This window comes from Benincasa hispida, chromosome 11 (genome assembly GCF_009727055.1).
Source record: "Benincasa hispida cultivar B227 chromosome 11, ASM972705v1, whole genome shotgun sequence".
NCBI lineage: Eukaryota > Viridiplantae > Streptophyta > Magnoliopsida > Cucurbitales > Cucurbitaceae > Benincasa > Benincasa hispida.
In genome coordinates, this window is record NC_052359.1 from 76,481,284 (window position 1) to 76,553,372 (window position 72,089).

Genomic DNA, 72,089 nt, shown 5'->3' on the forward strand with positions numbered 1-72,089 from the left:
CCGTCAGGGAGCGCATTAGATATTTAATATTACAGGGTCTCTTAAAACCCTTAGTAATAAACGACTCAATAACACTGCATCAATAAATTGCAACGAGGTTCTTTTTCAAACCTTAGTCTTTCTCACATCTGTTTCCTACTAAATCTACGCACGCGGTAGACAGTTAATCATATCTCTTTTTGTCTTCTTCTATGTGCATATAGATCTACCTCTTGTGGGCTCAAAACCTAGACTCATCGATCCTCTGACCATCCTATGAGAGGTTTCACCTACTGGCTCAGGAAATAGGTCCAACGGCCTCCTAACCATCATATGAAAGTTTGCCATAGGCTCAGATTTTAGATCCATAGATCTTCTGACTATCCGGTGTGAAGTTTCGTCACAGGCTCAGATTCTGGATCCACAGATCCTTTTACCATCTTGTGCGGTGTATTTTTACCACCATACAAGCTACCTATATGTACATGTATTCAATTTCTCAAAAATATCTAAAAGAAATACCACTCAACGTTCGTCAGTAAGAATTCCTCTCTTTTCAAGCCTTCTAGACCTTCTTGGACCCCGAGTGTAAACCTTAGACCCAATCTTATGTATGTTTAAGTAAATGTATTGATGTATGATTACTTCTATTGTTTGTATGATGCTTATAAAAGGGGGCTAGGAGTCTCGAAGGAAATTATTCTAAGTGTAGGAAGGAATTATCATGCGACCAAAGTTGAAAAAAGGGAAAAAGGGTTGTGTGAAGCTTGCGTTAAGGGCTATGAAGAATTTAATGAAGGCCAAGGCATGCGAGATGCGTACAACCAACTTGTCTAAGAGAGCATAAGAGGGGCACCGAGGCAAGGGCTATTGTTGGGGTTTTTGCCCTAAAGTCTCGAGTTCTGTAGTTTGTAAACAACTTTATACGAACACTTGTGATGTATAATATATATGATATTTACTTCACCTCGTGACTTTGCACATTTAGATGTTTTTTATTTTACCACAAACCAATAAACTTAATATCCCTAGTTATCTTTATGTAACTTAAGTATATATGTAGTGACATGTAAGTGGATCATATCTTAAGTGACAACCAAAATAGTTTGTAGTATATGGATATAGGAGGAAAACCTTATCTTGGTAACACTACGGACGCGACCTACTTTGTGGAATTGTTACAAATGTTGTGACTTGTCATAGATGGTCTGATTCTAATCATTCGTGTAGTGGACATACGAGTAGGGGCGTCCTATACAAAGAGTTTGTGTAAGACCTGACCTCGAAGTGTTAATGTCTTGTCATATAACTTCGTTCATGACTGAGACTTCGCTTCACTAGGATGACCATAGGCAACATGACCTCAATCTTGAGTGAGTTGGGAGCTCCTGTCATTGAGGGCGGTTTTTTGATTTGCATGGATGCGAGTGTCCAGAGCGTCTACTCAAACCTACCATTTTGAGATTCGTCTGATTTGGGAGCTGGGAACTCAGCTTCACAAGATGGAGTTCACTCCTTCCCCGAAGTAGGGGTAAGTAGATAGATTGCTCTCTTAAGAGTTGATCCCAAGGCTTGAAAGATGTTGCGCCACATACCTTCTCATGGCCCGAGATGTGTTCACACATAGTAGGACTATGTTGTATTGTTCATTAGAGGGATCAATGGTACTTAAGGAGGAAGATGTAATTATAGGGGCAAAACAGTAAATTGGCCTACTGTAATTACGAGCATCTGTGAAGGGTCATCGTACTAGTGATTGGTCATATGTAATGGATAGAGAAATATATCTATGGCAAGAAGAGTTCAACTGTCGGTCTTTAGTAAAATTCCTGACAGTTAACGAATGGTGCATATTGTGACTAAAGAGTTTAGTCAGCTATTCACGTACAGTTGGAGCTTTGAGCCATAGGCCATAAGGTCCCCTTGGTAGCTTAGATACAAGTCGAGAGTTAGTTTTTGGGTCAGTTTGAAATGTTCAAATTGACTAGAGGGGGTTCGATTATATATGATATAATTGAACGAGTTAATTAAATATGATATAATTAACTTTACATTTGAGATACATTAATTTGGAGGAAATTGGATATAAATATGATTTATATCTAGTAGAGAAAAATATTATAATTAATATATGATATTAATTTATATTATGAATATGATGAGATCACATTCATTGGACGATTATAAAGAAAATGGGACAGCGTCTCTTCTATTCTAAATAACAGACGAGTGTATTGAAAGATCACTTTGAGATGCATAAATAGTTGACGGTGTGTTAAACATGAGAGGTGAGAACATTGTGTTAAAGAAAGTGTCATCACTTAGAAAATCAGTGCCTATATGATAACGGGCAGAAATGCACGTTATTACAGCGCAAAGATATAAAATAATACAGGATTGCGACGGTAAAAATATACAATATTGCGTCCAAAAGCATTAAGTTTACAATATTGCAATCGTATGCGTCCATTGCATTAAAACAGCTAACTTATGTATTTTATGCAAGAAAATGCATTAACGCAAGGCGAAATTACGATCTAAGGAAATTAGCGTCCGAGCGCATAAGAAATTGCGACCACAAGGCTATATGATCATATGCGTTTGCGAAAATCTGCTCAAGAAGGTGGCCGCATAAAACCAACGCATCAAGGTGAAAGCTTAATAAATCACGATGGGACAAAAAGCTGATGACAGTCAATTTCGAATTAAGTTGACCAGCCGTTAACGACATACTGTAGCAAGTACACTCAACTTTTCAGTGACAAATATTTGGCGCATCAGATAGAGATTAATGACATCCCATCAGTGCAATCATTCGAGAGAAAAAATTTTTCACCCTGAAGCTCTATAAATACCGAAGGTCACCTTATTGAAGAAGTTCGCCCAGTTCAAAGAGTTCACCATATAGAAGATAGTCAATCTTGTTCTTAGTTTTCTTTTACTTAGAAGGCGAAAGCGAGTGAAGGGAGAATACGTCGAGAGATCGTCCTGGTTAACTCAGAAAAGTGTCGGGAAGCGTCGGAAACTGAGAGAGGGCCAACTCTTGCAGAAGCAAGAACATCTTTTGGGCAGAATAGAGATAACTCAGTGTAAAAGTCTTAGAAAGTAAGATATTGCTACCAGGCTCTCTACCTTTATTCTTCCATTGTCTTTTTGTATTATGAACTTATTTATAAAATGGAAATTGCATCTTTATATCTGTCCACTCTCTTTACACTACGCATGAGTAATAAAACTGTTAAATGGGTTGAGAAGCACTTAGCTAGCATAACCAGGGATTTTCACTTTATGCAATCATGTTGTATTATGTATGCGTCACTCGTCCTTTAGAGATATTCGGGAGAGTAGTCTAAGGATAGAATCTAGGCTTGGAAAAGTCAGATTAGAATCTAGGCTCGGGAGAGTCATATTAGAACCGCATAATCAAGAGATAGAAGCTTAGGAATAAGTTCTGTTTGCTATTTACGCATCGCATGCACCCTAGAGATAGGATATGATTGTATGCAGTCACCTTGTACCTGTGTGCATCATTCATCATCGCATAGGCAAGAAGTAGAGACTTAGGAATAAGCTCTATAGACATCATCGCATACATTGCATGCGTCCTAAAACTAGGAGCCATCACATTTGCATTGGAAAATGAATTGTCGTCGTATGTGTGCAGCATGATCGCATAACTTGAATGCAATCTTAGGAACGCTAGCTAAAGACCTTCTTAACTCGTTCCTCTGCATACTCATTGTATCTTTCGCATTATTAGCTCTTTTCTCAATTATGCCACATAAACTTTATATTTTAAAACAACAAACCATCCAACACATTGATTTATTTGTCACAGTAAGGTAATCAAAAATCACCATTGCATTCTGTTTCCTTAGTCCCTGTGTTCGACCTTGGGCTTACCAGGCAACTTAGTAGGATTTATACTTGGGTCTTGTTGAGAAAACTTGCATCACAACGCATATCTCACCATCGCATTGTACACCATTATTTCATTGCATTTAAAAACGCATCACTATACGATAGTGCCTGCACGATCACTAACATATACGATATTGCTAAGCGATCGCTTACCGATTACACCTTCGCGCGCTATTAACTAAATGATCGTTTAGCTCTCGATATTTACTAAACGATTGTATAGACGAACGCTTAGTTTTTCCTACACGATCGTTCAGACGATTGCTTACTTTTTCCTATATGATCATATACTTCATCTAAACGATCAAGCATCTTGTCTATGCGATAGACGACCTCATCTCCCACTTGCTTGATCATTGTGTACGGTCTCTCTTCCTCTTTCTCTCTACCAAATCTGAACAAAGCCTACACTTTGGATTCTCACTCTAAGAATATTGAGGGATCTGAGTGGTGGTGTCATATCTGTTTCCTTCTGTTCGAGCCTTGATTGTTCAGGTAGACGGTTGAGTTTTAGGCTTGCTGTGAAGAAGAAATCTTCATCTGGTATGACCTCTTGATCTCTTTAGCATTATGAATGCATATTAGTATGTTTGAATGTATATGTGGTAATTCTGTCACAATAAATTGAAAAGATCTGCTTCCGCTTGTAGGTACTCTTAAATAAGAGTTCCTTCAAGGCGGACCGCAAGGCGCAAGAGGCCAAGATATATGTTGGCTTGATGAGCACTAAGAAGTGCCGTAGAGGCTTTGGGAGATGCTGGTGTTCTCAATGTTTAATTGGTCTACTTCAACGCGAGGACAATATGCTCGAGGATGGTCGCTCTTCCCCAGTGCATAGGCACTCACTTAACACCCTAAGTTTTCTCTCTCACCTTTCTCGAGTCTTATTTAAGAGAGTTTTGAATTGTAAGGTGAGATTCTTTTGGGGTATTTATAGGAAAATTCAAGTTATTCTCATCGTCTCTCTCAAGTTCCCACAGCATGACACCTCCTACTTGCATGCAAATCTTATGTGTCTTCAACATGCAAGGTCCAACCCAGGTTTTTCTTTTAAGATGTCAGCCTCACATCTCTCATGGCCTTTCTTTGTTCCATATGTGGACACCTTATACTTGCATGGAAATATTAAGTTTCACCACCATCCAAGTCCAACACACGGTTCTCCCTGAAGTGTCCAACCAACACTTTGCATGCTCTACTTTGCTCCTTAGGCATCCACCTTCTACTAGGACTTAACCAAAACTTCACTCAATTAAGTCACACACTTCAGCTTGCTGTCAACTCAAACTTGTTCCCTAAGAAAGGCTAATCTGAATGCATGGTCTTCATTTTGGATGCATGGTTCTCTCTATGTCACCCACTTAATGAAGGAACCGTGAGGTCCATTGCGGAAATGGAACCGTTCCCAATTTTAATCATTTCAAAAATCAAAATTTATAGAACAAGAATCATGCATTTCAATAAAATTACAACATGCTTTTAAGAATTAAGAATTAGGATTAGGGATTAACTTATCCTTGAAGAACCACTTCTTCATGTAATCCCTCGAACCGGTCACGAACTCTCCTCGAAACTCGATCTTCCAAAATATTCCAGCAAAACCATGTGGCCATCACCAAGAAGTCCACCTTTGTATTCTTTATAAGGGATGAGAATCATAGGAGGTGTGGGCTCTGTATATTTTTTGGGAAGAGGGAGAGGATTTTGAGAGGAGAGGAATTATTTACTTTTTACAGAGAGATCTTGTAGCCAATTCCATAGGGAGTCTCTCTATCAAGAAGATGAAGAAGCTGTAGGAAACTAAAATGCCCATTCCACATTTTTTTCTAAGAGTAAATTAAGGGGAGGGAAGTTATAACTTCTTCCCTTTAATTTTAAAAAGTAAATTAAAATAAATTTAATTTAACAATATCAAATATAACACATAACCTTTAGTTATTATATTGTATAAAATACAATATAACCTATCGTTTTATTTCTCTCAATAAAACACGGTGTTTAGTATAAATCACATTTATACTAAATTTAATTATATGAATCTCATCCTAATAATTAGTATTTGAATCATATTCAAATATTTAATTTGTATCAAAATCAATTTTATATTATAATGTATCAAATACATTATATTAATTATATCACATATGATTAATTTAATTAATTATATCATATATAATTAATTCCCTTAATTAATTTGAACAAGTTAAATTAATTCACTCAATTAATTTGAACAATTCAAATTAATCCAAAATTAATTCTCAATAATCCCTGTTGAGCTACAAAGGGGACCTTATGAACCTGTAGATTGAAGCTCCAATGGTACTTGAATAATTAATTAAATTTCTCTAATTAAATTATTCAACATCCATTAACTGTCGGTCACTCCACTAAAGACCGACAACCGCACTCTTTGAAGGAACATTGTTCAAGATGTGAATCGCAGCCTCTACTGCATACCCCCAAAACGAGTTAGGTAATTAAGCATGGCTCATCATAGAACGAACCATATCTAATAAGGTTCTATTTCTCCTCTCTAATACACCGTTCTGCTAAGATGTATCAAGTGCTGGAAGTTGGGATTGAATTTCATGTTCTATCATATAATCCTGGAATTCTAAATCCATGTACTCTCCATTCTGATTAGATCGAAGTGTTTTAATCGTTTTACCAAATAGATTTTCAATTTTAGCGTTGTACTCTTTGAACTTTTCAAAGGCTTCAGACTTATGTTCCATTAGGTATAAGTAATCATTCTCGAATAGTCATCTATGAAAGAAATGAAATATTTGTACCTTCCTCTAGCCTTTACATTCATTGGGCCACAAAGATCCAAATGTTTAAGCTCTAAGGGGTCTTTGGCTCTATAACCTTTTTCCCTAAAAGATCTTTTAGTCATTTTTCCTTCAAGATAAGATTCACACGAAGGTAATGAATCATCTTTTAACTTGCTTAGAAGTTCATTCTTTACCAATCTCCCGATCTTATCGAGATTTACATGACCTAATCTCAAATGCCAAAGATATGTATCATTGTTACTTGGAGAAATTCTTTGCCTTTTTGTTTGAGTATTTTCAATTTTAAACATCTCATGATTTAAAAGTGCTTTTGATTCGTTGGTCTTAACACATATAAGTTATCTTTTAGTTTAGTTGAACAGATAGTTATACCATTTTTCATAATGAACTCTTCATTAGATGAAAAGAAATAGAGTACGATTGTTCAATTAAACAAGAAATAGAAACAAGGTTCCTCCTCATTTTTTGGAACAATGTATAAGTTTTCTAAAAACAAGAATCTATTACCAAAAAACAACTCAGCAGCTCCCACTGCACGAGCTGAAATGGTGTCTCCTGTTCCAACCTTGAGTGTCATTTCACCCTCCTCAATCTGCTAGAAGGAACTAATTCCTTGTAAAGAAGAAAAAACATGATTAATGGCTCCCGAATCTAGTATCCAGGCATTATGGTCATTTTTCACTAAACAAGTTTCCAGAACTAGTAAATTATATTTACCTTCCTTATCTTTTTTCTTTTTGGCGAGGTACTTGGGGCAATTGCGTTTCCAGTGACCATCCACATTGCAGTGGACGCATTTGCCTTTGTCAGCCATCTTGACCTTCCCTTTACCTTTCCCAGTAGTGGGAGCCTTCCACTTCCCCCATTTCTTTTTCTGGATTTTCTTAGAACCAGAATATGAGTGAGCAGACTTAGTTCCCAAGGATGAAATTAAAGGAACTCATTTACAAGGAGATCCTTGAGGGGAAGCGAATCGTCCAAATTCCATTTTTATTGAAAACTAAATTTACAGTAAACATACAAGATATGCATTCATAAACAAATTACAACATACTTTTTACAAGGAAAAATGGTTCAAAAGATATCACCTTTGAAGAACCTTTCTTTGTGTAAATCCTTCGATCGGTCACGAACCTCCAACTCAATAACTTCTTCAAGACCTTCTTCAAGAACTTTACGAACCAAATAGAAACACTACCACAGTGAACCTTTGGTATTCTCAGGATGAGAACCCAAGATTGGTGGGCTCTGACTATCTTGGTTTGGAGGGTTTGTTTGAGTTTTGAAGGAAGAAGAATATTGAAGCACAAAACGATTCTGTAGTCTCTATCGTATAGATAATAAACTTCAATCGTATAGCCTTTCACGTTAGTCTAGTAAGAAAGAAGAGAAAATAATTTCTTTTATTCCTTTTTGCCACAAAACCAATTACTACCCACTAAGGTGGTTGGAGAGAAAATAGGAATTTATTATTCAAAATAATAAAATAATAAAAATAAATATGATAACTAACTTATCATATCATATTTATATTAAACTATATGTTATATCAAATATAACACATTAGTTAATATTGTATCATATACAATATAAACTATAGTTTCTTTTCTCTATTTTATGGCATTTAATATAATTCATATTTATATTAAATTTAACAACTATGAATTTTATTCATAGGAAATATATTTGAATCTCATTCAAATATTTATTTCCTCCAATTAAACTTTAACGTATCAAATACATTATAACAATTATATCATATATAATTGAATCAATTTAATTATATCATATATAATTAAATTCCCTCTTATTAATTTAAACAATTCAAATTAACCCAAAAATTGATTATCAACTAAATCCTTTTGAGCTACCAAGGGGACCTTATGAACCTATAGCTTGAAGTTCCAACGGTACGTGAATAATTGATTAAACTCTTTAATTACATTATCCACCATCCATTAATTGTCCGACACTTCACTAAAGACTAATAGCTGCACACTTCGCACTACAAATATATTTTTGTGTCCATTGGATATGACCAATCAATAGTACGATAACCCTTCACAAATTGCTCATATGTACAACTAAGAAAAATTACCATTTTACCCCTGTAGTTACATTTAACTCCTTAAATACCACTGATCCTTCTAATGAACAATAGAACCTAGTCCCACTATGACTAAACTCCTCTCAGGCTAGAAGAGGATGTGGGACCACATTGTTTAAGACCCAGAATCAGCCCTTAAGGGAGCAATTTATCTGCTTACCCCTGCTTTGGGGAAGGAGTGAATTCCACCTTGTATAGCTGAGTTCTCAGCTCCCCAATAAGATGAATCCCCAAAATGGTAGGCTTGTTGAGTCGACGATCTGGAAACTCTCACCCATACAAATCAAAGGACTGCCTTCATAGGCAGGAGTTCACAACTCACTCAAGATTAAGATCATATTACCTATGGTCATCCTAGTAAAATGAAAGTCTCTATTATGAATGGTGTTATATAATGGGACTAAATATTTCGTGGTCCAGTCTTATACAAACTCCTTTGTATAGAATATCCTCGCTCGTATGTCTAATACATGAATGATCAGGATCAGATCATTTGTAGCACTTTACAATAATTGTAATACCTACAAAGCGAGCCATACTCATAGTGTCACCAAGATAAGGTACCCAGCCTTATCCATATACTATAAACCATTTAGGTTATCACTTAAACATGATCCACCCGTATGTCTCTACATACATGTTTAAGTTACAATGATAACCTTGGATGTTAGTTTATTGGTTTATGGTTAATGAAACTAAAATATCACATATGTTATAGACAAAGTGAATAAAAATATAATATATTATTAATCACATAAGAGTTTGTTTCATACAAAGTTTACAAACTATAGAACTCTACAAGATTTAAGGCATCAACCCCAACAGAAAATCTTGTGGAACATTTTGGAATGGGCAACATTTGCTTCTCCTTTTCCTGATCCCTTACCTTTCATAAGGATCTGATAAGTCTGTAACTCATTAAGAAGGGTAGTCATGATGCACTATATTTGGTTCATAACTGCATTGTTGTAGAATTAAAGGAAACTCTTCGGAAGAGATTTCAAAATAAAGAACACCTGACTCTGCTTGTCGATGACTGCACCGTTCATTTCAGTGACATTGAACTGGACCATCAGGTCGAGAACATGTTCTCTTACTAACTGGCCTTCCTTCATGCGTGCATTGTAAATGTACTTGAGGGCCTCATGCCAGATCTGAATGGACAGTTGTCCAAACATCTCCTGGAAGGACTCCATGACCTGACATGCAGACACCATGGCCTCATGCTTCTTGGTAAGAATGTTAGACATACTTACCCAGATTTAGACTCAAGCCTTGTCATTGGATTTCGTCCAACGAGCATAAGCATCCTTCAATGCTTGGGATGCATTGCTAGTAGGGACTAGAGGGCATTCTTTCGTCAAGACGAACTATAGATCTTCAATAACCAAAATTGTATTCTGGTTAGATTTCCACGTTGCATAGTTTTCACCAGTTAATTTTTCGTTTTTAAGCAAGGAAATGATTGTGGAAGACATGCTGAATGAATAACAAACAATTGACTGTTTTAGTTATATTTGTCTTAACCCATTACTTAATTATCCAATCAATTTAGCAAAAACACATGTAATCATATAACCTTAATTAAACTATTGATTTAGTTTTTGCAACGATACTTTAGAAGTTTAGAGCAACAACCACCACAGGGTGATTAGCTAATGCTCCCCTAAATTGAGATAATCTCAGCTAATCACTAATACTAGAATAACTCTTATTCCTATAGTTTTTAGCTACTGTTTATTGGTCAAGGATTCATTAACCAGTTTAATTCTCCCATAAGTATGACTTTCTCATTTTTTGGATCCCAGAGGTATGCTTCAACAAACTACTGTCAGGTAAGAAAGTTGTTGAAGATTAACATAAGGAACCTTATCCATTGTTGAAGTTTGCAGTTTCGACTCCTATGATCAGGACCTCTGAAGGGATGCTTACTCTAGGATGATATGCAGGCAGAATCTCACGGTGCAATCTAATGGAGGAGGCTGTAGGTTACGTTGACACATGTCCTCTCCCAATTACTATGAACACTTTCCCTATTCACCTTGATATTTACCCATGCAAACACTTTTCGAAAGGAGGCCACGCCCAAGGCGACAGGAAACCGAGCATGGATCTCATGGTGTGAACTCTTAGGGACGTGCGAGCTAAAATTTGATATATCTCATATACCAATTTTCTCCCACTAAAGTATTCTAATATTTTTAGGGTTTCATTATACTTAGTTAAAAACCGGCTAATGAATTTATCCAAGTCCTTTTAATATGATCAATATAACACTTATATTGAATAATTTAACAATACTTTATTTCACTTTAATAAAATCAATCATTTTTTGCATGCTTATAAAATATTTGCCCAATTCACCTTTCAGGTCGGTACCCAGGTAGAGGTATTCCATTTTCGTTAGCTTAAATACCCTCGCCTAGACAGGACGTTTATTAGATAAAAGTCCCTTATGAGCAATTATTTTATAAATTTATTCTTTTAAAGGAATTCATTTTAATCCTATTAAAACAAATTACAAGATTTACCTGTTTCTAATCTCATTAGAAAAACTTCCAACATAAGTCTAGGTGAATTAATTTAAAACCATTTAAAATTAATTTGGACCTATGTTTGCATGTAACTCTTGATTATAGTTTTTAATCAATCTCACTAAAAACACAATACTTATATTTTAATGCTTTATTAAAACCTACAAAATTTGCATCTAATGACATTGATTAACTATAACACTTATATTTATCTAAATAATGTCATGCTCAATGCAAATTCCATTTTCATTTGATAAATATGACACTAATATTAATCATATATGAAAATCAAGCATTTACATTATTCCATCATTCATTATAACAATTATAACATAGCACGATGCATGAGTATGCTTAATGTAATCATACATCATTATAACATAACACTTATATTATGACGCATGAGCATCCTAATTTAATCATACATCCATAAAATATAACCCTTATATTTAATTATGATGCATGTATATGTTTTATCCTAAGGTGGTATTTTTTAATCTATATGACATACAATATGTAATATGTATTCAAACTTTAATCTAAAACATACATTCAATGCATAATTTAATTAATTTAAACAACAAAAATTGGACAAATTTTGGTACTCTAATGCAAAATTAATTAATTTAATATATCTAGAATATTAATTTAATTAATTAATATAAAAACAAAACAAAACAATTAGGTCAAAAGAAGATCTTCAGCAGTAGCTTTCTCGTGCACGCGCCGTCACGGTTCCGTCAAAGTTTGTAACGTCGCAATGCCAAGGGGCAGTGTCGAGACACTGAAAGGTAGAATGCATCTATTTTGCACATTTTCTGTTCTGAACTTACTTCAAACACCTTCGTTTCTCCCAATCTCTTCAACAATAGTTGCTCTATTGTTCGACACAGACTTCAAACTCGAAGCAAGAATTAAAATACTAAAAAATACGATAGGCCCTTACATTTTAATCACATTAAAAGGTAATCTAAGTAAAAAAATTGAAAAATCCAATCTTGCAAACCTTCATTCAAAATGCAGATTTAAAACAGCATTTTGATACCAATTGTTGGGATCAAATTTCAAGTGGAAGCGTGTGAACGCCTCGCATCTCGTTAACCGATTTTTTAAGAAACCAAAACAGTGTCCTAAAACAGAATGTAGAAGGATAAACACATTATAGGCATGCTTTAGATGAAGAGAAATAAAAAGGAAGAACCATTCTTACCTTTGAAGATTTTTGAGCTCCTAGAACGATCCTCTCGCTTTTTCAACAAATACGATCTCGAACATGAATGTCTCCTCGAACAATATTGAACATGACCACGGGAATAACCTTGTTATTCTCTAGGATTTCAATAGAAGGATATGTGGTATCTAACTATTGGAAGAGAGTGAAGAGAAGAGAATTCTTTGAAGAGAGTAAAGAGTATTTCTTTAGTGGCTAAGGTAAAAATTGCAAAATCAAATCTTGCTCTAAAAGGAACATAAGGAAGATTTTATAGGGGAAGGATTAGCCCCTTTTTCAAGTCTTTCCCCAATGTATCCTTGTGCACAATTAATTAAATAACACTTATTTAATTAATTAACACATTAATTAAATAACCATTTATATATGAAATCCAATTTAACGCATACATTAAATTAACATAAATATCGTATTTTTATGTGCAACATCTCTCTATTAATTACTAATTTTTTGTGAATCTAATTCACTTGAATTAAATGTTTGAATCTAATCCAAATGTTTCTTTCCAACTTAATTTAAATCATGGATCACATCCATAATCATTTACATATTAATCATCTTAATATGCAATTTTCTCAAATTGATTTGAACAATTCAAATTATTCCTCTTTAATATCTTTTAATGAGCTAACAAGGGGACCTAGTAGACCTGCAGATCAGAAGCTCCAATGATATGAGATTAATTGGCTAAAGTCATTAACCAAATTAATCAATATTCGTTAACTGTGGGTACACTCTACTAAAGACCCACAACTACACTCTTTTCACTACAGATATATTTATGTGTCCACGGATATAAACACATCACAGTAAGTTAGTTCTTCACGAGTGTTCGTAACACCAACTGGGTCAAATTACCATTTTACTCTTGGATTATCTCTGTATCCTTAAGTACTAGTGCTCCTCTAATGAACAACCTTTTTATGGTTCAACCAATAAACAGAAACCCTTCTCGAGCCAATAAGAGGGTAGGACCCTTTGTTCAAGTCTTGGAGACACCACTTAAGGGAACACTCATCTACTTACCCTGAAGTCGAGAAGGAGTGAATTCCATCTTATATTATTATGTTTCCAGCTTCTCACTTGATTTTGTCCCTAAAATGGTAGGCTTATTGAGTTGGTGAAATGACCATTATCACCCATACAAGTCAAAGAATAATCCCTCGTGAACAGAAGTTCATAATACACTCAGGATTAAAAAGGTCATCCAATTGAAATGGAAACCAAACTAGTTAACGATGTTACATCTAGTGGTTACTATTTCGTGGTCTAGTCTTATGCAAACCCATTGCATAGGATACCTCCATTCACGTGTCACCTATACGAACATGTTGGATCACTGTGTTTCTATCAAATACAAAGTGGGTTGTATCCATAGTATCACCAGGATAAAGTACCCAACCTTATCCCTATACTATAGACCCTTTAGGTTGTTTCTTAAACATTGATCCCTATATATCTCCACATATAATTCAAGACTCATAAGGCAATCCTGGATGTTAATTCATTAGATTTATGGTTATTAAGACAAAATAGAATAAAATACAATCAATAATATTTATTGAATTAACATTGATGACTCTTTATTGAATACGATCAATTGATAACATTTACTATCTACGAGTTTTAGGACATAAAACTCAACACATATATATAGAATATGCCATGAGAAAGCTTAAGAGGTGGGATAAACGAGCATCTGCATATACAGTGACGTCTATTGACAGGGAAACCTAAACTTTTAAAGTGTAAACTGACATAAGTATGATTTCTCCCTATAAAGGCCAGTACACACAAGTTGTGAGCTTGAAAGAAGGGACTTATTCTTGTAACAAGTGGCAATTATTCAAGATTCCATGCTCTCATGTAATTGCAGTTTGTAATTACATGCATTTGACATACTTACCTTTCATTGATGAATGCTACAAATTATCCCATTTCAAGCAATGTTATGAAGATCGTTTTCATCTAATACAACACCCAAATTATTGGTTAAAATTATCATTTACGGAAGTTCGTCCAAATGTGGACTTATGAAGAAAACATAATCGACCAAGAAGTACGTGAACTCATATGAAATTAATTGGCGAAAGACTAGTCAAAAAGTTTGATGTACAATATGCAAGGGAGAAGGACAAAACAAGCGTACTTGTCTATAACGTACATTAGGTGTTTCCTCTTCGAGCCATTGATGACTTTGTTATGTAATTGACTTTATCATGCAATAGACTTTGTTATGTAATTGACTTTATTATGCAACTGACTTTGTTATGTAATTGACTTTGTTATGTGATTGACTTTGTTTTATGTAATGGACTTTGTTATGTAATTGACTTTGTTGATATGTGTTATTGTAATTTGTTTTTTTTCTTATTGTAATAGACTTTGTTATTGTAATTGAAATTCGTTATTTAATTTTGTTCATATTCTTTCAGTGATGGTGCATCATGGATCCTGGTCCTTCTAATCTTATACAACCATATCAACAAAATACCCATAGTTCACAATTGATATGGGATAGTTCTTCTACTGTAGTTTTGAGCTGTTGAAGAAGGGAGGCATCTACACAACGTACTATCCTATTTGAATAATGTATCATGCCTTACATACAACAAGTTAGTTTTCTTGGGGTTGTACAGATTGGATTTATCCAACTGACATCTCATTACTACTTTAATAGAGCGTTGGAGACTATAAACCTACACATTTCATATGCGTTTGGAGACCATAAACCCACATATTTTATATGTCTTATGAGGAATGCACCAATTACGTTGCAGGACGTTGCAATTCAGTTTGGATTACCAATGGACAGAAAACTTATGATGGGATCATTACAACATGATTGGAAACAAGTTTATGACAATCTTTTGGGTGTTCAACCAAATAATTTGAAAGGCTCAAGATTGAGTATCCCATGGTTAGTGTCTCAGTTTACTGAGTCATCCCCTAATGCCAACGACATCAACATATAGAGATATGCACGAGCATATATCATGAAGCTTATTGGAGGATTTTTGTTCGTTGACAAGTTGAACACGTTGGCACACCTTATGTTTCTTCAACTGCTGGCCAATTTTGAGTAAGCTGTTAGGTGCGCGTAGGGTGGTGCTTGTCTTGCATGGCTTTATAAAGAACTATGTGGAGCTAGTAATGCACAAACTTTGAAAATAGCAGGGCCACTGATATTGCTACAAGTATTGAGATTATGATAGATTTAACATTGTAGCACCACAAGTTCAATTATAGGCCTCAGATCATCGTCCACTCAATTCCATATATTATTTTATTTATATATTTATTCCGTTGTCATTTTATGTAATAAAATATTTAATGATTTTTTTAATGTTAGATGGAGTGGAGTATCAGCTGCATCGAAACAGTCAACAAATATGTTGCTAGTATACCGATTAATATCTGATCGACTAATACACAATCAGGTAACAAATGAATATTACATACTTTTTGGGTGTCTAGCTAATTTTTTCAGATTAATTGGACACCATACACATAAGATATTTGGTCATTACTGCTTGATTATTGTTGTGATGGTCAAGACATTTGGTTAACGGTTAGCCCTCTTATATGCTTCCATACTATAGAGTGACATTAATCAGATCATATGTTGAGACAATTCGGTCTGCGACAAACGGTACCGACATTGTTCTATACACTCCCAACACTACACTAGATTGATTTGAGAGGTAAGCTCATCCAAGATTGGCGTTGAATTCATGTAGAATATATATTGTTCTAGCGTGCACGTCATGATCGTTGTGCACATGGAGAAATAACAAATGAGCTACCTGTACTAGATGACTATTTTTCTTCATACGATTCAATTACGAGATGATTTATCACACCTGACGACACTTACTATTACTGCATGGTAAGAGTTTTATTATCTTATGTTTTTCAAATGTATGATATGGACATTATTTAATATTAATATTTTTCATCATACAGAATAATTTTGTCCAATGTGTACACCAGTATCCACTACAACACAATTTACCAGAGTTGAGTTGATTGTGTGACCAAAACTTAGTAAATGTAGAAAATATTATTTAGCAGATAAGATGATCTAATGTTGATGACACTGATCGGAGACGTATTCGTCATAGATGAAAATGTCAACAAGGCGAAGCTAATCCAGAGAAACACGAAGACAACTACCATGTGGAAAATTTAGTGACTTGTAATTCAAACTTTTAGTTTCATATGAAATTCTATCTCAAATAAAAGAATTAGTGAAATTACATTTTATCTTGAGACACTAAATCGAATAAATGAGTATGATAAAATAGAACAAGAACAAAATAAGTAAGGAAGAAAATTGTTCATTTAAAATTAAAAAAAAATCTAAATCGAACAAAAAAATCGTGGACGGGGTCCATGAGTTTGGTTTTCGTTCATTGGCCAAGTCCACTCATATGCTGACATGATAGCCATCTACCACCCCAGGGGTGGTGACTGGATTAACAAAAATCATGTACCGGGTAAATGATTTTGGTCCAATTCCAAACAACCTTATTTTTTCAATACTTTTACCTTTAATACTATTACTACAATTTATTTCTTTAACCACTTTATTTTTTTAAAAAAAAAATCTTAATTTTTATGGGGTCTTTTTAATATAAAAAAAATATTTAAAAATATTTACACTTCATAGCAAAAAGTTCTAAAAGCATTTTTCTTATTTTTCTATTTTTGAAAATTCCTTTGCCGAAAATGGTCTGTGTCAATATTATCTTAAAAAATGAGAGGGATTATTATTAAAAATAAGAAAGAAAGTCAAAAGGGCAAATGATAATTCATTTATAATTCTGATGTATGTAGTCATGATGGATGACCATGAACCGAAGATTCCCATATTATATTTTATGGTATGTTTTTTTTTTTTTTAATATTTTAAACAATGGAGCTAATTAACCTTACTTTAAAGGTTCATTAGTTTGCAACGCAATTATAATTTAGATAAATCCCTTTAATTTTATTGTATGTTTGAATGTGTGTCTTTTTACTTTTGGTTGTATTTGTAAAAAAAATACTTTTAGAACTTTTTGCTATAAAGTGTAAATATTTTTAAAATTTTTCTATTTATAAAAATTTCTCTATACTTTTGAAAAATACATTATTTTTTAACTTAACCTCTGTCTCCATTCTAAATGCCTACCTCTCCTAATTAAAAGATATTCATTTCCATGCTCAGGTGAAACACCAACCACACTTTCACCAAGAGAAAACCACGACGAATGCAGAAGTTTGAAATTTAATTTTATACTTGTAAGACTACAATGTTATATTTCTATTTTTGCCAATTGAGGAATTTCTGTGATGGCATTGACCACTTTGTCCTTTCCTATCGATGCTTTGTTTGGCTCTATGTATGAAGTCATTGGAAGAGTAACGTGACTTTTTTTTTTTTTTTTTTTACGGATAGAATAGAAGTTTATATTAGTTGAATTATGTTCATTTTGACAATAATATGACCTTTTTTTCCCTCATACTTTTGAGATTTAATTTCTTAAATTACTTTTAACACTTTTCTAAATTTACTTCAATATATTAGTCGAATGAAAGAAACAAGTCAAAAGAATATGCATTTGACAATTTTTTTTTTTTTTGTAATATAAACGTTTCAAATTAGGACCAAATTTAACAAAAGGTATGGATTTAAACAAGTTTAAAGTTGTAATCACTAATTATAAGTTTGTAGTTTTAATTTTAAGAGGGAAAAAACCAAGTTGGACCTTTAAACTTGTTAAATTGTACCCTTTTTTTTACTTAAAATCTTCAACTTTTATCAAATTGCACTTCAAATCCAAGACAAAATGTTGCAATTCTTAATCTTAAACTTGGAAAACATTACAACCTTTACCTTCTAATAAGTTTGCATTCCAAAATTTGACAGAAAATTAAATTCTCGTTGAGGGTTGTCTTAAGCAAGATCCAAAGGTCATAGGGGCCCAAGCCCAAAGAAATCAGGGAGGTGGCATGGGAAAATACACGTCCCAGAAAAGAAAAGTCAAAACCTCAAGTTTCAAGTCAACCAATTGAAGCGATGAATATATACCAATCGAAAAATAATCGAGTTATGGTCGGTCTAGTGCCATGGAGTCTCAAGCGCCACAACTACCTTGAAATCGCTGAAGTTACATGTAGCCACAAATATGGATGACATTATAAATAGTCTCATTCAACGACCACGAAGGGGAAGAACAGCTAATATCTGAAGGAGAGTTCTAACTTTACTAATGAATGTGTGTGACGTGTGTATGGTTAGCTGGGCCATATACTCCCTATACTAACTTAGGCCTCGGAATGTGGTAGGTCACACTGAGTGTAAGGAACTCTTACATAGATTATCTCAAAATGCGAGACCATACCAGAGAAGCAGGTTGGGACAAGCCCACAAGAGTCCCATGATGATGACGACGACGACGAACTCGTGCAAGTTTCTCACACCAATAATATCATTTGCATGTATTGAAATTTCAACAAACTTTAAATGTAAAAATGACATGAAAACTACTTTTCTTTGGTCACAATTTATAAGTTTTGTCAAAGTTATTGAATAGTTAATTTGTGCATCAATCAAACTTAAAATTGTACAAACTTGATGTTATGGAGATTAATAAGTTTACGTAGTTTTTTATAGAGTTTTTTTAGAATGAAAATTAGTGAACTAATAAAAATCGAATAAAGAGTAAAAAGTGTAGAATGTATCTAAGTCTAGGTCTAATTCAATAGCCAAAGTAAGTCTAGCTCAATGATAATTGATATGCACTATCTATCTCACTTGAGATCTAATATTTGATACTCCATCCCCACAATTATTATAATAAAAAAGGATCTAACTCGATGAAATTGAGAGTTTAGGGTGAACATTTTAACCAGTTTAAAGTTTGTTTCAAAATAATTCTCATTAGCTTTTGTCGTTAAAATATAAATAAATTGCCCTAGTTTTTTCTTGACATGTATTTAAATTTGTTCTCTTAATCACATATATAAGTAGATACAAATTTCTTGGCTCATATATTTAATGACAAAAAGCCTTTTTGAATGGTTTTAAAGATAAACTTCAAATTTAAAAGTTAAAATGAAAAATTTTCAAAGTTGGAAGTATAATCATCGACGAATTTAGTATAGGTCCAAAGGGGTTCGAGTCCCTCTCAAATTTATGCTCTTTATATAATATATATATATATATATATATATATATATATATATAATATATATATATATATATTATATATATATATATAAACTGACATAATGCTAATACTAATAACTAACCTGATGGTAAAAATAGCTTTTGGCTCCTTCAAACTTGGGTTCAAGCCTTACTTCTTAACTCTATTTTCTTTTTCAGATTCTCTGGATCTGCCACCGAGTATAATTGAAAATTTGAAACCAATTATTACGAGTGTATATGGGTTGGGTTGGGTTTAAGGTATTTTTTGGACCAATCCGAAAATTCGGGTTGGTTGGATTGACAAACCAAATGACCCAAATAAAGTTTTCAACCCAACCCAACTCTTAAAATTCGTTGGGTTGTCGGGTTATAACTTTTTTTATTTTTATTTTTAATGAAAAATATGTAAATTTATTATACAATATATGACTAATAACTAAAATCTCACAAAATTCAAATGCTAAATACCAAATATCTATGATATTTATTACAAACTTTATACAAAGATAAATATCATAACGATTTTATAAGAAAAATATTAAAAATTCACAAATTAATCAATGTAAAGTAATCAAACAAAGAGAAATACATGCACACACATATATATAGAGTTGTTTTTAAATATAGAAAATTAAACTAAAGTATTTACAAAATATAGCAAAATTTTAGAACTATCAATGATAAATGCTGGTAGACATTGATAGACTTCTATCAATATCTATTAGTGATATTGATAGTCTATCAAGTTCTAAAATTTTGCTATATCTTGTAAATATTTTCAACAGTTTTACCATTTCAAAATAATTTCCCATATATAATTCGAGTTAGGTTGGGTCAACCCAACTCAATCCAATAAAAAAAAAAAAATTCAACTAAATCCAATCCAAAAACAAAACTAACCCAACTCAACTCTTATATTTTAGGGTGGATAGTCGTATTATTTGAACACCTACCAATTATATAGTTTAGGGTTTATTCTTTTTATTTTTTGGGATTAATTTAACCTTAATTTTTTTGAACTCTTTTCCCATTTCTAAACCAAGAAAAAACAGAGCTACGCTCTATTCGCGGAGAGAGGTAGCGAAAATGGAGGAAGATGGGTTTGAGGGAGAGCCGAATGAAGTGGAGTTTGGCACTTGCTTGAGTAGCTACATCGACAATGGCACCACTGAAAGCCACAGATACTTTCTTTCTCGCAGAACAGTCTTGGAGATGCTTAGGGACCGAGGTTACACTCTCAACTCCTCTGATATCGACCTCTCTCTTCAACAATTCCGAGAAATTTACGGTCAATCCCCCGACGTTGATCGCCTTAAACTATCCGCCGTTCATCGCTCCGATCCCTCCAAAAGAGTAAGACTCCACTGCTTCTTGCATTGTTAATTCCTTCGCGCGTCTTGTTTGACTTAGTCAAATTAGGGCGGACAATGCAGAGTTCTTTTAGATTTTGTTATGAGGATAATGATGCATGTTTTCTTTTTCTATTATCGTGGGAATGAACTGGACTAAATTGCTACTGGATTACCCTTCTCTACTAGTTTATGTTTTATGATGGGTTACAGAAATGGTTGTTGCGAATTGTGATCATGGAGTGAAGTTTCATTGGGACGGATTACTGAGAGAAATATTTTACTAAGCGTGGACGAAACATACAAATTATTGGAAAATATTAGAAAGGCTGACAATATAAATACAGCACCTTCTCGTAGTATTTGTTATTTCAAAACTGATGTTGATTTTGCAGGTCCTCGTGATATTTTGTGGGACTGGTGCTGTGAAAGTTAATGCTATTCGCAATATTGCTGGCCAAATTGCTAATAAGGACTCTTTGCATGGTCTCATTCTAATTGTGCAAAATCAAATTACAAACCAGGCCATGAAAGCAGTTGAGCTTTTCTCGTTCAAGGTTGAAATATTCCAGGTTTGTTTCTTGAAGCTGCGTATGCGAGTAGCATCTTGGTGAATACTTGGTTTCAACGAGTCACTTATTTGTTGTCATGCTTTGTTTTTTAGTATTTTCTTCATACTTCAGTTTTTTGTGTATTCTTCACAATGGACACTGCTGAAGTCGTTATCTCAGTAACATCAGGAGCTGGTTAAATTAAATATCAACTGGATCATTAATCACATTCCATGAAATTGGCATCGACATTAGCGAGCCCTAGAACACTATATAGGTGAGGGAACAAGAGTTTTCCATGGTAGAAAAGAGAAATAACTTAAAGAACTAGAGGTCTTGGGTATTGAGAAGCATAACATATTATAAATCTCTTCCATTAACTTTTAGTAAGAAAATATTATCATGGCTAAAGAGAAAGAAGCCTTCAATCACTACTTCATGGGGACTATGAATGTAAAAATATAGTCTTTTCTATTGAGGATCGCACATTGGAAAGAAGGGAGGTTTTGAAAGACGTGGACGAAAATATCGTTATCGGTGTAAATATCGGTAAGTCAGATTTACGGATATATCGATAGATATTTAAATATCGATGGATATTTAAATATCGATGGATATTCTTGGAGGAATCATGGATATCACGGAAATTCTTAAAAATACTGTGAAATTTTTAGTGAAGTTTTAGAACATACTTATTTAAGTAATAAACTATGACTTTAAGCATATAAATCTATAATTAGAAGCCAAATATAATTGGTAATGGAATAATAGATAATATTGAAGACCAAAAAAATTATTATAAACTGAATTTTTTATTAATAAAGTCTAGGTCATACAAAATGAAGGTCAAATACAAGATTCAATAACACAAAGATGATCTAAGAGTTATTAGCTCCACATTAGCATAATTCACTTGATAATGACAATATTGCTCCTAAGTTCTCGTATGTTAAAAATTTATTACATAATTGGAAATATGTCATCCATGAGTCTCAACATCACCCCAATCCTACCAATAGGAGGATACCTTGGATCAAACTGTGTTCCATTCAGATGGGGATGATCTGAAGAAGGTAGATAACATAGAGTTTCTAAGTCTGAGTCATCATCACTTTCACGAGAAAGTTTTTTTTTTTTTTTTGGTAAAAGAAACAATTTATTGATAAGTATAAGGGGAAAACCCCAAACAAAGAAATTACAATAGGGATCGCCAATTACTAACTAAAAAAGAAAAAACTGAAATGAGTGAAAGAGTACTTTAATTTACATAAAAAAAAAGCAGTAGACAAAACAAACTCAAAAAACTGAGCACTAGAAAAACAAGTATCAGTAAAAAGTGAACTTTCACGAGGAAGTTGTCCCCATGTATAGATCGATGTCTTAAACCCATCACTATAACTATAGGAACCACAATCACTTGAACTACTATAGTTACTATGAGAAAAGCCATAGTTACTATTGTTATTGATATATTGACCATGTTCATATTGATTGTCTAAACTCATCCCTCCATACTTGAAAAAAGTGAAAAAAAGTGAGTGAGCATCAATCTAAGCATCATCATGTGTGGATCTTCTACGAATGAAAGGTTTTCCTATTACTCTAGTTCCTGGCCCACCAACTCTATGGTCATGGCCGGAGTTTTATGTGGCATGGGTGAATTGAAATTCTCCAATAAATAGGCTAATTCCTGCTCCACCAGCTTTATGGTCGTGGTCAAAGTCTCTGTTTTGGTATTTCCAAATTTAATTTATTGAGAATGAAAGTTTTGGATTGAAAATTGGAAAAAGGCAACACATTGGAAAAGCGTGGTATTGGAAAAAGAAAGAAAAGTGATATAAAGAGATAATTAGATTAGACAACATTTAGACGAAATATCCACGATATTTCCACGATATAACCACAAAATATCTGTGATATATCAACAAAATATCCATGGTATTGTTAAGCTGCGAAAGATATTAGCACAAAAAGATATATCGGAGATATATTGCTAATATCGGAGATATATCATGAAATTTGGAGAAAAAAGATCTTATCCCCTAATATCACTACCGGATATGTGATTTTACGGATATATCGTAGATATATCATTAATATATCGATATATTTTCATTCTTGTTAAAAGATACAAGAGCTACTCCTCCCATTGTCAATCGGTTTTGAGTTGGAACTCGGTTTCTCTAATATGGTATCAAAGTCTATGAAGTTCAAACGGGTATTCAATCAAGATCCGACTCAAGAATAGTGAACCCAAGAGGCTCTATCTTGAGGGGGCATGTTGAGTATCCCACATTTTAAAGATAGAAGACCTTATAATATTTTAAATATAGTTAGAAATCGACGAACCCATGTTTCTCTAATAACTCTTACATTCTAGCAATCCTTAAACAAGGTCAAGCATAAACACTAGAGAATGAAGTTGATATCTTTTCCTACATGCACAGAACTATAGAGAAGTCCAGCCATTTCTTTAATGTGTTGCCATGGGGAGCAAATAAGAGAGAAACGACAGTAGATGTGAAATATGTCAAATTTCTTTGCTTCCTGTTGTATATTGCATAATGAAATTTGGATTTTGTAATCAATACTTAGTTATTATGCTAGTGGAAACAATTGTATAGAATCAAAACTTAAGTTGAAGGGTTATTGGTCATTTTAAAAAGTTGCTTTTGAATTCCCTTTAGAGAGAATGGGTAAAATTTTGTGGCAGAGTGGTTTTTTTGCTACCTTGTGGGGCATTTGGAGTGAGCGGAATAACAAAATGCTTAGAAAGGTTGAGAGATCGAGTGAGGATGTTAGGGAGGTAGCGGTTTATCGCCTCCATATGGGCTTCGGTTACTAAACCAATTTTTTTTGAGGCTAACCCTTTTGTAATTATGAGCTTAGTCTTGTTCTTTTGAATTGAAATCCATTTCTATAGTTATTGTCGTGTTTCGCTGTTTTTTGTTGGGCTTGTTTTCTTTTTGTTTGTCCTTGTATATCCTTTCATAATGAAACCGTAGTTTTGTTTTGAGAAAAAAAGAGAAAAAAAAAATTGATAATCATGAAAAGTTCATATGTCTAGTTATATGATTTATCAAAATTTGAGACATTATTCTATATTTCCTCATATGACTTCTATTCACTGTAATTTTTGTCTGCTACCAAATTAGTATATTTGCTCGTTTGACTTCTATAGCACTCTTATTTTTGTCTGTTACACAGATTACTGACTTGCTCGTCAATATCACAAAGCATGCGTTAAAGCCAAACCATCAAGTACTATCGGAGGAAGAGAAACAAAAACTTTTGCAACAATACAGTATAGAGGAAAAACAGGCAAGATATTGAAAAAGACCCCAAGCAATATTTTGACAGTTTATTTTTCAATATTATAATCTTGCATTGGTGATTGCTTAATTGTGAATTTTATTTCCTTCTGCATGATTGCATGTAGATTAATCTCCTTCTCATGTTAAACATGCTTTCCTTGAATGACCAACATTTTCTTCTTTTCAATATTTATGCTAAATGCTGATAAGAGTCATGTCAACCAACATCTTCCAATATTTCCAGTATTCTACAACTGGGACTTTGAGTGAGCAAATGACATATAGTGCTCATTTCAGACTATATTTTGTTTTGGCAAACCTCATCCAAAGTGTGACACTACATAGACTTATTTTGTCCTCCACATCATTAAGCTATATTAGGGGACGTTTGGATTGCTGGCTTGGCACCTTAAGCTTGGGTGCAATAACCTGAGGGTTCAGGAAGTTTGGGTCCAGGAAAATTGTGTATGAGAGGATTTAGGAAGTTTTGATTTAGGAAAACTGTATATGAGGTGCAGGTTTAGGAAAACTATGTGGGGACATAAATAATGTTGTAGTATTCAAGCTGGTTGATGTCTCCAATTAAACCTGAGCTTAGGAACTTCTCTTCCAAATGTGGTTTGTGTTAGAAAGTGAAACCCACCCTAAGCCTAGCCTAGGGTTTTGTATCTTAAATCTATGGGTTTAGGCAAAGGGTTTTAGATGCTTGAATTTATGAAAACTGTCTGCGGTTCAAGTTGAAAGCTTCGGTTTATGAAAACTGTGGGAGGTTGATTAGTGACTTACTGTTCAAGCCTATTGGTTTTTCCAATTAAACCTGGGTTTGGCAGCTTCTCTCCAAGTGTAGTGTGGCTTCTAGCCAAACATATGCACCAAACACTCCCTTAGTGCTAGGGAATGAATGATTGAGAAGTCTTAAAGATACGGGTTTTTGGGTTCAGGTGACAGCCCATCGCATCAAAAAAGAAAAAGTGACCCATTCCTTGATACCTTGCTTCAGATAAAAACTAATAGTTAATAGTTTTTCAGCTTGGTAGAGGGAATTTATTGATTTTTAACGTTTTACTTTTTATAAAAAAAAAATCTTTACTTTTTTTTTTTTATAAAAGAAATCTAGCTTTCCTGGAGAAAAAGATAAACGAAGGAATAAATTGAACTTTAAAGAGTTCTTTTCCTCAGCATTTATGACTTGAGTAACAGGAGTTACCACGTTAAAAGCACAAAAACAGTTGCATCTCAATTACATTAATACTACCGTAGCCTTTTGGATCAACTTGTCCATGTGAGATCACAGAAAGGAGTTAAGGGGATGTTTGACCCACCAATTTCATAAGTCAATGTTAAATAACTCAACTTCAATAGTGTTCACTCTAACACAGACTCCTAACTCTAGTATATTAACTCCAGACTTCAAAACTCTACGTAGGTGCCGAATACCTTGTATACAAATGAATCAAAGTGCTATGTGCAATTGCTTCTTGAATTCTCATGGACTCTGTTTCTTAAACTAGTACCAACAGTTGCTTCAACTTCAAGTCTTTATGCCTACTTTTGATATAATGCAGCTTCCTCGTATGTTACGTATGGATGCTGTTGCTCGATATTATGGACTTGAGAAAGGGCAGGTTGTGAAAGTGACTTACGATGGCGATATGACTAGGTCACATGTAACTTATCGTTGTGTTTGGTGATGGCCTATCAACACAGGTTTTGCCAATCATCTTTTGGATTTCCCACCCCCCCCCCATAACGTGATTAGTTTTTATCTTAAACATCTATGTTCCAGAACTTCTTGTATTTACTAGGCCTCCAGTGCAGATTTTATAATTATGGGCTTCTGCAAGAAATCTGTATCCACAATTACTGCAGACATGCACACAAGGTACTTGTAAACTCCCTTCCTCCCCTGTCCCAGGATATTCTTAAATATGCAAGCTATGTATGAAAGAAAACGACTGAAGCTAGTTGTAGGAGATATATTTATATCTTTTTCAGTCCTTCATGTTGGATTATGATAACTTTTAATATTTGTTTTGGATGGCAAGAGAAATATGCTTGGAAAAGAGGAGAAACACTCAAAATTTTAAAATCAAGAATATAAGAAATGAAGTATTTTAATGAATTTACTTCTATAGAACCTATATTTCCTTCATAATAGTGTTAACAAAAAAAGTACTATTATTGGCTCTCCATTTTGTTTTTTGTTTTTTTTTATTCGAAAAATAAGCTTATACTTCTTTATGTTTTAAAAATGTTTCAAAACATAGCTTAAACTAAAAAAATATTTTGTTAGTAATGCTGATCTAAATTTTGTTCTCTTCCATTAATGCTATATGTGGTGTGTGGAGTCCGTGGGATGAGCTCAATATTTAATATAAATGTTTTTTTTTCTTTTTTGAAAATGTAATGAAAATTTTTAGCCAGCCATTCATTTTCAAAAAAAAAAAAAAAAGATAAGTAAAAATTAGATATTAACGTAAAAATCATGAACTAAATGTTGTAACTATAATGTTATATCCAATTTTTTTTTCTTTGACAAAATAACATTATATACAACCAATAATTATATTATTTGTTGCTGTTTAAAGTTATATTATTTAGATTAAAAAGTTATTTTCATCCTTGAACTTTGATAAAAGTAACAATTTAGTTTCTCTAATTTTCAATTTGTAATGATTTAGTCTCTATCATGATTTTTTAATCAAAATTATGTATCAATTTTTATTACATAACGACTTAGTTTTTATAGTATGTAAATAAATTTGATTCCAACCATTTATCAATATATGTGCAAGAAGTTTTACTAAATAATAATAATTATTTTTAGTATAATTTGTAAATCATATTAATATTTTTTTTAAGAATAGAGATTAAATCATTTCTTATTGAAATTTAAAGACTAAATTGTTATAAATTTGGAAGTATAGGAATTAAATCATTACGAACCAAAGTTTGATCAAATAGTTACTTTCATGAAAGTTCAAGGAAGTTTTTAACTTATTATTTAACTTTGTAGAGTTATCTATCATGTCTATGTATATTTTCATGTTAAAAAGTAATTATATTATAGTGTTAATCAATACTATGCATTTATTATATGTTATATGTTATAAATGTCTATTGCCTTTCGTGTTTTTATTTATTTGTGTTTTTAGTACACAAATATCGTGTGAGGATTTGAAGATATAACTTTAGTGAGTATTTGCTAATTATCCTTGAGTTATGCTCGTGTTGACATATTTTTATTTATACCAATCTCTTTTTGTTGTCGAAGTGAGTTTGACTCAGTAGTATTGGCATGCACGGCTCTAGAGGTCGGAGGTTCATTCCCCCTCCTCGCATTTGTTATATTAGAAAAAAAGAAATCTCTTTTTGTTTTCCCTATTTTTTTTTTCATTTTTTATAAAACTTTATCTTGTTCTCTAATGCTATTTATTTTTCAATTTATAAATATAATGTCAATATGATGGCAATTCAAGTATAGTTTAGTGGATAAGACATTAATTATAAGTTAAAAAATTGATGTTCATTCTCTCATCTACACAATTTTGAAGCCAAAAAAATAAAAATCAATCTAAATTTAATTGGTTAAGACATATTTGGTACGAGGTTCAAATCTCTGACTAAAACCAAATTATAAATATAGCATATTGAACCAAAAGAAAAAAAAAAAAAAAACAAATGTATCGCACCTTATTAGCCAATGGGCCTTGTGTGTGTGAGGTATATTTAAGAATTGAAATATCCATATCAGATCTTTTGAAAAAAAAAAAAGTATCGGTTAAGTATAAATATTAATAGATATTTTAGGAAGTTGAAAAATTATAAAAATGATTTAAATTAATACTTACGTTGTTAATACTTCTAAACTGTCGTATATTTATTTTAATTTTTTTTTTAAGTATTTACAGAAGATTCTGATTAATCATTAATATCGATGTTGAACTCTTAGTGATTGTTTGGGAATCTGTAATAAAATGAATTTGTAATGTAATATTATTCAAAAGTTCATGTTTGGATTGAGTGTTTTAGGTTCGATTTATAATATCAAACTCATTCCATTATGAACGTTTTCATCCCAATTCTTTTTTCAACCATTTTCATGCTTCACGTTTCCCATTCCCTTGCGCCCTTGATTACTCACGTGTTCTAACATTCTTCCGTTTCTTAATAATTCTGATACTCACGTATTCTAACATTTTTGTTTTTCAGTAATCTTGGTTACATTTGAGTCTCTCAAAGAGTCCATTATAGACGTACTAATAGATATATTAATTATAAATATACAAAGTTTAATTTTTACCATTAAATTTATGGTGTTGTATTAATTTTCATCACGGGATCTTGTTCTTAATTAAATGGTGCAATTAAAATTGAATCATGAATCTTCAAGAATAAAGAATCCATTGGAGCATCTTTTCTTCAATCCAATAGGATTCATCTCCTCCCAACTTTCTTATATTTTCATTTGAAACCTTCGACCTATATCACCCACCAACTCAAACTTCAAAAATCGATTTCTAGTGATTTCAAAATCAATTTCTAGTGATTTCAGATTTTTTCTTAAAATCAATTTTATGTGTATCAAACATCAACTTGTATAGAAAATTCATTTTAACAAGGGGAAAAGTGAACTCCCAAAGATAGCCTAAACATACTAGATTCTGGATGGATGGTTTAGGATTTACTTAATATAAAATTTAAATTTAAATTTAATATATATTTATTTTTTTAAAAAAATTAATATGTTAACCATCCATTAAACACAAAATACAAATTTAGAAATTTACTGACATTTTTTTTTAAATTAGGGCCAATAAAAACCTAGTTCAAATGGCACTCATGCTTAGAGATTTATTTATTTATTAAATTAGATACCTTTTAAATATAAAATTGATAGTTTAGGTCTCGTCTAGTAATCATTTTATTTTATTTTTTTAAAAAATTATATTATTCCATGCATCTTTTTTAAATATTATGGTTGAATTATTAGTCAAATTTTAAAAATAAAATAAATTTTTTAATGCTATCTTTTTAGTTTTTAAAATTTGACTTAATTTTTTAAATCACAGTAGATAATAAATAAAAAAATTTGGATGGATAACCTTAATTTTTAAAAACAAAAATCGAAAACAAAATAATGTTCTAAATATTGGTTAGAAGCTTTTTTTAAGATTTCACTTTCTTGTTTATTTTTTATCATTTAAGTCAAAAAATAGATGTCGATCTTATCATCTTCGTAATATTGACGTCACAATTAGAGAGATTTTATCACCTAAGACGCTGATACTGTAAACCCTAACTCCGAAAATACAATTATACAACTCTCCTCGAATCAAAGCTCCAACAATGGCGATCTCAACATCATCTTGTCCAATCATGTGAACTTTCTTTCAATAATTTCACGAATTCGAGATATTTCTTGCTTCTGAACTCCATCCCAGCTATAATAGCGCGAGACAAATCAGGTGAAAGTGAGAGAAGAAGATCGAAGCAGAGATGGGCAGCACCCCTAACGATTTCTCAGTCGTCATTCTCCCTTCTGATGGCGGCATCGATCCGCGGCAGCTTTTGCCTGATAAAGATAGAGAGTCTGAAGAGGCTGACAACTGGCACGATTGTGCTCAAAACCTTCCCTCCGATGAGGACTTCTCCGATCTCGATCTCTTGCAGTTTGTCCGTCTTGAGGGCTCTGACAAGACTGGGAATCGCATCCTCCGCGTCGTTGGAAAATACTTCCCTGGTAAAGAAGCTCTTCTGTATTACTCTTGACTTTTGCGGTAGTTGAAGTTGATTGAACGATTACGTTTTCATTCATTAGTTTGCTTCACTAGACAGTATATAATTCAGCCTAATTATTCGGTCGGGACTGTCTATCAATAATTGATTAGATTTTAATTTCATTTTAATGTGTTAATAATTGCTAATTCATTATAAATCCCTTCTGAGTAAAGCTCCAGATGATAAATTTAATGTTCTTACAAGTTTCATAATCTTTTTGTCTATATAATCCTGTATTTTCATAGAAAATTTAATAGGTCCTTGAAATTTTCATTCTTGTATCTATTAAGCGAATTGAATTTCTAATTAAGCAACGAACTTCCAATTTTGTATGTAATAAATCATCTTTGTGAACTAGTTTAGTTTAACAATTTTGAGACCCGTTGAAAACTGAATTAGAGGTTGGACTAATTAGACCTTACAAAGGTTCATGAAGATTTTATAGTTAACCACCTCTTAATAGTAGTGTTCTTAGTCTCTATCTTCTTAAGTTATTGATGAACAATTCATGGCCATATCTTCTTGACATCACCAAAAAGTAGATAGGTCTGATGGTTATAGCACAAACTTCTGTTTAGAAAATATCGTTTAATATTTTCCTGTATAAGAATTCAGATAACTCCAATGTGTTTTCTAAATATGAAATTTCTTTTAACACAGCTGTGGTTGTAAGTGGAGAGCGGCTGAAGAAATATATCTTCCATAAATTCCAGAACGAATTGTCAGAGGGTCCATTTTGCATTGTGTACTTTCATACAACCGCCCAGAAGGATGATAATTGTCCAGGCCTCACCATCTTGAGGTGGATTTATGAAGAACTTCCATCTGATTACAAGGATAGACTTCAAGTTCTCTACTTTGTACATCCTGGTCTCCGTTCGAGGCTTGTCTTGGCAACTTTTGGCCGTTTTTTCCTTAGTGGCGGGTGAGTGTGTTCACTATACTGGTTTTCAAATGTAACTAACTTGTTGAATTTGATTATTGTTCTTTAATTAAATTAAGATATAACATTATTAAAACTGTTTCTTTATAATTTTCCAGCTTTAGGTTGATGGATAGGATCCATATTCTTCTTATAAGTGCTTCAGTTAGAAATTGCTTTTCTTCTTTCCGATTTCATAAACTTTGAGAAGTCTACTATTTCTTTTGCAATTTTATTATCATTGGCTTTTGCAGCAGAAATTTTCATAGTTTTAGTGCTGTATTAACACATATCTCGAATAATTGATGCTTCACATATTGTGTACTTTGTTTGATAAGATTTATTCTCTTTTGGTAGATTGTACTGGAAAATCAAGTATGTGAGCCGCCTTCAGTATCTTTCAGAAGATATAAAAAAGGGAGAGGTTGAGATTCCTGATTTCGTGAAAAGTCACGATGAAGTTCTTGAACACAGACCACTGACAGATTACGGAATAGAACCTGATTCCCTCAACGTTACGGAGGCACCTTATTTAGCCAACTCCTTTGGGAGATATGAGGAGAGATGGATGTCAAGGCAGTACATGACCTAGTAAGCTTGGTTAGAGAAGTTGTATTTGATCTTAGGCAACTCCAAGGCTTATGAGGAATTAACAGGAGCCATGACTAAACATAAAATATTTGTACATTCTGATTGTGCTGTGTTGTGTAGCTTGTATTGGTAACTTCTAGTGTTGCTTGTAAACTAAAGGGAATGTTATTTATGATAAGCTACCGATGTCTGATGCTTGTTTACTTAACCCTTACCAACTGGTTTAAATGTTTAATTGTCTTGAAAGTGGGCTCTTGTGTTCTCCAGTATGGTTGTAGTTAATAGCTTATTCAACATCTTATGATATTGGATCATTGCACTTGCTTTGACTGTTAGAGATTTTAGATATGAAGATTATTGTAGTACCGTATAGGTCTGGTCTTTAGGGTTGTGTTTCTTATTAAACTTGGCTTGTAATTTTACCCCTCATTGAAATGATCTTGTTTGTGTCATATAATTCAAGTAGATATTATGGATGGACCTTGCGTCTATTCACTCTTCAGTTTTATTTAGGGTGCATTTGATATGATTTTTCAAAAGGTAGTACAACTTTTAGAATCGATCCTGTGTTGTGGGTAAAATTTTTTCCTTTTAGCTTATTATGAGCATTTTTCAAAATTTTTATAGAACTTAAAAGAACTCTGGAAAGTACTCTTGGAAAAGGTACGTACTTTGCATCACATGTAACTCATTAAGATAATTCACATTGATATTGAGGCATTTGAGTTTCCTGCTTTCAATTGGCTGTGTTTTTCTACATGGCAAGGAGGAAGAAAATTCAAGAAATGTGGTCTATGAATAATTTTGTAGTACGATTGAATTTCAATACACTATTTATCACAAAATCACAATGGCCTTTCAAATTACTCAATCTCTGTTTTGACTCTGGTAACAGCATCGATGTAACAGGTCTTTGAGAATATGGCTTAATGGCTGTAAGTATCTGACTAACTTGAAAATTCCTTGGATGTCTATTTTCCTTCACTCTGTTTATATAAATTATTCATCATTTTCTTTGTTAGATGATATTATTTTAGTTTTGGATTATTTTAGGAGTGATTTTTCTTGGACTGAAGGAGGGAGGACCAAAAGATATAATTTACAATCAGAGTTGAAGTGAAGACCCTGTATAATTTAGGAGCCAGACTGATTACCCAGTGCATTGGAAGAAGAATAAGCAGATTTCACAAGCCAAGGAAGGTGAGTTCAAATATAACAGTGACCAAAAACTTTACAATTACAATCTATGTTAATTAATCTTTTGGAGTTTGAGTTAAATATATTTTCCTTATCTACCATGTGTTAGGAAGATGGACCTTTTTGGTACAAAGGAATAAGGATTTGGTTAGAATCAAATCTAAAACTTGTATATGCTCAAGAAAAACATAGGCAAGTACAAGCAAAAGTCTCTACTCTCTATCTCATAGATAAAGTTGATTTATACAATACACTAGATCTGTGTTATTGATATTGAATGAATGGGACAATCATCCAGGAGAATCAGCAACATGCCTCACAAAGCCAACAGCAACACACGGCAAAAAGGCTGCATCCAACCACGAGTTTATAAGGTAAGATTTGGTTTTTCCTCAAAGTGATTCATTGAAAAAGAAGGTAGTGAAAACACCCACCATCCTTCAATAAAACTTCTATCTACTCATTTCTTTGTAGCGCCCTGAACCATTTCTTCCCTGTCCCGACATCCTCGGTCAGGGTACCCTATAGTTTAGAACAGTTAGATAGAGAGACAAAGTGAAAATTTTGAGAGAGGGAGAGGAAGGTGGAAAGAACTTGGTGGTTGATGGTCTTGTTTTGCTTCTGATATGGGGCATCTTTGAAGCTTGGAAGTAGATTAGTGTCTGCCAATGACCTATATATATATATATATATATATAAATCCTTTCTTTAGTAAAGCTTATAGAGATACGTGAGAACAAAGCTTAGGAATATGATTCTGATACTGATGGACAACTTAACTTCAACCTGATTCGCCTCTTTGATATCCATTTAAAAAATTTAGATTCTTTAGAAACCAAACCATTCAAACATACTTGGTTTTAGCTTTGCCAATAGATATCATATTCTGGAAGACTTTGCCATGGAAATAAGGTAGCAGTTTTTGCTTATAAATGCCCACAAAAATTTCTCTTAGAAAGCGAAATAAAGGTCTTGTGGAAGAAAATAAACTGGGTGGAAATATGTAGATAAGTGCATAAAAATGGTAAATACAGTTTAATTACAGGCGCAAAATCGATAAACCAGACTTTTTCAATTTTGGTTATTTTTCAATTTAGCACTCCATTTTCCCAAGACCTATTTGTTTCACAGTTTTTCCATAGAATTTTAGACAAACATTTAATGTCTTTATTTATTTTACATAATTTCAAATTTTAAACTCTAGGGAACTTCAAAATTCATCTGGGATGGTTTTTTTTAATATTTTGCAAAAGTCTTATGTTTGGGAGATGAGCAATAAAAATATAGTTTAATATATTAATTAGACTGAATAAATTTTAACTAATATCTTATAGTTACTATTTTAGGCTATCTCAAGTATTTAATATGAATTATTATTATGATGATGATTATCAATATTTTAATTATTTTTAGTAATTATCTTAAATAAATTATGTTTAATAAAGGTTTAATATAAAAGTATTCATTTATTTTTATTTTTATTGATTAAATAATGTTAAATTTATTTGATGACTATAATAATTGGTTTTTTGTATTTAATTAAGTAATTATTTAATTTTAATTTCTATATATAAAATTGGTAAATTGAACACATTTAATTTTCAGATATTGATTATCGTACATATCCTGAACATTTTAAACTCAGACATTCAAATCCCAAATATTTAATATTTATACGATTATAAAAAACATTATTGGTCTCTATACTTTTATTACAGTAACAATTTGGTCCCTAAACTTTAATTTGTAATGATCTAGTCCATGTAGTTTTATTTTTGTAATAATTTAGTCCTTGAACTTTAGTTTGTAAGAATTTAGTCCTTGTACTTTCAAATTTGTAACAATTTAGTCCTTAACGTAAAAGAAATTATTAAAACTAGATGTCAATTTTTATTATTTTAGGATGTAGATTATGTATTTTATAAAAGTATTAAGTTTCCATTTAATTTGTTGCTTTATCTATGTAAGAAATCTTATTCAAATTTAACATTAATTTTTAAAATAGGGATTAAATCATTATAAATTTTAAAGTATAAGGACTAAATTATTATATAGTAAAGTTCAAGGACTACATTATTACGAAATTGAAAATATAGAGATTAAATTATTACAAATTAAAATTTAAAGACTAAAGTGTTGTAAATGGGCCCTAAAGGGGTTTAGGGCTAAGTTGGGAGAATGGGCTGCAAATTGAAAGCCCAACTTAATGAGTCAGAGCTCTAAAAGTGTAAATCAATAATATTAGAAAGTCAACTATTACAAAGTATTCACAAACTCAACCATTACTTCTACAACTATAGAGTTCTCTATTTTCTGTCTACAAGAATAGACTTTGTTCTCATGAACAATGCTAAATATAAGAGTAGGGGTGAAATCAAATGATCAGAACCTTGACAATGAGACAAAGAGGGGAGATCGATTTTCCCCCAACAATCGAATAAATACTGTATATTTGATTTCATCTATAAATTTTCTTCCCCTACGAGTTTGAGAATCTCTCAAATGTTTGTACATGTGATCTCGTCAAAGGTGTTTTTATGCCCAAGTTCTACGGAAAAATTTTAATGATGGTAGCCAAGATCTTAAAAGAACCTCTTGCTCATTACATCATTATGAAAGAAAGCTTCACTATCGCTCAGAATGTAGTTTTGCTGGACAACCTCCATAAGAATTAGTGTATGTTTAGGAGTGGTTTTGAAATTGTTAATAATTTTTTTACATTCAAAATAACTCAACTTTAATCACTCAAAATTGATTTAATATTTAATTTCACTTTTAATTGCGATTTTCATTTTGTACAAATTGGTTTTTGATCATTAAAAATATGTTTTATAATGATTTTAAAAATAACAAAAGTGATTTTGACCATTTTATAATTACTCCCAAACATATTCTTTCACCAAACGTGTCTTTTGTTTTTTCTCCTTTGAGATTCAGTTTCTTTATCAATTTTTACACATACATTTGCCATTTCTTAAGTTTAATAATTGTCGACGATTTCAAGATGTCAAGAATTTGGAGATTAATATTTTAAGATATATTTAGGGTCCATTTGAATTGACGTAAGAAAAAAGTGTTTTTCAAAAATTCATTTTTATTTGAATATTTTTGATAAAAATTGATTAAAATACACTCAAAAAGATATTTTGAGTGGTTGCTAAATACTTCAATTTTTTTCAAAATAACTTATTTTTTAAATTAAACACTTGAAAATGTAATCCAAACACACTCTTAGTTTTCAAGCTTCAACTACTTTTATATATTTAGTTTTTATCCTAAGAATAAGGAACGAAGGTAGGGAAGAAGAAGAACATGAAAAGATATTAGAAAAGAAAGGAAAGAGGAAAATAGAAAGATCCAAATGCAATCTAAACTAAATTACAGGGATCGCATGTGTAATTTTTCTTTTTATTAATGTAATTGTAGATTTAGTTTGAAATCTAAATGAAAATATATTCTAAAAAAGATTTTGTTAGTCTTGAAATCATACATAATTTTAAATTTTAAGTTAACAAAACTTTTGGATCCGTCATGGTATATGGTAGAATTTAAGTGCCTTAATATATGAGAAAATCATAACACAAATTCTTATTCACCCTGTGGCTACATATAGCTAGGTCGGTACATCTAAGCCTAAACTGCTCACATATACAACAAAAAAGCAATGTTTGTGAGTATATGGTACAAACTACAAAGCTGGGATGATGAATATTCAACATTCATCAAGAATAATAGCACATGGACCTTAGTCCCCAAATCTCATGCACCACAATTTATTTGGAAATAAAGTGGGTCTATAAAAATTAATAACAATATAAAATTGCTAACCCTCATCAATATCGGTTAATTGATTAAGTCATGTATCATCGACCAAGAGATTAGAGATTGAAATTTCTAAGGTTGTGCACCTCACATATAAAGTTGAGCTAAAGTCCAAAGGATTCCATGAAGCCCCATTGTAGATCATGGAAAGGCATTTAACTTGGTTCTAAAGCATTTGACTTGTTGCTTATTACCAACAACATGGTGTCATCTTTTGTTGGTTATGTTAGACATTATTAGTATAATATGTCTGTTGAGTTATGTTCATATTGGTTAATAGAAAACTCATTTTAAAGTAGATTGAATTTGATAGTTGATAAATTGTCACAAATAGACAAAATTATATAAAAAATTAAGTCAACTAAATGAAAAACTAACCCTAATTGATGGGAGATCAATTGTATCAAGAGTCGTAACGAGGAAAAATTATTCAACGAGAGGCAATCACTTAATGTAGATTTGAAAATCTACATGTTCCCTTAAGATACTTTCTCTCTCATATATCAAATAGTTAAAAAACCATCAGTTACATTATTGCAACCTCATCGAACAATTTCCTCATTGAGAGAAAATGAAAGTAAATCAACCAACAAAAATGTTTGGATTTCCAACAAAACTAGCTCCACTTTTTAAAATGACCCAATAAAAATCCTACAAATACACAATGGACAAATGCGCACACTCCACACAACACAAACACAAAAGGCCGTTCGAAACAAAAATTATCCTAAGACTATAATAACCATCTCTTTTTATAGTAAATATTCTAATTAGTTACCGTCAATACTATTTTAAAATCCCATTTGTTACCGAATTTACTATTTGCTACCGTTTTTACTATTTTACATTCATCATTTTTTTTTATTGTTTATTACAGTATTTACTATTTTCTTCTCAAACTAAAATAATTTACACCTCAAACACATATTATTATAACTCAAATTAAAATAATCTACACCCTAAACACAAATTATTATAATCAAATTATAATAATCTAGGACTATAAAAACCAACTTCTTGCCTTATACGCCCCTAAAGTAGTTAAAAAACAAAAAAAAAAAAAGGAAAAAGAAAAATAGAGAGAAAGCATTTAATAATTAAGGGGGTGTTTGGGGGCAACAACTATTCTAAGGCTATAATAACCACATCTCTTGGTACAATAAATACTATTTCAAAACTCCAAATTAACTATAGTCAACACAATTTCAAAACCTCTATTTACTATGGTATTTATTATTTGCTACAACTTTTATTATCTTACATTTATCATTTTTTTATTTTTTGCTACCGTGTTTATTATTTCATTCTCAAATTAAAATAATTTACACCTTAAACACATACCATTATAATCCAAACTAAAATAATCTACACCCGAAGCACAAACTATTATAATTTAACTATAATCATCTAAGAGTATAATAATCAACTTCTTGCCTCAAATGCTTCTCGAGAATGTGTCTGTTTAAGATATAATAGAAAAACCAATGGAGGATTGAAGGTGTTAATTAAACTGCAGTTAACAGAGTGTAGTGCAAGATACATACAATGACAGACATGATCCAGAGGGAACCAAAAGGGCAGCAAAAGGAATGAAAACAAAACAAAACCCAGAAAGAGAGAGTTTTGAAAGGGAAAAAAAAAAAGAAAAAAAAAAAAGAAAAGAAGAAAAACTTGTGTTTATGTGTGTGTTTTAATGAAGAGTCCCATTACAATCAACAACTGTTGTACTAAACATCTTTACCAAAACCCACAAAACTCTGTGTTAGTCAGAAGGGGGAGGTGGATGGGTCATACCCTTAAATTACCCATCTAAGAATCAGTGCCTTTTCCCACATATTTTAATCATATTATTACGTTTATTTCAACTTTGGAGATTTGTATATATATTTTATAAAGATTATGAGATTTTTTTACGATGTGGGATCCTTAGTATATTCTTCATGATAGTGTCTCTTTGAGTTCATCATTCGCGGGTCGGATCTTAATTTCTTTTGATCGAATACTCAAGTTTCATGGATTTTAATACCATATTAGATAAAAATAAAGTTGTATCTCAAAATCTATTTTATTTATCTAATGTAGTCCTAAATATTTCAATTTTGTTTTTAAATTCATATCTAAACTTTCAAAATTTATAGTTCTATTCATTAATGAATCAATTAATTTTAGTTCTTTTTTTAATATGATAGTAACATATTAGACACAATATCAAAAGTTTAGAAATTTATAATTTTTTAAGCATTACTAAAATATTAGTCTTATTAATTAGAATTTTTTTTTTTTTTGAAAAGTTCACGAATTTTTTGACATAAAGTCGTTGCTTCTCAAAATAATAAAACATTCTTCTCTCTCTATTTATAGATATAGCTAACATACCGTTAATAAACCACATAAAATATATATATCGATTTTGTTGTTTGATTCTCGGCTTGTTGATTACATGATGACAACAACCTACCCCTCCTCTACTACTCCTAACAATAAAACAAATAATCCTAAAAAAACATATTTTAACCATAGAATTTGTTTTACCCTCTTGCAATTGAGAAAGAAAGAGGGTTTTGTTTTGTTTTGTTTGTGTGTAGACAGAGTTAGGGTTTTTGGGGACAGTATTCAGAGTTTGTGTTTTATGGATGGTCTGTTTTTCTTTTTATTAATGTTTGGTTTGTTGTGTTTTTTGGGATTGAAAGGTCAGGTCAAATGTCATAATCTGATTACCTCTTTTGATGCCACTACACTACACTTTCTTTCTTCTTATTGTCTTGTCAAATCACTTCCAATCCTTCCATTCTCACATCCCAATCTCTCCCCTTCCTTACCCTTCTCTCTCTCTTTACAAATATATATATAATAATAATTATATTTCATGTTTTCATTTATATATATATAGTTGATAAGAAATTTTAAAAATGGTATTAATTTTACTCTGTTGTTTTAAATATATTTGATATTATACTTAAAAACTATAAAACTAGTTTTAATTACCTTTAAGAAAGCGTTTGAGATAAGAATTATTCTAAGATTATAATAATCATTCATCACTACAGTAAATAGTATTTTGGAGACACTATTTCAAAATCTCCATTTGTTACCGTAGTTGCTATTTTATATTCATCATTTTTCTTATTATTTGCTATAGTGTTTACTATTTCTTTCTCAAACTAAAATAGTTTACACTTCAATCATATACTATTATAATCCAAACTAAAATAATCTATACCTAAAACACAAACTATTATAACCTAATATAATAATCTAGGATTATAATAATTAACTTCTCGCCCCAAACGTCTTCTAAATGTTTAAACAGTTATTTTAAATATGTTTTTATATAGTTTTTTCTTTTGTGTAATTAAACTTATATAATTTACTTCAAGGTTTAGGACTCAATTCCCTACCTTGTGCATATTCTCAAAAGAAAAAAAAATCCTTACTTTTAGTTGAGTCTATTTGGTAGAGAATTTAAAAACAGAAATCTAAAATCAAGAGATTCAATGAAAACATAATTGTATTTTATGTTTTTAAATATGTTTGTTAATAGATTTAGAAATTGAATTCTAATTTAGAAAATTGTTTAAAATGTGTTTGATACTAATGATAAAACTAGTTATAGTTACACACTAATATTTAATTGACATAAACTACTATTAATTTATTTATGAATATTATGTAGGTTAAAAAATAAAATAGTTATTATTATGTAACATTATATAATTCATTACATAATGCATCTTATCTTTGTTAAAAAATAATTGAATTTATACAATGATATATTATGTTTTTTTAAATGTTTTTTTTATCTTTATTTAATATAATTTTTCATTTTAATTTTTTTTTTAAAAAAACCAGGATACAATGAAAAATTGTTTTCAGAGTTTATGCTGTTGGATCACAGAATTTGAAGATAGTTGTCCGAAACAGAATCTGGGTTGTCTGCCAACCACATACTTAACTCAGTAAATCTAAAAATCAAATAACAGAATCCAAATTCTCTACTAAACAGAATCTTTAATAATTTATAACTAGATATATTTTTATTTTTACTTTATTATATTTGTTTTATCAACTCCATTGTTTTTATTAACAACACACATAATTTTTTTTAAATTTTATTTTTTTATTAAATTGATAAGAAAAATAAATTCCTTCACATTTAAGAAACATAAATGATAAATACATGTGATTAGTCAAAACTTAATGAGTGGCACAAGGTGATGAACATTGTTGCTTATGAGCTAGTTGTTGAGGACGAGCCCTTGGTGCCCAATTTTGTTTTTATGGTTTCTCTATAGGTTTTCTAGGGTACTAAGTTTCGTGATGCTCTCCACATCAATGTCTACGTTTGTGAGCATGTGATGAGAGACTAGGCCTCACTATCAACATATGAAACATAATATTGTCATCTAGGTGTTGGCATCATCACCATTGAAGTGAAAGGACAAATACAATCTTGTGCGTTTTAAGTTAAGTGATAGAAGACATGTTTGCAATGTTGTGGTAGGAACTTCATCAAGTACAATTGAGGACAATAACTCATCTCCTAGAATTTTCTCCTTCTAAACACGTCTTTTCTACTTCTAGGACTAGGCGGAGGTGCATGTCTGTCATACATGTTATATTTTGATCAGGTAAGTAAAAGATTGATAAATTCTCTAAAAGTCACGAATACATCTGGAACATGACCTCTGTAGATGATAAGATGAATTAGAAAAGGTTTGAAATAAGTTTAATAATATAACCAAGTGAGTTTAACTAAGATACATTCCGTTTGACCAAAAGATGCTTCCTCATGAGTGATGTAGCTCCTAATATATTATTAGACCAAAACATGTAATATGTAGCTATGTCTCCCATGAAGTCTATCGCACTACAAAAGATACAAGCTTCACGAACCAATCTTGACTTGGAAAATCTGTGACATTTAGCTTTGGTTATGTATTGCATACATCTGTAACAACTTGTTTCCCTCCCTGCGTCCCTTGTTTCTCAACTCGTTTGGAGCGAGTTCCTGTGGTGAAAATGAACATTCCTATTACTTGGTGGAATTTCAGATAATAATGCCCTTCAAGGCTCTAGATTAAGCTTACTCTGATTAGTATCCCAATTTTCAAAGTCAAATGAAGATGCAAAAGAGATAGTTGTAGCAAGGTATATATGCTCAAGCATACATTTTGTAGATGATTGGTAGAAGTTTGTTCTCTAACAAATCAAACAATGTGGCGTATATGATATTCCTCCCACTCTTAATAGAGTTCGGTGTGCGTGTACAACTATGGGGTGTGTTTAGTATGGTTGTTTAGACAGCTCTACAAGGCAACAAAATTAGATGCTCACAACATTGTTGAGCTCATGGTTTTCCTTCAAATTATTTGGGGTTAGAAAGGGTTCCCATTGATGAACTCTTCAATATTGTGATATGAACCAATGTGTCCTGATGTTACTTCCAGGATCAATCACACGTTCAAAGGCCAAGAAGCTACAGTTGGCTCTGAATTTTCATATATTAATAGAGATGAACTCAATCAAGGCGTTTTAAAGAACACAAACTGGTCAAAAACTCTATAATTAGTTTCATATGATGCTACAACTTACAAAATGAAATTGATTGAGTTTTGTTAAAACTCATTAGTGTAATTTTATTTGCAAGCATATTTTATTCCGGTATTTTCATTTTAGATTCATATATATATCTTATTTAGAGTTTTTTTTTTTTTTTTTTTTTTTTTTTTTTTTTTTTTTTTTTTTTTTTTTTTTTTAAGTTTTGTTATGTTTTTTCCGAGTAAGAGGTAGAATGGACTTTTAGTTTATTGACCTTTAAAACCTTCATTAAAAATTCTGGACAAAAAATGTACATTTTGAAAACTTAGAGACGAAGTACAACTCTGCCTGAAATTTTAGAATTAAAAAGGTATTTTTGAAAATTCAGAGACTAAACACGACTAATCTTAAAATTTGGAGACTAAAAAGATAGATTTTTAAAGAAAAATTGAGAGTAAAATAGTAGAAAATATTAAGTGTGTAGTTGAAAGGCATTTCACAGCCAAATATATATATAAAGTTAGTAGGTCAGAGGATGTTAAGGAGGCTTATGCACCATACATATGAGTGCTTGTTTGAGAGTGAACTTAAAATTGTTAAATTTACTTTCGTTAAATTCAACATCGTCATTTCAAAATACATCTTTAATCACTCAAAATTAATTTAATATTTAATTTTACACTCAAATACAATATTCATATTATCAAAATTTATTTTGAATGATTAAAAATACGTTTCAAAGTGATTTTAATCATCTTAGAATCGCTCTAAACATATCCTCGGAGAAGGTAATATTCACAAATATTTGTGATAGAGCATCCTAAGCTGGAAAATTGGGAATTAAATCAGGGATCAGTTTGCTTTATTAATCTCCCTTTAGGAAAAATAAGGTGTATTTATGATGGATACCCTTGATCTAATGAAAGTAGGTGTACTTTTATTTATTTATTATCAATATTCTTTAGTTCATTATCCATTTGTTCCAATTTTTTGAAATACTTGCAAGGGAGATGCAAAGATATAAAAGTAACCAAAAAACTTTAAACTAGTTCTAAATTTATAGTATAATTGTAAGCTAACAATTCCATATATGGGCATGCTATATATTATTTAAGAAAGAAAATGTATCATCAAGTTATATTTGGTTAATAGATCAATTGGGTTGCATGTGACATGCATCGTTTGAGTAAATAGGTTAGTGAAACCATAATTTTTTATTTTGAAAACTAAATATATTAATCGAGAACACTCTGGAGATATATAAAAGTCTTTAGATAACGTAAAGGACACTCTATTAAATCTCTTTAAGTTTCTCATCGGGGAAAGAGACATTATAAAAAATGTTGCAGGAAAGCCACACTTCCATTGTCGCAAGTGCATGAACGGTCTAATTTCAAGCCCTAATTATATAAAAAAAAAGGTCTCATAACATTCATTGAAGGACGGGAAAAATATCCCATCAAATCATAATTTTGATGACATGCGAAACTTTTTCTTAATAAAATTTTTAATTTTAATTATAAGAGGACTAATTGAGAACTTTAGAAAATGGAGGATATCAAACTAAAGAATTAATGAAATTAAAAAAAAAAAAAAATTAAAGAGCCAAATATTAAAGTAGAAGTTCGACAAATTCCCAATTCCAAAGAAAAATTGAAAAATGGTAGTTGGCCTTTAATAAGTGAAAATTTTAATTATTTTATCATTTCAATGAACATTATTATTATTTTTTACAATGTGTTTGGTTGAAAAGAAAGGTGAGAAATAGTACTTAAATTTAATAAAGCATTAAAAGTTCCATCAACAGTCAATCAAAGTCAGTTATATACTTAGAAAATAGAAAATAATTATATTAAATGTGCCAAACCCAACTAAATTCTACTGTGACATGAAAATCAATGCACACTTTCAATTTCAAAATGGGAAAGAAAAAGCAAAGGATATGAAAGCAAATACATAATTAAAAAAAAAAAAAAAGAATGCTTTAATAAGTTAATTGGGGGCAGCCTTTCCCAAAAAGATACCCTTTAAAAAGCTTTTGATCACATGTTGAGAGCCAAAATCTCTTGTAAAGTCCACAGTTCTTTGTCCCATATATTAAACTTTTTTTCTTCATCTTTTCAAAGTATAAACACTCTCACCTTTAATTTAACAATGGATAATGCACACATCTTGTCAAACACTATACCTCCTTGTCTTCATATTAACAATATCATGTTGTTTTCATTTTTTTTTAATATCCATAAATATCTGGATCGGTTTACGTATGTCTTGATAATCTTATGGAACAATCCACCTGTTCTTACAATATTTAGGTGTCAAGAAAATTCATAAGAAATTCTAAGTAGACCGCTATCATATATTGAACCCGTGATCTTTTAGCCCTTTATCAAAAATCTCTAACCATAGAGTTATAAGTTTTAAATCTGTATTTTATTTTGAGGAGACTGATATTTTGGGTCATATAATTAAATGAATATTACGAAAATATATGTTCATATATATCGTATGATATAAAATTATTATAAAGCAAATATCTATTCATATCCTTAAACTTTGGAGTTGCGTTTCAATTAATTAAGACTATGAACTAGTAGTTGTATCAATTTAAACTTTAGATTTTCACAAGTGAATCAATCAAAACTCTTTGTAATGATTTGTAGCTATTTTTATTTAATTCCATTTATAATCAACTAAAAATCACCTAAATAAAATTGTTCTCCACCAAAGTACAATAAAAAGAAATTATCACTCTATTTTTCTTTTTCTAAATAAGCAGATAAATGGAAGAAAATCAACATATGAAAAATCGCTCCTATTTAATGAAAACTACTATTATCTAAAAATAACGGGGCATAAAATCAACATAGGAGAATAATCTAAACATACAATTTATTGATCGTAATATAGGGTGATTACTTATAGAATCATCAAAAGATGTTGTATGGCTAATTACCTAAATAATCAATTGTATGTCAATTGAGTTATGTTATTGCTTTGGCCTAAACTATTTACTTTTAAGTATATAAAAAAATCATATACTTTTTAATGTAAAAATTATGAATATGGTATATTTTTAAGCATAGAAATAATGCATTATTTAACTAAACATATAAAGAAAAATGTTAACCATATGCCAATATCTTTTATTAATTACTATAAATCTCACTAGACTTCGATATACTTAATAAAGTTTAAATAGATTTAAGTCAAGACATGCTATTCACAGAATGAGACCAAAGAGGTTCAAGTCTCGAAAGATAAATTCATTTTTGGGCCCAACATGAGATAGTATATTCCCACATCCTATATCATCTCAGTATTTGGAAGTCGATTATTCTATCTCACCGATTTTAATTGTTTGTAACTCATTTTCGGAACGTGTTTCGTATCTCACCATCATTTTTCCTTTCGTGTATCGTATATCATCTCAGTGTTTGAACATACTCGATCATTCATATTCGATCAAAACTCCTCAGACATCAGAATTCTCCAGACATCAAAACTCTCCACATCCTATATTATCTCAGTATGTCAAACAACCCCTATGTGAGTCTATATATCATCTACACTCCAAAATAAATAGATTTCAATATTAGGTAGAAAGACATATACCTAGCAAAATTTAATCAATATATACTCATAATGGTAATAATTTAATTTCTATCTTTTTTCCACATATAACTAAAGAATGGAAAAGAAATTTCAAAGATTTGGACTCATAAATACCAAAATTTATAATTATAAGCAATAAGACAAATGCTGAGAGCATTTTCCACTTATTTTTCATCTCAACATCACGTTTATATATGTAAAATATTTTAAAGTCTTCCCATTCATGACCAGTGTGAAACATTCAAATGGAAAAACATGAAGAAATGATAATTAGAAACTTAGATATAAAGTTTGTAATGTCGAGATTAAAAATTTAGTTTCTAATAAAGAAAGAAAAAAGAAAAGAAAGAATCCCATTTATATGTCGAGCTATTATATTAACACCAGTGGTTTGCATGTAAAAGAATAAAATAAAGGATATTTATAATGGGTAGCATTTGTATGAGTAATAACCAAGTGTATAGTAACCTTCTAAAAAAAATGTAAATATAGTAAAGTCTATATGTGATAGACTTTTGTTGCAAATAGACTCTTACCAGCGATATAGTTTATAACGGTTAGACTCCTACTAATGATATGATTTATCACTGATAGACTATTTAATTTTTTTTTCGTATTTGTGATTTATTTACATTATGTTATATCTGTTAATACTTCAAGTATGATTGCTATATTTATAACTGTCCTTAAAATAAATAATAGGAAAAAAAATGCACTTTGCCAAGATTCAACAGATCTGCAGTACTATTTTAAGAGTTAAGCTTAGATTAAAGTTTAAATCAACCAATTAGTTTGAACTTTTTGAATGACATTTGAATCGACCCACAGTACAATTTATTTTATTTCTTGGGGTAAAAATTGTTTTTATTTTATTTTTCTTGAATTATAGTTGGTCAAGCTTGTAAAGTTGCTTAATTGAATATTTTTTGAATTTCTTTTTAATATAATATTTATATATTAATATAGGTTAAAAAATACTTTTGATCCCTAATTTTTATAGAAGTAATAATTTAGTTTTTATGTCAAAGTGAACTTAACTCAATAGTAATTGATATGACCTTTTTATTTAGAGGTCAAAGATTCGATCCCCATTTGCAGTTGTATTAAAAAAATAATTTAGTTCTTGAACATTAATTGGTAATGATTTAGTTCATATACTTTCAAATTTGTAATAATGTAGTTCCTCAAACTTTAACAAATAACAATTTAATTAGTCTCTATACTTTGAAATTTGTAATAATTTAGTTTCTATCATAAAAAAAAAATTCTCTCTGACATTAAGTGTCAAATTTTATTGTATAATTATGACTTAGTCTTGATTCTTATACCCTTAATAAGTGACCAATTTGATTGCAAAATTTTAATACAAATTTTTATATGCAATGGAAATTATTGTACACAAATTCATGCTAAAATGAATTTTAATTGAAAGGAATTAAATGAGATAGAAATAAAAAATGAAGAGAGAAAAATGACCACTTTTCAAAATATATGGGCCAAAATTGATGTTTTGAGAATACAAAATTTAAAAGTAAAAGGGCTAAAATCAATATTTAAAAAGTAAATGGACCAAAATGGTTTAAAATACTCGTATATGTCTACAAATAGGTTGAGTTCTCAATTATTTTACAAAAATGGCGATGGAACTATCAATAAAATATCTATGTTGATGAAAATATTTAAATTAATCAATAAATATTTTACACATTTTAATGAGTTAAAATGTATATTAATTACATCATATTGGGGATTTTCAAAAATAAAAAAAATAATGAAAACTATTTACACAAAATAGCAAAATTTTAATCTATTTTGATAGAGGTTGAAGTCTATCAATGATAGAAACGGATAAAAGTCTATCACTGATAGACGCTAATAGAAGTTTAGTATCTCTGAGTGTTCTTTTTGTTATTTCTGTAAATAACTTGACATTTTTTCTATTTGTAAAAATTTATCTATCATATTCTAGTAGATTTTCTTATTTTTTCCTTATTTTTGAACGATTTTTTCACGACACAATGAAATGTCAATAAAAATATAAGACTTTTCCAAATATATAAGAGATGAGTATTTGTCATCTCAATTAGAACTCAGATAAAATAAATAAAATTTTGCATCCAATTTTAGACGTCAAATGATGAAGATCTTGTTTGATAATCATTTAATTAATTTTTTATTTTTTATTTTTGAAAATTAAATTTACAAGTACTACTTCTAACGGTAAGTTTCTTTATTTTATTATCCACCATTCATTCATGTTTCTAAATTAAAGTCCCGTTTAGAAATTAGGTAAAAACCATAGTATAAGAATATTAGGAGAAAACAAACATAAATTGTAACGCCCCGAGTTTAAGAGAGGGACATGAATAAACCGAGATCATATTTGAATAAGATGGATCGTGAGGATATGAAAGTATGATTAAGAAAGATCTAAAGGAATTGAAAGTCACTACCTATACCAACAAGGTGTATCTTTCTTTTCGATGGCTCAATCATAAAAATTCCAAAATTAAGCGTGTAGATATTGAGTATGATTCTGGATCCTAGTCCAAATCCTGGACCTGGGGCGTTACATAAATTACTAAAATATAAAAGTAAAAACGAAATTTTCACATTTTTGTATCTAGTTTTAGAGAAATGTTGGATGATAGAATATCTTGTGAATAACTATGAAATTAGGTCCTGTTTGATAACTAATTTATTTTTTGTTTATGATTTTTGAAAATTAAACCTATTTCTTTCCTATTTCTTACAATGATTTGCATCTTTCTTGAATGCAATGGGTAAATTCTTAGCCAAATTTCAAAAACAAAATCAAGTTTTTAAAAACTACTTTTTTTTAGTTTTCAAAATTTTGCTTGATTTTTTAAACTAGTATAAAGTAGATAACAAAGAAATAAATTTGGAGGTGAAAGTAGTGTTCTTTAGACTTAATTTTCAAAAACAAAAAATAAAAAACCAAATGACACCAAACGGGGTCATTTCTAATTAATTAAGTTTACAAGTACTAATTCCAATTGCAAGTTTCTTCGTTTTGTAATCTACTTTTCACTCGTATTTTCAAAATAAAGTCACGTCTAGAAAAGTAAAAAGCATTATAAGAATATAAGGACAAAACAAAGCTCAATTTCTATAATATAAAACTAAAAACGAAATTGTTATAAAACAAAGTCTACATGAGGTAGGTAATGAGTTGAGCTAGATGACAATTTTTTTTTTTATATCTCTACCACCCAACCACTCTTTTTCTAGAACCCTCTAGTGGGAGTGTAAGCCTCTTCCCAACTATCAAACATACACAAAATAAAGTGAAGTCAAGCTGAAGAAATGAGTGAGAAATGTGAAAAAAATAAGAGAAATGGAACCTAAGTACATATGGTTGAGAGAGAGAGACAAAGAGTTATGTAGTTCCCACTCAAATTAGTGCCAAATTGAATGGCATTGTGATGTTGCTAAATTTAAGCTCTCTATTAGTGGAAGGTCAAAGGGGAGAATGCATATATAAGAAAGTGGAATGTGTGTTGTTTCTTGGATTCTACTTTCAAGTGGTATCAACCTCACTAATATGATGCTTTTGGGAATCCCATTTTCCATACATCTAATTCAAAGTTCAACCCAACAAATATATATCTCATCAAAACTATACAATTAATATTCTCTCTTTCACAATTTTCCAATAATAATTTTACATCTCATTTTAGCTTAATTCAAAGCTTTTAAAACTTTATTGGTCCATTAAGTGAATCTACCATCAATTTTTTGCTCCACACAAGACCTTTCTTCATCAGCCTCTATATGACTTTCATACCATGTTGATGTCAAATATTTGTGTTGATACATATTCTATGTTAAATGATGAAAAAAAGAAAGATATATATAAGCTCATATATTACATGATTGAATTAGAAATTTTGGAAAAGTTTAGAAATCAAACTTGAATTTAAACCTTTTACATTATATGATGTTTAACATCATTAATTAGATTGATCTATATGGTTTTACTTTAGTGAAAATAATTTGATAAAAGAAAATTAGAAAAATAATTATATGCTCAACTTTTTTTTTTTTTTTTTTTTAAAAAAAAAGTGCTATATAGTAGAAAACTGATAAAAAAATTTCTAAATATAACAAAATTTTACTGTCTATAAGTAATAAATAATGATAAATACTAACTGCTAGACATCTATTTATGTCTATCGCTATCGTTAATAGATGTCTATCAGTGTCTATGATAGATAGTGATATTTTATTACATTTGAAAATGTTTTATCACTTAAAATAATTATCCTAAATAATTACCCTCAAAAGGAAGATGAATATTGAAAATAACATTAAGGAAAAAGAAAAAAAAAAGTTGAAAAGGGGGAAGAGATGCATGGGTGTGTGTGTCAATGGTTGCATGATTTGGAGCAAAAGGCAACATTGACTGTATATATATATATATATTATATTATATAACTATATATATTTATATATATATATTTTAGTGTTGAAGAGAAAATGCAATTTGGTTGAAATATATTTGGTCAAATCTCACTAGTGTCTACATGCATATGTCTCTCAACTTTAGGGCAATCATTTTCATTCCAAAGGTCAAAACTGGCCAACCTTCCATTTCCCCTTAAATTCTAGAAACAGAGAGCAATAGAGTCAAGTTGGAATAATCTAGGGTTTTGTGGTTGTATATTTAGGTACATCATAGACGGTATTCATTTTCGTAAAAAAAAATTTAATTTTTTTTCTTATATTTATACCTTTTTTTAAATTGTGATTAAAGTAAATTGCATAGAGATTAGTGCGATTTTAGAATAGACATAAATATTACACCTTAGTTTATGCACAAGGTTTAAATATCAATGTCGACAAAAATATCGAAATCTTAATTTTACGAAAATTTCAATGAATTATAGATAAAATGTCGATTTCAATAGATATTTCTAGAAAAATTATAAAAAATTAAAAATAAATAACATTTCATTATATTCAAATAAGTAAACATGTATATTATTTATCTTATATTTATATTAATGACATTTTGATTCTTGTTTTTTGCGTTTCATGTATTTTTTGACGATTTAATGAAGATATGAGTTCACCCTTTATATTGATATCGAACAAAGAAAAAATGTAGAAATATCGATGGAAATATTGACATATCCATGAAAATTTGATACTATATTGCATGTGATAAAAGATTTTGAAAAAGTTAAACTCTATAATTAAATAAAGAAGGAAATTAGTACACACCCTACATCGCTTAAATATGCATGTTTTTTCCTAAATACATGGGTAAAATTAAGTACATTCAATTACTTAAGCTTTCATCATTTTTTTCTTTAAAAAAAAGGAAAGAAAAAAGAAGAAGTTCTCATCATTCTTTCCCTTTTTTTTCCCTTCAAAAAATAAAAATCATTGTGATTTGTCATGGACATTATTTTTGTAAATAGATAAGACTAATTTTGAGGGTACTAATTCTTTTGGTATTGACAAAGGAAACCATATTCATGATGTCCAATCATAAAAATATCAAGTCACAACTTGTTAAAAAGATGAATAAACTCCATTAGTCAAAGAATCATTTAAGTTTTAGAATAAATATAAATTTCTTAAAAATTTCAAGTTTAAATCCTTGAAAAAGTATTGTGATATAATAAAACAAATTTGATTTAGCACACACTAACATATATTTCTTGATATTGATGTATATATTTTGAGGCTGAAATGGGAGCTATACCTAATGGAAGCTAGGAAAGAATTTGAATTGACTCCAACAATTTTGTTGCACCATTAGAAATGGAAATTTTGATTATGTTGACTACATTTTCCTCCACAAAATTTAACTTTTATATATATATATATATATATATTTCTCTCTCTCTTTCTTAAAAAAAAAAAAGAAAAAGAAAAATTAATAAAATTTATTTGATGGGATTCTCATTCATTTCCCATTTATAGAATTGTCTTTTCCATTTCCATTAACATTACATCTAATTACCAACTCACCCTAATTTTAGCATCAAAAAGAGAAAGAGGAACAAATAAAATAATATGATGATGAGAGAGAAACAAGGAGATAGAGGAACAAACAACAATCATAATAATGGAGAGAGAGAGAGAGAGGAACAAATAATAATTATAATGGGGAGACCTAAGAGAATCAATCTTAGTCAAAAGTCAAGAAAATCTGATGATTGTAACCAATGAACAGACATGATCTAGTTGGAAGAGGCTAAACCTAATAAATATCAAAATCTGTCTTGTCTTTTTTTTTTTTAAACATCTTTATGGATGTGGTTTTTGAAAGAAAACAGAGGACATAAATTAATAATATAAAAGATTTTTGACAAAAACAATACATATACTTCAATTGATTATATATTTATATATATATGCAACTTTGAATGTGATTGATAGCCTAAAAGCATTCATCCCTTTTCAACAGTCCCATGCATTGGGTTAATTTATTACCTAATCTTTGTTATTATATTTTTTAAATTAATATTTTTGTCCTTAAGATTTTGAATTTAGGGTGGGTTGGGATTGTCTAAAAAAAAAAACTATATATTTTTCAAGACTATATTTTTTAAACTTTTTTTAAAAAATATGTTTAAAATTTAAATATTTGTACGTTTGGTTAGAACTTTTCATAAGTGTTTATATACATAACGTTGTTTGGTTACCATAAATGACTATTATACACTATGGACTAATTCATAAACACATATATTTTAATTTTTTTGAGAAAGATATATATTTTGAAATTGATCGCACGTTATCTTGAAATTATTGATTTTTTTAGAAACTTGAAATTATTGAAGGTAAAACCAAACGTTAATCTTAATTTTTTGTATTAATTTTTTTGGATAATTCAATTTTAGAAGCACAAATATCTTGAAACATAAATACATAATCATAAAAGAAATAATTGATTTCTAACAACAAAACATAAATAATAATAATTTTTCCTAGACAATATAATAACAACTAGACATAAGAAGCTGTGCAATTCAATCATGTTCTTCATTCATCTCCATTTCACGAACTGAACCTCCATATTCTTCGCTGGCGTCCTCATGATTTCTTTCATCATTTGAAGCTAGTAGCATCTCATCGTCGTCATAAGGCTACTCAAAATTTGTTTTTGAATGAACTCTTATAAAGTTATGGAGAGTCATTGAAGCAACAACAATTCTTACTTATTTGTTGAATGGAAAACTAATCATTTTTCGAATAATTTTCCATCTATTTTTCCAAACACCAAATGTTCTTTCAGTTGTGCATCTAACGAGGAATGTCTATGATTAAATTCTTCCTTCACGCCTCTTGGTTGACTTCCACGTCGAAAATCAGCAAGATGGTATTGCTCACCTTTATAAGAACCTAAATATCATTTCATATGTGGATAACCAGAATCTACAAGATAATATTTTCTTAAAACAATCAAATAAACACTTGTTAAAATAAATATTAAAAAGATATAATAAGCACCAATGTATTTATTCTTTCATTAAAAAATATAATAAATTATATACTTTCCTTTAGGTGCTACAATCTGTATATGAGTACCATCAATTGTTCCAATATAATCTTTGAAGTATGGCCAATATCAAGTGTTCTTTTTAATTTTATCAGACATAGATTTGAATTGTGGATCTGTTGGCTTAATTACATCTACAACCATACGACAAATAACATCTAACATTGTATCGAGCCATCTTGATACAGTCTCACCTATGTGCTGAAATCTATCTTGAACCATTCTATTCATGAAACCATGACCTAATATAATAAGAAACATTGCAAGAGCCTCCTCCAAAGGCATATGTTTGGCTTTACTAAAGTTATATTGTTGTTCAAATCCTACTAAAGAATTCTTAAATAAATGTTTTGCCATCCTAAATTGTTGGTGACATCTATCCTTTTGACCATTCAATATTTCAAGAACAAATTGGCAAACAGTATGAGAAGATGTCCTACAAGGCTCTTTACAAACATGCCTCACAAAATGATGCACTATAGCACCACATCCCACTTTTACTAATTGATTGAGTTCATATTTAATATTGCTTTTATCAGAAGAATCATTGCTATCAGTATTGTAACAATCAAATGACATTTGAAAAGATAAAGAAATTAAAAGACGAAATTAGAAACAAAAGATTATAAACAAAATTTGATGATAAAACATTCATAACAAAGGTAACATTCAAATACAATAATTATCTAAACAATTCAAAGTCACAGTATCTAAACAAACATTTCTTAAGTATCTCAAACTTTCTTTTGCTTAAGCCATGCAACTTGAAGCTCAGGCTTTTGTAGTATTATAAACATTTCCCTATTTTCTCTTTTTCTAAAGATGTCTACAACTTTCATGAAGAGCTCATCGCCTTTCACAATTTTAGGTATGTCTTATAAAGCATTCATCACAAAATGCTATAACTTGGTAGATTTCTTCTCCTATTATCGATTGATTCACACACACGTTCTAATTGATTACAAAGTTTATTAGCAACGCTATCTTTTGATTCTGTTCTTTTTCTTTTTTTATTTCTCTTGAGTGTGATCCCCAGTAGTATATACTGAATATTCAATATCATTAGTATCATTATGCTTTGTATATCAAAATGTATCATCATTATACATATCTAGATGAATTGTCCTCAATAGTCTCAGGTAAAAATCCTTGAAATGGTGCCTATACTCCATCTCTCATAACTGCAATATCTTTAAAAAGAATATCCAATCGGTCTGCATTTTGTAACCCTTTGCTCAAACTTTTGTTGCCTCGGGCTTAAGCTACACGAGATTAATTAATGAAATATTTAATTATAATTTTCTTTCCTAATAAATAAGCTATATAGATAAATGATATGTCTCTAATTTATCTCCCCACCATTCATTTGTTGCGTCAATAATTTGTCTTAAAGAATCCCATCCAGAGCCTGTCTTATTTCCAACCAAGTCTGTCCATATTTGTCAATCCTTCTTTAGTACACCCCATTTATTTTTCATTTGTCTTTGATCATAATTTCTACTGGTTTTCTCTTTGAATATTCTAATAACACTTTTGCATCCATCTTTACTTAGATTCCTATTTGGCCTATTTCCTTTCAAAGTTCCAGCAACACATGCATGGATAAATTAACTAGTTGTAGTGTCATCCCAAATTGCCTTGATTTGCTTTTCTATTTCATCTTTATTTGCAACTATATTCACAAACATCTCTAGCGAATAAAAATTAATCAATATTAGAAATTTTAGTATAAAAACAAGTTTTCTCTACTATTGGGGTTGATGTCCTAAATTTCATGGGTTTCTTAGTTTGTAAATCTTATACACGAATTATTTATTTAATAAAATACGGTGTTATTTTATTTGACATTTAGTGAGCATTGACCCAATCCAATAAACTAAGATCTAACATTATTTTATGTAACTTAAACATGTATGTGGTTGACATATAAGTGGATCATGTTTAAGTAATAACCTAAATGGTCTGTGATATATGGATAAGGTTGGGTACCTTATTTTGGTGACACTACGGATACAACCCACTTTGTAATTGTTACAATAGTTGTAAAGTGTTACAAATGATCTGATTCTAATAATTCATGTGGAGATATGTGAGTGAGAGTATCCTATATAAAGAGTTTGTATAAGATCGGACCGCAAAATGATTAGTCTCTCTTTATAAAGCCGTTGCTTGAAGAGACTTACATTTCACTAGGATGACCATAGGTAACTTGACTTTAATCCTGAGTGAGTCGTGAACTCCTGCCTATGAGGATAATCCTTTGATCTGTATGGGTAAGAGTGACCAAATTCGCCGACTCAATAAGTTTACCATTTTGGGGATTTGTTTGAGTGGGGAGCTAACACGATAAGACACCTCACTCTGTCACTGACCAGAGAGGTCTAGTTTATAGTTAGACTATAATTAATTATTCTTAGAGGGATCAGTAGTACTTAAGTATAATTTAAGGTGTTAATTATATTAATGTGATTAATATAAAGTATAATGTATATTGATACATTATAATATATAGTTAATTATAAATATGATTTATAACTAAAACTATATAATATATAAGAGACAAATATTTAAATAAGATTCAAATATTATATGAATAAGATTCATATGTATACTATAGGCTAAAACTAATGTGAATAAGATTCATATTAAAACTATAGGTTATAAAGGAGAGTTGTATTTTAATATGATTAAGATGCATAATGTATGGTTCATTAATTAATGGTTAATTAACTAACCATATGTTATATCATTAATATCATATTATTAATATAATATTAATATTATAATAATATAACTCCCCATTACAGGGGAATTATGTGTGTAATTGTTGTTGGGTTTTATGCCCTAAAACTCATAGATAGTAAGTGATATTAGTTGACCGTCATCAATAAAGAGTTATAGATGTTAGTTCAATAAATGTTTTTGTGTTGCTTCTATTTTTCTTAATAACTATAAATCCAATAAACTAACATTCAATGTCGTTTTATGAGTCTTAAACTGTATGTGGAGATATACAAGGATCAATGTTAAAGATACAACCCAAAGGGTCTATAGTATAGGGATAAGACTGGGCACCTTATCCTGGTGACACTATGGATACGACCCACTTTGTATTTGATACAAACACAATGATCAAATGCATTCGTGTAGGTGACAAGCGAGTGAGAGTATCCTATGCAATGAGTTTGCATAAGACTGGATCACGAAATAGTAACCACTAGATGTAATATTATTAACTAGTTAGGTTCCTATTTCAATTGGATGACCTAGACAACTTAGTCTTAATCTTGAGTATATTATGTGATGGAGTTGACAATCAACACACAGAAGCTATTAGGATCTTAAGCACTTTAATTACATATTTTAGTAGATTTTCATGCAAGTTCATTAAATAATAGTAAAAAGGGTTTCAAGCACACAACCTTTGAAGAACTTCCAATTGGTGTAAATTCCAGCTGATTTCTTCTTTCCAACAAGTTGTAGACTACCACAAAGATCTTCTCTACTATTCTTTGGCCTTAGATTGGGTGGTGGAACCAAAATCGAGAGAGATTTGACGTGGTTTTGGGAGTTGAAGTGAAGAGGAAAAAGACAAAATTTTTTCCTTCAATTTTTCAGGTTGCATGCCTCCAATTCAGTATGAATAACCCATGTACTAATTCAATTAAAGCATGTAAGTTTGAATAGAAGGGGAGTTTGACACTCAAAACTCCACTAATTAAGTGGAGGCTAATTGGAAAAAAATGGAAAAATCCCACTTTCCAATCTTAAGTTTTTTTTTCTTTTAATTTAATTTTAAATTTTCAAATAAAAATCAGATAAAATTAAAATAAAAACATAATTTCTAATTTTGAAATTTCAAAATCAAATTTATTTAAAATACTTTATTTTTAATAAATTAATAATTAAAAAATTAATTAATTAATTAAATAAATAATTCAATATAAAATATCAAACTAATTAAAACCCTAATCCAAACATGAACCCTCATGTAATTGATATTTAAATCTTATTTAAATATTTTCAACTCACCAAAAAACCGTTTAATTTGTTAATTAACGCTAATTATATTGAATATAATAATCAAAACCCTAAACCGAATTTGAACACTTTAAATTCTCTCAATACGCTATTATAAGTTTTGATTATTTTTTGAGCTAGTAGAGAAACCTAATGGACCTACAAATTATGAGCTCCAACGATTTGAGATTAATTATCTAAACACTTTAAACTGAATTAATCAATATTTGTTAACTACCGAGACACTTCACTATAGCTTAGTAGTTGCACTCTCCTCACTGTAAATATATTTATGTCCACTTGATCTAACCATAATTAGTAAGTCGATCCTTCACAAGTTGTTCAAATTTACAGGTAGGTCAAAATTATCGTTTCACCCCTACAATATATCTTGCTCCTTAAGTCTTCACTGATCCTCTAGTGAACAATTGGTTTATGGTTCTATCAATAAGCCGAGTCCCTCTTAGCCACAGAGAGGACATGACACCTTTGTTCAAGATCAGAAGTCAGTACTTAAGGGAACAACCTATCTGCTAACCCTAAAATGGGTAGGAGTGAATTCCGTCTTGCAGGACTATGTCCTCAGCTATCTATCCGGTCTTACCCCTAAAATGAGAGGCTTGTTGAACGGCAATGTTGAGCCACTCTCACCCATGTAGATTAAAGGATAATCCAAAATAAAGAGAAGTTCATAGTTAGCTTAGGATTGAGATCTTATTACCTTAGGTCATCGAATTAAAATAGTCAGTTTTAACAGTAAACAATCGTTATAAAGAAAAGTGACTATTTCGTGGTCTTATCTTATACAACAAACATCTTTTGCATAGGATGCCTCCACTCGCATGTCTCTACAGGAATGACTTTGGGATCACATGTATCAATATACAAAGTGGGCCACATCTATATTGTCCCTAGGATAAGGTACCCAACTCTATCCATATACTTATTGACCGTTTTGGTTATATACTAAAACTTGATCCTCTTTTCCGTCTCTACATAAAGTTTAAGTATTCATATTATAGCCAGGAATTCGTTAGCTTTATTGGATTAATGAAGCTATGAACGTAATTTATATATTCCATAACAACATTATTGAAAAACTCTGAATAATATCTTTATTGTAAATAGAATATGTTTAATGTTTACAAACTGCGAGTTTTAGGACATATAACCCAACATTATGAACTCTTGTTCACAATGTTGAATCGATATGGCAACCCTAGAGGGGGGTGAATAGGGTTTAATTAAACTTTTTTTTAAAAAAATTAATCCAATTAAACTAATTAATACACTTTTTATAAATAATAAGAAAAATTCAAATTATGCAATAAATAAGATGACAAAAAATGTGATAATTTAATTCTATCAAATTTTAGCAAATAAATAAGAACAAACTAAAACATACAATAAATTACTTAAATTAATTACAAAAATAAAAAGGAAAGAGTTAGAGAAGAAGACACCGTAATTTTTATAGTGGTTCGGTCAAACTCAACCTACTCCACTCCCCAAGCCTCTCTTGGGAATTTGAATAAAATCTTTCCGATTCTTTCCATAGATTAGAGCCTAACCGTTACACCACTGCTCCTTTTACGGGTTCAAGAGCAAACCCTATCCTTTCCACGATTTAGGATCAAACCGTTACAAATGTTGGAATTTTTGAAGAACACAATACAGCTCTCACTAGAGTGGATTTACAAATTTAAGCACTCAAAGTTTATCCTCACAATACAATAACACTCTCTCAAGAATAAGATGAAAAAAAAAATTGGGAACTTAGAGAGATAATTAATGGAACTTTTGAGTTTTTGGAGGATTATGAAATGTAAAATTTGTTGGTTTAAAATTTGGAGAGTAAGATGGTTTATATAGAGATGGAAAAATTTTTAGAAACCACAATTAATTTGGACCATTGGATTTTGGAAAAGAAAAAATCAATGGTGGAGATTTTAAACTAAACTAGTCGTTAGATACAAACAAAATATAATATTAAATTCATTTTCTTTTGAAATTCATTTTCTTTTTAAAATTAATCCAAAAATAAAAAAACATACCATGTGTCAAAAACTAACCGTTAGACACAAACATAAAATAATATTAAATTCATTTTCCTTTTAATTCATTTTCTTTTTAAATTCATTCTCTTTAAAGTCAATCAAAAAATAAAAAACATGCCATGTGTAAAAAACTAGCCCTTAGACACAAATATAAATTAATATTAAATTTATTTTCCTTTTAAATTTCAATTTTTTTTTTTATTTTAAATCAATCCAAAAATCAAAAGTTCATCATATGTTAATATCTTAATGATCTACCATTCAACCAATATGCTGCCACATGTCTACATGCAAATGGTCTAATTATGCCACGTCATCCACCATGGTATTTTCTCTATAGACTTGTTTTGGTCATATCGTCTTCGTTTTAGCTCTGATTTGAGTGATTTAAGAGGTGTTGGAATCGTTGTCCTGAGCTCTACGTTATGGACATATTAAAACACTAAGATTTTCAATAATTAAAAATTGAGTTTGTTATCATCAAAACATTGATTAATTAATTAATTAAAATTAATTAATTTGAGATTAAGGGCCACAAAGCCAACACACAAAAGATTGTCCTTTGATTTGTATGGGTGAGGGTGACCAGTTTACTGACCAAATATGCCTACCATTTTGGGGACAAGACCGAGTGGGGAGCTAGGAATATAATAATACAAGATGGAATTCACTCCTTCTCGTTTTCAGGGTAAGAAGATGAGTGTTTCCTTAAGTGGTATTTTTGTTTGGCCAGAGAGGGGTTTCTATTTATTAATTGGACCATAAACAGGTTGATCATTAGAGGAGCATTGATACTTAAGGAGTTAGAGGTAACCCAATGGTATAACGGTAATTTGACCTAGTTGGAGTTATGAACACTCGTTAAGGAATAACTTGCTATTATTGGTCTATATTTGTAGACATAGAAATATATCTGTAGTGAAAAGAGTGCAGCTGTAAGTCTTTAGTGGAGTGTACCCCTAGTTAATTAATATTGATTAACTTGATTAATGAGTTTAGCTAATTAATCTCATATCATTGGAGCTTCTGATCTACACATTTACTAGATCCCCTTGTTAGCTCACTAACAAATATTAAAAAAGGGATGATTTGAATTGTTCAAATCAATTTGAGGAAATTTTATATTAATATGATTAATATGTAATTGATTATGGATATGATCTATAATTCAAATTAAATTGCAAAGAAACATTTGAATAAGATTCAAATAGTTAATTCAAGTGAATTCGTTTCACAAAGAATTAATTAATAGAGAGGTGTTGCATATATACATATGATGTTTATGATGATTAAATATATATACGTTAAATTGGATTTAATGTATAAATAGTTATTTAATTAATGTGCTAATTAATTAAATAATTATTATTTAATTAATTGTTAAAGATTATTTAGTTAATTATGTTAATTAATTAAATAAATGTTATTTAATTAATTTTGCACAAGGAAAAATTAGAAAAAGACTAGATGAAGGGGTTGACCCTTCTCTATATAAAGTCTTCCTTTGGCCTTTTTGGGGACACACAGAACACAACAGAATTTCAAGCATTCATTGTACAATTTTTCCTAAGCCACAAAAGAAATCCTCTTCAATCTTCCAAAAAGTTCTCCTCCGCACCCTTTTCCAATAGTTGGATATCACCCATCATTCTATTGAAATCTTTGAGAATAACAAGGTTACTCTCGTGGTTGTGTTCAAGATTGTTTGAGGAAACGTTCGTGTTCAAGATCGTTGGAGGAGTCGTTCGTTGGAACATCGAGAGGATCGTTCTAATAGCTTGAGAATCTACAAAGGTAAGAATGGTTCTATCCTTTTCCCTACAACATGCTATTTACATGTTTGTTGTACGTATATTCTGTTTTAGTTTACTGTTTTTGTATATGCAAAAATCGGTTTGTGGGATGCAAGGCGTTCATAACGCTTCCACTGCAGGATCTGATCTCTTCAATTGTTAGAGTCAATTTCTTGCTTCTTCATTCTTCGCATTTTTCGAAAGAAAAATCAGTTTAGAGGTGGGTTATTAAATCTGCATTTTGAATAAAGGTTTGCAAGATTAGATGTTTTCGATTTTGGCACTTAGATTACTTTTAATATGATTAAAATGTAAGGGCCCATTGTATGTTTTGGGAAATTTAATTCTTGCTTTGAGTCTATAAGCCCGTGTCGATCAAAAGAGCAATAGTTACTGAAGAGATCGAAAGAAACGGAGGTGTTCGGGGCATGTTCGGAGACGAAAATGAGCAGAATAGAAGCATTCTACCATTCAGCGTCGCAACGCTGCTATCACACCATTGCAACGTTGAAATGCGAAGCACAACGCATCAGATTCGTAGTTTGACATAGCTCCAAAGTTTGACGGAGTCTTGGTGGCATGCATGCGAGAGAAGGCAGCGGTTGAAGTCCTCTTTTGACCTAGTTTTGTTTTTGTAATTATTAATTAATCTTAATTAATTAAATTGATATGATAGTTATATTAATTTAATTAATTAATTTTGCATTAGGATGCCAAAATCGGTCCAATTTTTTGTTGTTGTTTAAATTAGTTTAATTATGCATTGGTTATATGTTTATATTAATATTTGAATTCATATTACATATTGTATGTCATATAGATTAAAAAATACCCACCTTAGGATAAACATGTAGATGCAACATTATTAAATATAAGGGTTATATTTTATGGATGCATGATTAAATTAGCATGCTCATGCATCATGATATAAGTGCTATGTTCTAATGATGTATGATTACACTAAGCATGTCCATACATCATGCTATATATTAAAATTGTTATAATGAATAGTGGAATGATGTATGTGAATGCTTGTTTTTCATGTATGATTTATATAAATGTTATATTTATCAAATGAAAATGGAATTTACATTGAGCATGACATTACTTTGATAAATATAATTATTGTATATAATCGATGTCATTAGATGCAAATTTTATAGGTTTTAATAAAGCATTAAAATATAAGTGTTATAGTTTTAATGAGATAAATTAAAATCTATAATCAAGAGTTGCATGCAAATATAGGTTCAAATTAATTTTAAATAGTTTAAAATTGATCAACCTAGACTTATGTTATTTCTAATGGGATTAGGAATAGGTTAATCTTATTTGTTTTAATAGGATTAAAATGAATTTAATCAAAAGATTAAATTTATAAAATAATTATCCATAAAGGACCTTTGCTTAAGGAGCGTTCTGTCTATGGGGGTATTTAAGTTGACAGAAATGAAACACTTCCACTTCGGAACCGACCTGAAAGGTAAATTGGGCAAATATTTTATAAGCATGTAATAAATGATTGATTTTATTAAAGAGTTTAATAAATGAAATTAGGTGTTGTTAAATCATTCAATATAAATGTTATATTGAGCAAATTAAAAGGACTTAGATAAATTCATTAGCCAGGTTTTAACTAAGTATAATAAAATCCTAAAAATATTAGAATATATTAGTAAGAGGAAATTGGTATATGAGATATATCAAATTTTAGCTCTCACATCCCTAAAAATTCACACCGTAAGATCCATGCTCTGCTTTGTCGCCCTAGGTGCAGCCTTCCTTCAGAAAGTGTTTGCCTGGGTTAATAACATGGTGAATAGGGAAAGTGTTCATAAAGGGACGCGTGTCAACGTATCCTATGGTCTCCTCCATTAGGTTGCACTGTGAGATTCCTATGGTCCATTTGCGTGTCGTCCTGGAGTGACCATCCCTTTGGAGGGCCTGATCATAGGAGTCGGAACAATGCAAACTCCAGCAATGGATAGGGTTTCTTAGATTAATCTTCAACAATTGTCTTTCCTTTTGGTAGCTTGTTGAAATGTACCTCTGGGATCCAAAAATGAAAGGGTCACACTTACGGGATGAACTAAGCTAATTAATGAATCCTCGATCGTAACAACGGTAGCTAAAAACTATAGGAATAAGAGTTATTTTGGTATTAGTGATTGGTTGAGATTGTCTCAATTCAGGGGAGGAGTAGTTAATCATCCTTCGGTGGCTGTTGCTCTAAACCTCTGAAGTATCGTTGCAAAAAATAAAATCAATAGTTTAATTAAGGTTCTATGATTACGTGTTTTTGCTAAAGTGATTGGATAGTTATGTAATGGGTTAAGACGAATATAACTAATACGGTCAATTGATTGTTATATGTTTCAATATGTTTTCTACAATCATATCTTTGCTTAAAAACGAAAAATTAACCTGTGAAAATTATGTGACCTAGAAATCTAACCCGAATACGATTCTGGTTATTGATGATCTACGGTTCGTCTTGACTGAGGAATGTCTTCCTGTCCCCCCCTGAAATGCATCTCAAGCATTGGAGGATGCTTATGACCGTTGGACAAAGGCCAATGACAAGGCCCAAGTTTACGTCTTGGAAAGTTTGTCTAACGTTCTTACCAAGAAGCATGAGGCCATGATGTTTGCACGTCAAATCATGAAGTTCCTCTAAGAGATGTTTGGACAACCGTCCATTCAGATCCGACACGAGGCCCTCAAGTACATTTACAATGTGCACATGAAGGAAAGCCAACCAGTGAGAGAATATATCCTCGACTTGATGGTCCGGTTCAATGTTGCCACAATGAATGGTACGGTCATCGATGAGCAGAGTCAGGTGTCTTTTATTTTAGAATCTCTTTCAAAGAGTTTTTTTTTTCAATTACGCAGCAATGCGGTTATGAACNCTCAAGCATTGGAGGATGCTTATGACCGTTGGACAAAGGCCAATGACAAGGCCCAAGTTTACGTCTTGGAAAGTTTGTCTAACGTTCTTACCAAGCAGAGTCAGGTGTCTTTTATTTTAGAATCTCTTTCAAAGAGTTTTTTTTTTCAATTACGCAGCAATGCGGTTATGAACAAAATACAGTATACTTTAACTACCTTTTTTAATGAGCTACAAACTTTTCAATCCTTTATGAAAGGTAAGAGACTAGTAGAATGAGAGATAAATGTTGCCAATTCCAAAAAGTTCCACAAGAGGTCATCTTTGGGAACTAAGTCTGCTCACTCATTTTCTGGTTCTAAGAAGATTTAGAAAAAGAATTGAGAGAAGGGGAAGGCTCCACCGTTAGGAAGGCAAGGGTAAGGCTGAAGTGGTTGACAAGAGCAAGTTCTTCTACTGCAATGTGGATGGTTATTCGAAACGTAATTGCATCAAGTATCTAGCCGAGAAGAAGAAAGAGAAGGAAGGTAAATGTGATTTACTAGACTTGGAAACTTGTTTAGTGGAAAATGACCATAATGCTGTAGGGATTGGATCCAGCAGTGGAAGAGCCTCTCGTGTGAGATTGCCTTGCATCCCGCGATTCGATTTTTACAATAAACAAAATTGTTATACTAGACGGAATAGAATAAATACATAAACTAGCATGCTATTGGGAAAGGATTAGAATGGTTCTTATCTTTGTAGATTCTCCAAGTGCCACGAACAATCCTCTCCAATGTTCCAACGAACGGATCTCCAAACGAACTTGATCATGAACAACTCCTTGAGTGATTTAGAAGACTACCATGAGAGTTACCTCGTTATTCTCTAGGTTTCCAATAGAGGGATAGGTGGTATCCAACTATTGGGAGAGGGAGTGGAGAATAAGGTTTTGGAGAGTAGAGATGCTTAGAGAAAATTTTGTAAAATAACACTAGGGAGTTGTATATTGTCAGAGTTTCTCTGCAATGAGAATTGTGTATGTAGTGCATTCCCAAAGGGTCATGGCGAGGTCTTTATATAGAGAAGGACCAAAGATCTTTCCCAGTATATTTTCCTTTTTATAATTAATTAAATAAAATTTATTTAATTAATTATCCCATTTAATTAAATAACACTTATTCAATTAATTAGCCCAAGTAAATAACACTTATTTAATTTACACAATTAAATAATACTTATTTAATTTTGATTTGCAAAATAATTAAATATCTATTTATACATTAAACCCAATTTAATGTATACATTTAATTATCATATACATCCCATGTATATATACAAAACTTCTTTATTAATTAATTCTTTGTGAATCTAATTCACTTGAATTAATTAATTTGAATCTTATTCAAAAATTACTTTCCAATTTTATTATAGATCATATCCATAATTAATTATATATTAATCACATTAATATATAGTTTCCTCAAATTAATTTGAACAATTCAAATTATCCCTTTTAAGTATGCTCTAGTGAGTTAACGAGAGGACCTGGTGGGCCTGTAGATCAGAAGCTCCAACGATATAAGATTAATTGGTTAAACTCATTATCAAGTTAATCAATATTTGCTAATTGTGGGCACGCTCCACTAAAGACCCATATCTGCACTCTTCTCACTATAGATATATTTCTGTGCCATGGATATAGACCAATACCAACAAGTTAGTTTTTCACGAGTGTTCGTAACTTCAACTGAGTCAAATTACCATTTTAACCTTGGGTTATCTCTGTCTTCTTAAGTACCAATGCTTCTCTAATAAACAACCTATTTATGGTCCAACAAATAAACAAAAACCCCTCTCGGGCTAATGAGAGGGTAGGGCCTTTTGTTCAAGTCCCAGAGACACCATTTAAGGGAACACTCATCTACTTACCCTCAAGGAGGGAAGGAGTGAATTCCATCTTGTATTATCATGTTCCCAGCTCCCCACTCAGTTTTGTCCCCAAAATGGTAGGCATATTGGGCCAACGATCTGATCACTCTCACCCATGCAAATCAAAGAACAATCCCTCGAGAACAAAAGTTCATAATATACTTAGGATTAAGACAAATTCGCCTAGGTCATCCTATTGAAATAAAAATCTAACTAGTCAACGGTGTTACATCTACTGGTCACTATTTCGTGGTCCAATCTTATGCAAACTAATTGTATAGAATACCTCCACTCGCATGTCACCTACACGAACGCACTGGATCTTTGGGTTTGTATCAAATACAAAGTGTGTTGTATCCATAGTGTTAGCAGGATAAGGTACCCAACCTTATCCCTATACTATAGACCTTTTAGGTTGTATCTTGAACATGGATTCCGGTATGTCTCCGCATATAGTTCAAGACTCATAAGGCAACCTTGGATATTAGTTTATTGGATTGAGGGTTAAAGGTAACCCAAGTGTAAAATGGTAATTTGATCCAGTTGAAGTTACAAACACTCGTGAAAGACTAACTTGCTGTTATTGATCTATATCCGTGGACACATAAATATATCTGTAGTGAGAAGAGTGCAGCTGTCAGTCTTTATTGGAGTGCACCCACAGTTGAAGAATATTGATTAACCTTGTTAATGAGTTTAGCCAATTAATCTTATATCGTTGGAGCTTCTGATCTACAAGTCTACCAGATCCCCTTGTTAGCCATTAAAGGATACTAACGAGAGATTATTTAAATTTCAAATCAATTTGAGGAAATTGTATATTGATATGATTAAAATGTAATTGATTATGAATATGATCTATAATTCAAATTAAATTTGAAAGAAACATTTGAATAAAATTCAGATAATTAATTCAAGTGAATTAGATTCACAGAGAATTAATTAATAGAGAGGTGTTGCAAATATATATATGATAATTATGATAATTAAATAAATATATGTTAAATTGGATTTAATGTTTAAATAGTTATTTAATTAATGTGCTAATTAATATATAAGTGTTATTTAATTAATTGTGCAAATTAATTAAATAAATGTTATTTAATTAATTGTGCACAAATGAAAATTGGAAAAAGATTAGGAGAAGGAGTTGACCCTTCTCTATATAAAGTTTTCCTTATGGCCCTTTTGGGGACACACAAAACACAACAAAATTGCAAACATTCATTGTGCAATTTTTCCTTAAGCATAAAAGAAATCCCCTCTCCTCTCCTAAAAAGTTTTCCTTCTCACCCTCTTCCAATAGTTCTAAACCAGTTATCCTTCTATTGAAATCTTTGAGAATAACAAGGTTACTCTGATGGTCGTGTTGAAGATTGTTCGAGGAAACGTTCACGTTCAAGATCGTTGGAGAAGTCGTTCATTGGAACATTGAGATGATCGTTCTAGTAGCTTAGGAATCTATAAAGGTAAGAATAGTTCTATCCTTTCTTTACAACATGCTATTTACATGTTTGTTCTACGTATATTTTGTTTGTTTATGTAAAAATCAATTTACGGGATGCAAGGTATTCACAACGCTTCCACTGTGGGATCTGATCCCTTCAACCGTGTGGGAGGGAGTTACCTCCCCTCCCTTCTATGCATGTGATGTGAGAAAACACAGAAGATAAAAAAATTCATCTTTGACATACAGAGTGATGGGCGCAAGCGCACACGTTAAAGTGTAATATAGTAAAATGGTCAAAAGATCGAGTATCGTCCTTTTGGAAATTTGTTGGACTCACTTTTAGCTATTCAGATATCCTTCTAATTTTATCTAGGGGACTAGACTGTGATGAGAATTTAACTAATCTAATCCTAAAAAGAGAACAAAGGATAACACCAGACAAAACTAGATGAAGACACGTCCTAGAGTGATGATTTCATTAATGGATCAACTAAATTAATTATTTAGACCTCAAATTCATTTTTTTTTGCTAACTATAGACCTAAGAGTCTTTTGTCCAGGTATCCTCTATCGAGCTAAACCCTTTCTCACACTTAATTATCATCTCATTCTCATTCAATCAATTAATTAGGTGTAACATTAGATTCCTCTAATATCAATCTCTATTAACTTCCTATCATCCTCATGCATAGTTGACTAAGTTTCACATGCTAATTCCAATCTAACGCCCTCTCTCTCAAGCAAGGCATCAATTTAAAATCATTCAAACAGTAGCTAATTGTTCAAATGCATTAAACATAAGCCTGCTAAAATAGTTTATGCATTTAATAAATTCAAGAATAATCAACAAAGTTCCACAATCTAAAAATTACGTCAAAACCCTAAGGACTATAAATCAGTTACTCATCGAAGCGACATAAATAAAGACTTTTCATATCCTATCCAAAATACAAAGGAATAGAAAATAAAAGAGGGAAGAAAATGGAAATCGTGCTATCGATTGTCGTCCTCAAGCTCGGGATTGCCCTTCAACAATCTCGTCAATCCACCACTCCTTTGAAACCTCCAAAATGTTGCCTCTCTCTAGAATTGTGGCTCCCTTTCTCCGGACGGTGCAAATTTATTTTTAAATGCAACGCTCGCAGGATAAGCGGACGGGCGTGCGTTGTTGGGATTGGTGTCCTAATTCTCCCGAAGTCTCGTTGTTTGTAATTATTCACATTGTTTATGAATAAAATAATTGTTATTTCATTCTGGCATTTACTCATATCCAATAAACAAAGCTCCATGATTATTTTATGTAAACTTAAGCATGTATATGAGATATACAAGTAGATCATGTCTTAATTGATAACCTAAATAGGTCTGTAGTATAAGGATTAAGGAAGGATTCCTGATCCTGGTGACACTACAGATATGGCCCGCTTTGTACAGGTTTATAAGTGTTGTAAACTACTACAGATGGTAGATCCTGACTATTCATGTGGAGACATGCGAGTGGGGGTGTCCCATAAAAAGATTTTGTATAAGATCGGACCACGAGATGATTCGTCTTTGTACATAATTGAAGGTAATCGAATCCGAGATTTTCATGAGCAGCAGAAAACAGATCATTCCAAATTACAATCATGAATGAATATTACAAATTACAGTTGTAAACAAAACATACAGTTATTCAATCAATACAGAAATTACAGCATGAACAATCAAATAAACAAGGAGAGTGCTACGAATGTTTGTCGACTCGTCTCCACACTCCATGCTCATGAATGCTCGAACACAGCAGACTCGAACGTTTGAACAACACGACCGCAATACTGCACGAACACTTCGCACTTGTCTTCAGCGATTGCCTCGGTCACAAACTCCCCAACAACACGAACGGCCTCCACAGAACCTCGACGGTGTCGAGTTGAGTAAGACACCACTAAGAAGGTTATCTTAGTAATCTCGGTGTGAGAATTCAGAGGGTGAGCTCTGTTTGGACTTGGTGTGAGGCAGAGGAAGGAGGAATGAACAATCGTGTACATGATTGGGCAAGTGGGAGAAGACAGAAACCTATCGCATAGGTCGATGCTCAATCGTTTAGCTAAAGCTAATCGATCGTCTAGCAAAAGCTAAGTGATCATTTAGCTCAGTATCTGTTGCCTACAAAACACTACACGATCATTTACTTTGCTCAAGATGTCGCTTAGTAAATCAATATTTACTTGACAAGCTTCGTTCCGTGAGATCCTTTTCCGAGAGAAATCTCAAAACAATTTTTGCCAAAAACTTACTAAAATTAGGAAAACAATTTCCTTTTATCTCACGATTACCATGAACCACCAATAACCTAACACTCAATTAGTTATTAAAGAAAAAGATTTAATTATATAATAATTAATATTATTCTAAATATAAATGATAACCAACTTATCATATTATATTTATAACCTATAGTTTTAATATTTCATCTCATGAAACATATAAACCATAGTTCTTTTTCTATTCCATGGTACTTAACGTAAATCTCGTTTACATCAATCCTCCACTAGATGTATCTCATACATCATACCGATTATATCATATATAATCAAAATACCTCTTGTCAACTTGAACATTACAAATAAACACCAAGAACTGATCCCCAACTGAATCCATTAAGCTACCAAGGGCACCTAATGAACCTGTAGCTTGAAGCTCCAACGGTACGTGAATAATTGACTAAACTCTTTAGTCACGGGATCTACCATCCGTTAACTGCTAGACACTCCATTAAAGACCGATAGCTGAACTCCCCTTACCATAGATATATTATGTGTTCATCATAACCAATAAGTAGTGCGACAACCCTTCACAGATCGCTCGTATGTAAAGTTCGGCCAATAATCGTTATGCCCCTGTAGTTACTTCTAACTCCTTAAGTACCACTGATCCCTCTAATGAACATAAGGCATAGTCTTACTATGACCGAGTCCTTTCTTCCAAAGAGAAGATGTGGCCACTATGTTCAAGCCCCAGAATCAACCCTTAAGGGAGCAATCTCTCTACTTATCCCTGCTTCGGGAAAGGAGTGAATTCCATCTTGTGGATTGAGTTCCCAGCTCCCAAATCAGACAAGTCCACAAAAAGGTAGGTATGTTGAGTTTGCAATTTGGACACTCTCACCCATACTAATCAAAGGACCACCCTCAAAGGTAGAAGTTCCCAAACACTCAGGATTAAGGTCATGTCACTTATGGTCATTTAGGTGAGATTCAAGTCTCTAGTATCAACGACGTTATATATAGAGTCTAGTCATCTCGTGGTCTAGGTCTTATACAAACTTTTTGTATAGGACACCCTCACTCGTACGTTTCCATATGAATGGTTAGGATCTACCATCTGTAGTAGTTTACAACACTTGCAAAACTCTACAAAGTGGGCCATATCCCTAGTGTCACAAGGATCAGGTATCTCACTTTAATTTTATACTACAGACCTATTTAGGTTATCACTTAAGTCATGATCCACATGTATATCACATATACATTCTTAAGTTTACATAAGATAACCAATGAGCTTTGTTTATTGGATTTGAGTAAATGCCATAATTAAATAACACTTATTTTATTCATAAAACAATGTGTATCTTTTGTGTATCTTTACAAAACAACGAGACTCCGAGAGAATTAGGAGACCAATCCCAACAATCTCCCAATTGTCCTAATGACTCGGGAGACTAATGTACAATACAATATATGAATGTACAATATACAATAAACTAAGGAATACCTTAGTATCATCTCTCACTTTCCCTAGACAAGATGTCGCATGTCCCACAGACCCAAACTCTCCAGGTGACCCTCGAACACTTTACCCTAAGGGCCTTTGTAGAGGGATCAACAACGTTATGCTCCGATGCGATCTTCGTGACTATCACATCTCTACGATGTACAATCTCCCTGATCAGGTGATATTTCCGTTCGATGTGCTTACCCCAACGATGACACCGAGGCTCA

General features: G+C 31.3%; 2 protein-coding genes and 1 long non-coding RNA gene across 4 annotated transcripts; 2 read left to right on the forward strand and 1 right to left on the reverse strand.

Moving 5' to 3' along the window:
- Positions 1–20,780: 20,780 nt before the first annotated feature.
- Positions 20,781–27,072, forward strand: LOC120090003 (DNA-directed RNA polymerase V subunit 5A). Of its 2 annotated transcripts, XM_039047475.1 has the most exons (5): positions 20,781–21,118; positions 21,510–21,686; positions 24,873–24,986; positions 26,545–26,686; positions 26,785–27,072. In XM_039047475.1, the coding sequence occupies exons 1-4, from the start codon at positions 20,852–20,854 to the stop codon at positions 26,668–26,670; spliced, it is 684 nt and encodes a 227-aa protein (XP_038903403.1). In that variant the 5' UTR covers positions 20,781–20,851; the 3' UTR covers positions 26,671–26,686; positions 26,785–27,072. The 2 variants fall into 2 exon arrangements, with proteins under 2 accessions (XP_038903403.1, XP_038903402.1); XM_039047474.1 differs by having other exon boundaries at positions 26,545–27,072.
- A 3,217-nt stretch (positions 27,073–30,289) lies between these two features.
- LOC120091528 (ganglioside-induced differentiation-associated protein 2) lies at positions 30,290–32,481 on the forward strand. The gene is made up of 3 exons (XM_039049603.1): positions 30,290–30,722; positions 31,421–31,685; positions 32,040–32,481. Exons 1-3 carry the CDS (start codon positions 30,479–30,481, stop codon positions 32,272–32,274), a joined length of 744 nt encoding a protein of 247 aa, XP_038905531.1. The 5' UTR covers positions 30,290–30,478; the 3' UTR covers positions 32,275–32,481.
- On the reverse strand, positions 32,296–34,815 carry LOC120091529. The gene is made up of 2 exons (XR_005485728.1): positions 33,905–34,815; positions 32,296–33,819 (listed from the first exon to the last, which is right to left on the reverse strand). It is a non-coding gene; the product is annotated as an uncharacterized LOC120091529 (long non-coding RNA).
- Between the last annotated feature and the right edge of the window lie 37,274 nt (positions 34,816–72,089).

What these genes read in the sequence shown, in the direction of transcription:
- LOC120090003 (XM_039047474.1), top strand. Translation starts at nt 20,852, where the DNA reads ATGGAGGAAGATGGGTTTGAGGGAGAGCCGAATGAAGTGGAGTTTGGC. An exon ending in GCTCCGATCCCTCCAAAAGA is followed by an intron (nt 21,119 to 21,509) that starts GTAAGACTCCAC and finishes TTGATTTTGCAG; the next exon opens with GTCCTCGTGATATTTTGTGG. An exon ending in ACAGTATAGAGGAAAAACAG is followed by an intron (nt 24,987 to 26,544) that starts GCAAGATATTGA and finishes GATATAATGCAG; the next exon opens with CTTCCTCGTATGTTACGTAT.
- LOC120091528 (XM_039049603.1), top strand. Translation starts at nt 30,479, where the DNA reads ATGGGCAGCACCCCTAACGATTTCTCAGTCGTCATTCTCCCTTCTGAT. An exon ending in CGTTGGAAAATACTTCCCTG is followed by an intron (nt 30,723 to 31,420) that starts GTAAAGAAGCTC and finishes CTTTTAACACAG; the next exon opens with CTGTGGTTGTAAGTGGAGAG. An exon ending in CGTTTTTTCCTTAGTGGCGG is followed by an intron (nt 31,686 to 32,039) that starts GTGAGTGTGTTC and finishes CTCTTTTGGTAG; the next exon opens with ATTGTACTGGAAAATCAAGT.